Source organism: Borostomias antarcticus, assembly GCF_949987555.1.
Source record: "Borostomias antarcticus genome assembly, chromosome: 16".
In the NCBI taxonomy this organism is placed as follows: Eukaryota; Metazoa; Chordata; class Actinopteri; order Stomiiformes; family Stomiidae; genus Borostomias; species Borostomias antarcticus.
Window position 1 is genome coordinate 17,895,169 of NC_140249.1, and position 71,544 is coordinate 17,966,712.

Genomic DNA, 71,544 nt, shown 5'->3' on the forward strand with positions numbered 1-71,544 from the left:
AAGATCATACAAGCCATTTTTCAGATGGAAATAAAGTGCTTTTACACTGCCTCAGGTGCAGCAGTTCTTGGAAATTGGACTGTACCTGTACAGTGCCTAGGGCAGCTGTGCTTTGAAGTGGTACTCATTGCAATGGTATTCATTGCAAGTCATTGAGAGCAGGAGTCTGGCCATAAAATGGTAATCTCTTATATTATGCAGACATCTGGTGCCTTTAAGTGTGACTATGGGGAATGAGGGGAAAAGATTTAATGCTACGAAGAGTGAAAATGTGCAGCAGTTCCAGGTGACGGCACCACTTCAACCCCGTGCCCTGGTAGATGTGATGTTCCCTTTTTTTCTCCCTCATTGCTAACATGACATGACCAGGACTAGGAGATTTAATTTGTAACATCCGTTTTGACATCCACTAAATTGATGGCTTCTGCTTCGATTACAGTCGCTGAACTATGTCATGACACTGAATTAGTCAGAAAACCTCCAAGGTTCCAGAGGGAGTTGAGACTTCCTCTGTGATGGAGGAGTGTCTTATCCATCACTCATCCTAACCTCTAGGCTACTAGATATTAACAGAAATCTCATCAGCATTTTTAAATTATTCAGCTAAGCGGGGTCCACAGATGCTGACAGGTGTGCTTTCAATGGTTATGTGACTTTGTAGCCCAGCTCATCTTAGTTACCACTAACACACCCTCTTATTAGTTTAGCATCCATCTTTACAAACATAATTCAATCCAGCATCGCTCCATCAGTTTAATGGATGAACAGTCTAAGTATTCCCTATACATTCTGGTGAATATTATGTGTCTGGTTGACGAACGGGCAAACTAGTGATTTCAAACCACATTTGTCTGTTTGCAATACAGATTGGGGCCAGGCTCTCTGCCTATGCAATGTGCAATGTGCACTGTGATGCAGAATCTCCCCTTGGTATCACTCTGATCAGAAAAGGCACAGCCTAGGCAGTCTCTGCATAGAGCCAATTTACCGCAAGCCTTGGGCTGTTAGTCCACTTTGTGATGAGGGTGCAATCCAGCTGCCTGATGAGATGGTTTGAATTCCAGTTGGAAGGCCACGCTGAGCGACCTAAATCTGAAAGAAGTCATTTAGGTGGCATATCAAACTGGGCGGTGTAGCCTACTGTAGTTAATGAGATATCTTTATTTATGGTTGCATTTGACTTGATCATCATGCGAGACTCCACTGAACGCTTGTGGATGTCTTCTCAGAGTTATTATGATGATCTATTGACCAATCTCTGTTGTCAAACATGATTTACTGTACGTCAGGTCTTCATTCCCAAACCTCTCAAGGCCGTCTCTCAAAACAGTTCATGGGAGAGAAGTCTACTGTGCAAACTTGTCTCAGAGATAACTGTCTGCTGACACCGATCTGAGACTTCCTCCAAGTAAAAAACTGAAAGTGTTTTTGATCCTAAAGCATTTTCCTGTTTGTGTTTGTCCCAATGCCAGGTGCCTTCCTGTTCTGCTGGACTCCGTTTTTCGTGGTGCATATCATGAGGGCCAGATGCGAGTCATGTGACATCCCGGCCAGCCTGATGAGCATTGTCACGTGGCTGGGCTACGTCAACAGCGCCCTCAACCCCATCATCTACACCGTCTTCAACACCGAGTTCAGGAAGTTCTTCAAAAGGTTCTTACGCAGCTGCTGTAGTTTCCGAGACGACATAGAAGGCTAGAGGTCACTGCAGAACGAACGAACGAAGCAGAAATATGGTTATAAGGGCGCTATGATATCAAATCACAGTGCATTAACTACCTGTTTAGGCTGTAGGCCTACATCTTGCCGTCATATTTTTTTCTCTTGGGATTTTATTTTTGTACTTTTTTTCTGGTTCTGTCGATTTATGCTTGTGATTGACTTTCCATTGTGACAGCAATGTTTGTCAAACTGCCCATATTATGCAGTTTCCATGTTTTATGTGAAACATCTTTGTGGTGAGGAATTTCATTAAATTCCCCCCCACCGCACGAGATAGCCTACTCTTTACCAGCAAGGCATCGATTTCGGAGATTAGAAGGTGCATTTATTTTGTTGGCTACATTGTTGTGCTTAAAAAAAAATCTGAATAAACATTTTTTATAGCAAAGTGGACTGCTATGCTACTTTAAAATGTGTAATTTATGGTGCAGGACATTCGAACACACGTATCTCCACGACTCTTGAGATATTTGTGAGTCGACAAATATCTTCACAACTAAATTGCAAATGACCCTATAGTCCCTGAAGTCACAAGAAATGGAGGCTTCTGGAAATTTCTGTCCTCTGCCCTCTGTTGCTTAGTAGCCTAAATGCATCCAATACGCTACAACAACAAAGGGAGTCACGGTTCGAAGAAAGGGGAAGGAAGGGTGAGGATGACATATAATGGACCAATTTCAGACACCATCTGGTCATCTGTGTGGCTGGTATTGGGAGCCTAATTTACGTCCAAGATTGAAGGGCTGTTAGCCATCGGTGGCAGCGGCGGGTTATCCCCAGGTCAGTGTAACCTAATCAGTGGCCCTCATTTATCAATGGAGTTCAGATCTGAGCGGAACAAAACCTAACAATGTTTTTCCTCATCTCCAAGGTCTCCCATAATTGGTTCTTAGGTTAAAATATGTTACTGTAAACATTGTGAAATGTATACATATTGTTATACACCCCAAAACTAAAAATAAAACATAAAATAGAGCCCGGCCGTATGAGAGTTAAGACATATAAACTAATGTAGATCATTAACACAAGCTCTGAGAGCTTTGAAACTTGACATTGTTGTTGTCGGGAAGTTGCTTTACCTACTAGAAACACCTGAATGTGAATATTTTTATGTATGTAATATATAGAGACCTATAAACACATACCTAAAATAAGCGGACTTGCAAAAAATGAATATCTATACAGAATGTTGTACTTTGTAGTTGCTTGGCCAGGGATTGTCTTAGATAGACCAATCATGGCTTGTTGGAAAGGCGGGGTTGTGCTGAATCCAGCAGTACCAAATATGTACATATAGCATGCATTGTCAATGTATTACATCACTCAATGTATGAGATGTTCCAAATGAAAGAAAACGAAACAGTGACATAATCAAGTGTCCAGTCCAAAGCCCATTATCAGTGGAGAGAAGAATGTTGACCAATTCAATGCGACTGCAAAATAAGTCACTTGAGGTAAGTGCTGCCCTATATGTAATATTATTTAATACATGATACATTTCATTTGACACATTTTACTATACAGTTCCTATGAAAACTGATTGAAATTGAAAGATGACACCTTATGGATACATGTACTATCATAGAAACACATATGATGGCTTGTTGGAATGATGTGGTTGTGCTGAATTGCAGCAATAGAAAACATGTAAATACCTGGCTTTCCCGCATATATCATTGATGTCCCTTTCACAGTCTGATTCCTGCCTCATTGTCAAATGTGATGATACCGACGTACTGGTTTTGCTTGTGTACTATTCAAGCAAAGGGATGTTTGGATCCTCAGCAGTGTTCATGCACTCTGGACATGGCCTAAAGGAAAGAATAGTCCCAGTCTGATCACTCTGAAGCTTGGAGCAGCTCTTCCTGAGTGTTTACCTGCGAGCCACGCCCTTGCAATACCACAAGCAGCTTGTACAGAATTGGGGAGACCACTGCCTCCACTTGGGCCCCTGCTGTAAAATGTGATTATGGCAGAGGTGGGTGGAAAGACGAGGACAGACTTGAGGCCTTTAAACGGAGTCGGGTGTGTCATACCTTGTTAGAATCAAAAACCCACAAACCTCGTTCTGGATGCCATCAGATGTACCACTACTCCTCCTCTAACGTCCTCCCTATGGTCCAGACTAATAATACACTTTATTTGTATAGAACCAGAATAGAGTTGAGTGTTTACGTCAGCATGAGGAGACAACGGACAAGAGAAATGTCACATGACAGCCCAGAAAGACCTACAGGTACTGTAGCTTACATTATAGATGTACATAACAGGGTCATCCCTATGTTCCCTGGGTCCTACTGTATATTTCCTGGGTCCTATGTTCCCCCTGAAAAAGGGTCCTATGTTCTCCAGTCTGGAAATGGGTCCTATGTTCCTCTATATTATAGCCTATATTTTGGATTGGTTATTGACAGATATCTCTACTGGATTTCTTTGATTTGGATTGGACACTGGATTTCGCTTTAAACTCTTATGAAACCAGGCCAGGCCCAGCCTGGCTTATGTGCGTGGCTGGCTTGTTTCTGTTCAGGACTGGTAGGACGGAAGCTAGTCATGCCACTGAAATAGCTGTGAATTGAAATTACATGAAATAATGTCTGATAAATTAAGATAGGTCTTGTCGCCTGGACACATCAGTTCCAATGCTTCCAATGCTAATCCAGCACAATAAGAGCGGAATAGCTAGTTTGCTCATGAGCTCACAACAATTAGCAGCAGCTTCCATAACATTAATGGTAGCGGTCAGTGGCTAATAGCAGTTACACGGATGATTCCTTTAACGTTAGCTATTTTGCTGCAATTGGTTCAACTTCTGTTTCTGGACAAAAGTAATTACCTGCTGTATGCACTTCCCTTTAGGTGGTGAAGTAAGTAGACAGTAATCTCTGAGAATGTCCTGCATGGGAGTCCAATGCTCTGACCACTACTTTACTTGTGGAATAAAGTTAGGGGATAAAAAGGTTGGATTCGAAAAGATGAATGTGTGGAGGTTTGGGGTATAGTCCCATAAAGTCACCCACCGGTATAGTAGCTATAGACCCTTTTCTGTGCAACGTCATCATCCTGTTTCAAAATTGCGCACGCATCGCTGTAATGACACCTGCCAATAGAATCGATGCATTTGATTGATGCACCTGGTGGCAACGAGTGTTGCGCATCCGTAGTTCATTCTTTTGTTCCAAAAATGTGCGTGCGCACTTAATTGTTTACCAACAGTAAAAGGGTCTATAGTAGCCTAGTCTACTGAATTTCAAGAGAAGCGTATCTCAGCTAAACTGAACAAGACAACAGAAAATGGCTCATCTCACACAGACTGACTGAATCGAAAACTTGTTAGCTGAGACTGACGAAGATGACAGCGGTGTCACCCACAGCCCTTCCCCACATTGGTAGGCTATAATTGGCCCTTCTCTCCTGTGTTTCAGACTTGCCCTGGGGTGCCAATGCAGACCCAAATGGATCACAAACTGTCATTTGACAGCACTGGGCTTCTCAGTACCACAGGGACCTGATTGCTGGAGTATGAAATGTCATGTCTCAACAGGTTCCTTCAGGAGCCGCACTCTGACGGCGACCCGTCGTCTTGCCATACGCCGACTCGCCGAGGAAGCTACCCCCCTTTGCGACTGCACTCCACCATGCTCCCCTGCTGACACGAAAAGCTAAAAATGCGATGGCCGTGTGGCATGAAACATACCTGCACACGTCGGCAGAAAAATGTGTGAATAGGTGTTTATCTGAGGTAAACTAAAAGCATCGTTATTCGATGCAGGGAATTGGCTCGCTCCTTGACTCAGGCAACAACCAAGTAGGCCTACCTCGCTGCACATCCCTCTGCTCCTTCCCACAGTAAATTAAATGACTACAGATATACTACAGAAAGTATTTATGGACGGTCAGGCTGACCAGCAGGGGAAAGTGAGTCTCTGAAAACACCTGTGTGAAAATATAACATGGGGTGGGCAAATCTATCAAAAATGCTCTGAACAGAGAAGTGCCTCCTCGCCAACCTTCTGGGTTGTCCAGTTCAAAGGCAGGGTAAACCCTCTAATTGAGCGCCCGCCCCTAACGCCGGTACTGGCTCACACACCTCGCCTGGGGCGTTATTTGCTTTGCAGTTGTCGTTTCCGGTCTAAGCGCATAGTGATTCTCCTGTCCAAAAACAGGCCCCTGTCCATAAACCTACGAATGCTACGATGTGATGGGGCAAGAACCTCTTCTGGAATAGGCTTCTTTGTTTGGTATGTGCATGTTTTATTCTAATTCGTAGCGACTGGCGAGACTAGGCTGCTTGATTCGGCATGTGTGACCGGATACCAGCGGGCTCTAGACCGGAAACCAAGCGGATAGAAACCAGGCTCTCCTCGGGGGTGAAGGGGGGCTACACACACCATAGAGCCATAGACGGAGCGAGGCTACACACACCATAGAGCCATAGACGGATCATGACAAAATGGGCCCCTGGGCCTGGATGATTAGAGGGGCCCCCCTCCCTACCAACTCCCCCCACCCCCCTACAGCCTCCGCCTCCCTACCAACTCCCCCCACCTCCCTACAGCCTCCGCCTCCCTACCAGCTCCCCTCCACCCCCCTACAGCCTCCGCCTTCCTACCAACTCCCCCCACCCCCCTACAGCCTCCGCCTCCCTACCAACTCCCCTCCACCCCCCTACAGCCTCCGCCTCCCTACCAACTCCCCTCCACCCCCCTACAGCCTCCGCCTCCCTACCAACTCCCCCCACCCCCCTACAGCCTCCGCCTCCCTACCAACTCCCCCCACCTCCCTACAGCCTCCGCCTCCCTACCAACTCCCCTCCACCCCCCTACAGCCTCCGCCTCCCTACCAACTCCCCCCACCTCCCTACAGCCTCCGCCTCCCTACCAACTCCCCTCCACCCCCCTACAGCCTCCGCCTCCCTACCAGCTCCCCTCCACCCCCCTACAGCCTCCGCCTCCCTACCAACTCCCCTCCACCCCCCTACAGCCTCCGCCTCCCTACCAACTCCCCCCACCTCCCTACAGCCTCCGCCTCCCTACCAACTCCCCCCACCCCCTACAGCCTCCGCCTCCCTACCAACTCCCCCCACCCCCCTACAGCCTTCCCCTCCCTACCAACTCCCCCCACCCCCCTACAGCCTCCGCCTCCCTACCAACTCCCCCCACCCCCCTACAGCCTCCGCCTCCCTACCAACTCCCCCCACCCGCCTACAGCCTCCGCCTCCCTACCAACTCCCCCCACCCCCTACAGCCTCCGCCTCCCTACCAACTCCCCCCACCCCCCTACAGCCTTCCCCTCCCTACCAACTCCCCCCACCCCCCTACAGCCTCCGCCTCCCTACCAACTCCCCCCACCCGCCTACAGCCTCCGCCTCCCTACCAACTCCCCCCACCCCCCTACAGCCTCCGCCTCCCTACCAACTCCCCCCACCCGCCTACAGCCTCCGCCTCCCTACCAACTCCCCCCACCCCCCTACAGCCTCCGCCTCCCTACCAGCTCCCCTCCACCCCCCTACAGCCTCCGCCTCCCTACCAACTCCCTCCACCCCCCTACAGCCTCCGCCTCCCTACCAGCTCCCCTCCACCCCCCTACAGCCTCCGCCTCCCTACCAACTCCCCCCACCTCCCTACAGCCTCCGCCTCCCTACCAACTCCCCTCCACCCCCCTACAGCCTCCGCCTCCCTACCAACTCCCCCCACCCCCCTACAGCCTTCCCCTCCCTACCAACTCCCCCCACCCCCCTACAGCCTCCCCCTCCCTACCAACTCCCCCCCACCCCCCTACAACCTCCGCCTCCCTACCAACTCCCCCCACCCCCCTACAGCCTCCGCCTCCCTACCAACTCCCCCCACCCCCCTACAGCCTCCGCCTCCCTACCAACTCCCCCCACCCCCCTACAGCCTCCGCCTCCCTACCAACTCCCCCCACCCCCCTACAGCCTTCCCCTCCCTACCAACTCCCCCCACCCGCCTACAGCCTCCGCCGAAATACTGTTGTTCTCATCGTTTGTTTTCTTTAAATAAACTGGAAATGCGAGGAACCTGCTATAAAGCATCTGGCTGCCTTGACTTTTTCTTTTTGGATCTTCCATTTTGCTGCTCCGCTTAATGAACATGACGGTGCTCCATTTTACATGTACGGTTCTTTGTCAAGATCAAACAGATTGAACCAATTGACCTTGTGACCTGCACCTGTGTGATCTGTCTCAAGTTCACAAACTTTAATAGTGCCCTCCATAGACTAGTTTTATAGCCTACTCATTTATCTATGGAAAAGTAGCCTACATTCCCACCCATTAGATTAATGAGTAGGCTATAGAAAATATGTAGCCCACACAAGCTTCTCTCTTTTTTTAAAAGACGTGGGCCCCTATAAACTGTTCAAAATATGAATGTTTTTTAATGTTTGTGTACAGACTCTCACACTAAATTTCTATCGGTGTCCCTGCAACAACGAATGCAAAGAGCCCACTGAGGTCTTGGGCCCCTGGGCCAGCGCCCCTGGGCCTGGGCCCGTTCAGTAATGTCTTTGCATAGAGCAGTGTCTCTTACCCCGCCCCCTGCACCTGTGCCTCTGACATAAGGGCCAATCAGACGACATCTCTGAGCAGGTCTCCACAGGCCAGACATCATTAGAAGAAGAGAGGGGGCCTGGGGTGCCGCACTGTCTAATGAGCCTGGAGGACCGTCTGGGAAACGCATCAATACTCAAAAGACAAGGATGGGTGATGGGATGGCTGGGCTCACCACTTGTCATTTTCTCCTGGACTCCGGCGCTCTCTCTCTCTCTGTCTTTCGCCTCCTTCCCCCTCCTCCCTCTCCTCTCAGTGGAGTGGACCCTCTCCCCCCCGTCTCGTGTCCGATGAAGGCGTGCAGCTGAAGCCCGTGTCAAGGTGGAGGATGGGGAGGAGGGGCCACTCCGCAGAGAGGATCCGATTGGCTGAACTGCTCATTTCCTCTCGCTCGCTCCACCCCAGGACAGGCGGCGACGCGGGGCCTTGTTTCGTGCCTGATATGCGGGGCGACGCGCTCGACAGGTCCAGAGGGGATAATAACCTCGCAGTGATCTCCTGCATACTTAAAATGTCCTTAGCCTACCAGGAGCCATTTTATGTAACATTTAGTATAACCCCTAAATCTGGGAGGGGGTGATTTCATTGGCTTTTCAACAAGAGCAAAGTGAGGCTTGACAGCCTTGTGGGTTTTGACAGTTAATTTATCACTCCTGAGGTCACAAGCTGTCAAACGTCAGAGTGTTTTGTAATTCATTGAGCCCCCGACTCACTCAAAATCCTATAATTCGCCCACAAGCAATTCATATAAATGGTCAAATGACAGCACTTATATAGCCCGTATATCCAATGCCCTTTACAATGAAGGCCTCCTATTCACCCATTCACACACACATACACACCAATGGCAGCAGCTCTCATGCAAGGTGCTAGCCTGCTCATTGGGAGCAATTTGGGGTTCAGTGTCTTGCCCAAGGACACTTCGACACGTCAGGAGGAGCCATGATTCGAACCTCCAACCCTACGATCATTAGACGACCCGCTCTACCTCCTGAGCTACAGCCGCCTTATATGCTAATGACCAGCGCAGTAATACACAACACCAAGGCTGCGTTCCGAATCGCATACTACCCTACTATATAGTATGCCAAAACAGGATGTAGTATGTCCCAATACATAGTATGCCACATGCAGTATGGCAAAAATACCAGGATGTCCTACTACATCCGGCCGTATTTTTCAGTATGCAAGCCAGCAGGCTTTTCTGGCTATTCTGACCCACAATCCTGTGCGCAGCGGAAATGTGCGTCACATGTGCGAGTCGTGACAGCTGTAGACGAATGTCGCGTTATGGACAGCGACGGATGTGGGCAAATTTCAAGGCGCAACGTTATAACAAGGTAGTATGTCCCAATTGGATGCCTACTGCTTGCAAAGTACGTACTTTCTAAGGGCAGCTGTAGTAGGTACTGGTAGTAAGAAGTAGAAGTATGCGATTCGGAACGCAGCCCAAGTCCTCTGACGGACAGAACCAGTGGCCATTCCAAATGTCACACTGAGAGCTTTCTGACTCAATTTTCATCAGCCTAACAATGTGTCGATGAAGGTAAAACACACATTACCTGAAACACATTACCTGAAAAACAAGGAAAGTCAAAATGAATGGATTTCAGTGGCCTTTTTACTTCAAACTCATTTTGTTGTGGCTTATTGTGGAACCACGCCACGCTGCACCATTCAACAGGGTCAACATACTGTAACATGTAAATAAATGCATAAAAACATAGGTCTCAGTTCAATTAAATTAAATCACAGTAGAACAGGTGTTTTAGAATTCATTTTTTCACACATGGTTGAGCAGGTCGTCCGGTTTCAGATACAAATCAATAACCAGAATGCTGACACAAGCAAACACTACTTTTTCCAAATCTGCAAGATAATGAAATTAAATGTCCCAGTTGTCTCTAGAAAATGTAGTGTCTATGACAGATGTTCCAAATATCCTTCTTTTTCAGACAATATCACATTACACAGGAGAAGAAAAGACGATTTCCAGGTAAAAAACAAAAACAAAAAAACCCAGTTCTGTTATCCTTCACATGCTCTAGGGGAAGGACAAGTCCAACTCCAGCAGTCTGGCCAAGTACTCAAAGTTCCAGCACAAGCACTTGTCTATGATTTTTGAATTCAGAAGCCAGACTGAAATCCCTGCAGAATCTGCTACTGTAGGATTCAAAATTGTCCATCCGTGTCCGCTATACCTTGACCTTATCCATGTCTATGGTTGACATGGCCACCTCCTCCTGGACCAGCACACCTCCACCTGTCTGGCAGCAGTTGTGCTGGTGCTCCTTCCAATCCTGCAATCACAAGGTAAGTGCTCAATAAGTGATGCGTGTGTGTGTGTGTGTGTGTGTGTGTGTGTGGGGGGGGGGGTTATTAACATTTTATTTATACAGTTGGGTCCAATTAATTAAGAACAGTTTCTTCTTTCCAGTACAAAGACAACAACGGTGCATCATCAGTACAATCAGTACAGCCGACACATTCATGGGTCCTAAGAAACTCTACATGCCAGCCAATCACAGCCCAGCACCTCCCCTCCCGGTTACACTCAAACAGCAGATGACACGGTGGTGACGCACCGCTAAAGAGCCCAAGGACGACCTGAATCACTGCCTTGTGACATGGTGGTCTGTAGGGGCAAAGTCTAACCTTGACTTTTAATATACACCAAGCTTCGTAGCAGTAACGCCTTGGTGTCCGGATACACTGACACAAACTCTCTCTAGGGGCAACTTACTACCCGCACACAACATCTGAGATTTACCAGAAAAGGGCAAAGTGACAGAAGTATCTCCCTGGAGTTTGGTTGCTTCACTCTTCAAATGTTTATACCCTTTAAATATAGATGTTATTTCCTAGACTCTCAGAAGGGCAGGTCTTACCTTTCTCTGGCAGAAAGTAGAGCAGTAGTTGACCTTGTGGCAGCCAGTACATTCACTCATGGCCTCCCGACCACAGTTAACACACATTTGCTGTAGGGGGAAGACAAATAAATGAATGTATCCAGAAAGAAAGAAAGAAAGAAAGAAAGAAAGAAAGAAAGAAAGAAAGAAAGAAAATACACACACACACACTCTCTCTCTCACACACACACACACAGTCTCTCTCTCACACACACACACACACACACACACACACACACACACACACACACACACACACACACACACACACACACACACACACACACACACACACACACACACACACACACACACACTTCCCAGAGCCATTCCCTTTGAAGTATTATTCATACATGGAGAACTAATGAGAGCTTATCATTATCTCTGGTCCGTATCAAAACAAATGTGGTCCTACAGGACAATTGGCGGCGTAGCGTGTGTCAGCTGAGGCTTTCTGGATGTTGTGAGGGTTCGTTACCCCCTCCCCATCTCACAAGGCTCCGTATTGTTTGTGTCTTGAGTATAGGGTTGCAAAATTCTGTGAATATTCAAAGTTGGAACTTTCCATGGGACTCAACAGGAATTTATGAGAATTAACAGGAATCAACTGGGAATTTTGTTTTGTACTAGGAGACATGCAGGCAAAAATGTGTGTGTGTGTGTGTGTGTGTGTGTGTGTGTGTGTGTGTGTGTGTGTGTGTGTGTGTGTGAGTCCGTCTGCGGCCCACGTACGTTGATGATGATCTCGGTGATCTCGGAATCTCTCTTCCCCTCCGGGTCGTCCGGGTGCTGGAAGGAGATCTGGCCCTGGAAGGGCTGGCTGAGAGCACACTGTAAACACAAACAACAACAACAACAACAACAACAGATGATTAGGATACGTCTGAGAGCACACTGCTAGCACACAACCACAACAATGACGTGCTGGCTGAGGGAACGGTGCACAACGCCAAAAAGTGGCATCAACACTCAAAGTACTCCCAACTGGAAGTGTCTGAAAGAAACACAAGAATTTTCATAAAAATGAGAGAAAATTTCAGCTCAAAAGCAAAGTGTGTAGCCCATACTGGTAGACCAGTCTGATGGTGCTGGTAAAATAGACCAGTCAGATGGTGCTGGTAAAGTAGACCAGTCTGATGGTTCTGGTCGACCAGTCTGATCTCAGGGATGTGCGAAACAGCTGCTAGTCTGTACACTTCAACCAACACCTGACAACACTCAAACAATTGAACACTATGCACAACTGTACACTTGAACGTTATTTAATTGCACTGCCTACATCATGGGTGATGAGGATGATACTGATAGTATACTGTAGTAAATTGCCAGTTTGGGAACCTTTAAATGTCTAGCTGAGTACCTAGGAATGGAATGACTGATAAACTGTAAGGACAAGCGATTACAACAATTCCAATGCACCTGTACTTCTACCGTAATTCTATTGTATTCTAGTCTGACATGCTGGGATGCTGGTCTAGTCAGGACATCTGCTCCGTTTCACATCACAGTGATTTGTAGTTGTGATTGGTTTGAGGTTGCGGTCCAGTAGCCTGTGGCTACATCTGGAGAACGCCTATTGGGAATGCCTCTTCTCACAAACAGCCCCTCCTCATTAAAGAGCTTTAACCAAGGACACACTGCACTAAGAAGCCAATTGAAACTAAACTCGAGCGGGAGACAAGGCTAATATATACAGTAGCTACAGTACCTGTATATATAGCTTTTCCTCAGAAAACACAGAATAACCCCTCCATGAACTTCAATCAATACATCTACTGTACCACGACCCCGGATCGGCCCAATCCACTCACTTCCTTCCTCTGGGCGTGGCCTTTATCCTGGGCGGAGCAGACGTCCTGTCCTGATTGGCCGGCCTGCTGCTTGGCCTGTTCGATCAGGGCTTTGAGCTGCTGTACCGTGTTGAGCAGCGTGTTGGCCGTCTCCTCCAGATAGAACCAGGTCCTCTGGCTGTCGCCCAGCGCCCCCAGCGCCCCCACGCTCCCCACGTCCAGCCCGTTGACCAGTCCTGGGGACGGGGGCGCCACCGCCACCTTGGCCTGCACCGGCTGGGGGGCCATGGCCAGGGCGGGGAGGGCCGTCAACACTGTGGGAATGCGAGGGAGGGATGGAGAGATGGAAGAACTGTCAACAATATAATGGAGTCATCGACAAACAATCAAAATCCACCGTCTCCATGGCGCTATCGCCTGCATTAATGTGGATAAATAAGTGGTTTGGAAATGGGAGACGTATTGACATGGTAAATATATCAATAATACGTTTATTCAAATAATTAAATATGAATACTGTGGCTGTTGATCACCCTCAGAAAGAACCACAAAACCAAACCCACAGGGCAGAAACCACTAGTCTGAAACGATGTCAGCCGTATAAATAGTTGTCCTTCCTCACACCTTGCTTGACCCAGAACCTGCTGGCAGTGGTTCATGCCTGAGCTCCCAGATAAAGAAAAGGGGGAAATATGAGGGGAAATTAGGCCAGATACTGTCCCAGCCCGCACCGATGGTACACACCACATAGAGCTCTCTCATATGGACGGACACCGCACATACATGCACGCACGCACGCACACACGCACGTACACACGCACACACGCCTGTACACACGCGCGTACACATGCACGTACACACGCACGTACACACACACACACACGTCCACAGTAAGATAAGTTCAGATAATGCTGGAGAGAGCGACAGAGAGAAAAAGAGAGACAGAGGTATATTTCTGGATCAGTGGTTAGGCTCCACCACAGAGAGAGAGAGAGAGAACGCTAGGGGATCTGCAGGCTCCACTAGTGATTCATCTTCCTGTAACTGTACCTGTGAGACCCACAGAGCAACAACAGCTAAACAAAGAAGAAGGCCCAACTCCTCAGACCAGCCCTGGAGGGACAGCGTGCCCACTAAACACATCCATCACTTAAGCCCTCTGCTTCTCACTCCAACGAGACACACACCAGCTCTATCTCTCTCTCTCTCTCTCTCCCTCTCACACACGCACATACACACACACACACACACACACACACACACACACAACACACACACAGCCAGCCTGCCAGCCAGACACACAACTAAAATATAGTGCCCATTGGCTGTCATTTGAATTTGTAAGCTGCAATTTACAACATACTAGTTTCAATAGCCGTTGGAGGAACACACAATCAGTAATTGGACATTTAGTGCATTATATGAACGATGGCTTGGTTTGGCTAACATTACTAACATTAGCATGCCAGCTAGCTACTATTGTACAGGGTGGACAATAGAACACACCAATTTTGGGCAAGGCTGACCAACGGCTGAATAATTCTAGAGTAGCTTCTGGAACGCTGGCACGGGGTAATAGTAAACGCACAGGGAACGTTCAGACAGCTGCATTTGCATCAGTTCTATCAAATCAAACTTTATTTGTATAGCGCATTTCATACACAGAGGCAATCATGTTCTACTGGGAGCAGTATTTCTATTGGCTGGCTGACTAGGGTACAGTAGATTTGTATGCCGGAGAAGCACTGTGTGACAGGAACAACAGCTCTTTTACAATTAGACAAATCCTAAATTGATTAAAAATCCGTCGCCCATCTGCCCAGGTTCCCTGCAGATACCCAGCGCCAGATATGGATGCTGTCAGTCTGATGGAGTCTGAGGAAAATGCAGACACACGGACAGAGAGTTGCTCTTTTGTGTGTTAGAGAAAAGCCTGAAATGGTCTAAGATCTCCCCACTTCAGACAGTAAACAGACCTTTATCAAACACTGTGTGTGTGTGTGTGTGTGTGTGTGTGTGTGTGTGTGGTACATATATGGACTGGTAATGGGGGTTTCCCATCACTGAGGGCCCCCATGGACTGACATGGCCCACTTTGCCTGGTCACTACACAGTTGCAGTGTGTGTGTGTGTGTGTGTGTGTGTGTGTGTGTGTGTGTGTGTGTGAGTTAGAGAGAGAGTAAGTGTGTGTATGTGCGCATGTGTGAGAGTGCGTGTGTATATGTGTGAAAGAGAAAGAGAAAAAGAGAGAACGTGTGAGCGTGTATGCGTGTGTGTGTGCGCGTGCGTGTGAGAGAGATCAAGATCAACTGGGAGTACATCCCACTGCACTCCCTCCCAACATGGCATCAACTGTTATATTTGCTAACACACACTTGGTGCAGCCCTCCTGTGTGTGAATATGAGACTATGAGTCATAGTGGGAGACAGCAGTGCCTGCATCACTCATTCAGTTTGTGTCTATGCCGCTTCGCCAGATCATTTAGTTTCCCGTCTGAACATTTGGCTGAAAGTAGGCTCATAGTGTAAATACACAACTGGCGTGGTGGAAAATTGCTTATTGAATAATTCATCACACACTCCTCTCGAACGCATGTACAGAGAGACACACACACACACACGTATGATTGGGAGAAATGATATTAACGAGGGAACCGGAAACCGACTGCCCATGAAACACTCCCCAATCGCACAAGGGGGGCCAGGGTCAGGTGTCGCCGAGGGAGGACAGCCAGGAAGAGGAGAGGCTAGAGGGAGAGAGAGAGAAAGAGAGAGAGAGAAACAGATTGACGGAAGAGCTGGGAAGGAGGGAGAGAGAGATTCACAAGAGATTAAAAGGAGACGCAGAGAAGGAGGGTGGAAGAGAGGGAGTGTGAAAGAGAGGTTGGAGACTAAAGAAAGCAAGTGAGTCAGCGGGAGAAAAGGGGGATGGAAAAAGAACGAGAGAGAGAGAGAGAGAGAGAGAGAGAGCAACAGATGTGTCTTTGTTCTCTGAAACGCCTTCTAGCCTGGTTAATAGCCTTGCAGCCTGGAGGGTGGGTCCACATCACTGCCTGGGAGCAGAAAGAAACATCTTTTGTCCACTTGATAACACACAGACGTTAGGGAGGGTGAGTGACTGAGGACTCCAGATCAGTGATCGTATGGACAGTCCTCTTTAATAACCAGCAAGTGTACTAGCTGGACGGCCAGACAGAGCGAGGGCATCTGAAGAGGACAGAGAACTAGACATCGGCAAGTAGGATCACTGGCCTCCGATTTAAAATCCAGATACATGACCTCCTGTCTTTTGGAAAAGCACTGAAGGACGCTCAAAGAGCTGCCAGTTCCACTACATAATTTAAACTTCGTCCAACTCCATCAATGTCACCAGGGAAGCCTCTGTATGCATATACAGTAGATTAAAGTATCTAGCCAGCTAGCTAGGATGTCTTTCCATCATGTGATCCACAAAAAAAAGAAGAACGCCCCCCCCACCAAGAGTGAGTTGATCATCAGTCTGGGGTTCCACTCGGCTGTGCGTGTAATGGCGCGGTGTGCGGTGGGGGGGGGCTGTTCTTCACTACGCTGCTCCCAGAATAACTAGACATCCATCTCTGCCGCTGGTTTAATTATGAAAAGGTTTCTAGGCGGGTCATAGAGAGTGAGCGATCAGGACAGTATGTGTGTAGGCGTGTGTGTGTGTGTGTGTGTGTGTGCGTGCACATGTACCATGTCTTGTGTCTAGATCTGTAAAATTGTGCATCTTAGTGTGTGTGTGTGGAGGGACTGTACGTCTATAATGAGGACAGGGTTGTCTGAGGCAGCTCCCGCTCACGAGCGTCGTCCCCAGCGACCGAGAGCCGAGGGCTCCTAGAGGCGTGTGGAGGTACAGTACCAGAGAGAGAGGGCCCCGGGACTCCTACTGTAAAAGGGTGTGCCACTTTCATATATTTATCCTCCCCTCGTTCTCCCTCCCTCCCTCCCTCCCTCCTCGCCTCCCTCCCTCCCCATCTCTCTTATAGCCATGCTATGAAAGCACTCCACAGAGGACAAGGAGCGGACACCTATACGGGGGCAGTGGGGCAAAGTCACAGAAAGTGAGAGATAGATCTAGGACACGCACCCCGTAGAGTCAGACTTTGCAGCAGTAGAAATCGATAGGGGAAATCCATTGAGCCAGAGCACAAAGAGAAGACATCTTGTGCGTTTCACCCGGGTAGTAGAAGACGTATATCCCAGGAAAGTAAAATCGAAGGACTGTGAACTTGCTTTATGTGTATCCCGTTGAACATGTTTCTCCTTCAATAAAAATATATTCCAAAAAAAAAGAAAAGCCGCCCGAAACAGGTCCTGGGAAAAAAAAGCCAGAGTTGAGCAGACCTGAGCTTCCACCCACCAGAGAACGGCTAATGAAGCCCAGAGTGATTCATTAACCTCAATTCTGCGACTAGAGAAGGACACTTCTGCCATTATAGATCAGTGTTGGTGCTGCTGGATAGGCCTCAACCCGACAGCAGCAGGATCACTCAATGTGCATGGTGATGGTGGTGGTGGTGTGTGTGTGTGTGTGTGTGTGTGTGTGTTAACACACAGTTAATGGCAGGACCGCACCAATTACACAGTCACAGACGGGAATCCAATAGACCCAACAGGGCTTTTTCTTGTTCTTTGGACAAGTGAACTTATCTTTTACTTGTTACTTCAATTACAAATAGTTTTTATACCGTATACAAGTTACATATACATTTCCAAGTTTTTGAAAAAGCAATATATGTTATAACACATTTTACTACTACTGATTTAATATAAAGATTTAGATTATATTATAAAGGTATTTAAATAAAAGTTAAAAAATATGTATCCTTTATTTGAAAATTATTAATTAAACAATGTAATTGTAAAAAAAAAAAGCTTGATAAAAGGATGTGAGGGATGCTTTCTCCATCGAACCCATTAAGTCAAAAAGATAATACAGAGGTAAAATCCATGTATAAGACATAAAGCGGTTGATGTGAAAACGTGTCTTTGTACACCCTGTAACCTATAGAAATTGAGGGGTCTTTTGTTCAAATTACATTCGTTTTTCAAACGAGCAGGCCTATGTTGACAGCGCTCTGAATCGCTCTGTAATTGGCCACTTCCATCTATGCATTAAAGTAATCATGCTGAAGTATGTTGCCTGCCCAATATTGTAACTAGGGTTGGGCCAATGAATGATGTCATCGTCCATCGCCGATGATTAATAGCCAAATACGATGGTTGAGAAATCATGACAGTGGTAAAATAATTGCAGGGCACTTAGGCTGTCAAGATGAGCAATTAGGTATTATATTTGTACAATTAATTAGTCCCTGAAATTCATTTCCCATACCGTGTCCCTGATGAAGAATTAGAACAGTAAACTGGAGCAAGAGGCAAGTGGCATGCAGCTTAAACCCGAGTTGCTTAATAAAGCGTTATTTCTGCTTAATGAAACATTTGTGTAAATTATAAGATAAACACATTTTTGAGTCGCAATCTATTCAACAACCCGTGTGTAATGTTCCATTAACCTGTTAAGATTAGGCATTCGGATTGCTGACTGTCTTTAGCTAAACGATTCCATCAAACTTAGCCTACCATGATTAGCCTAATGCTAAATAAATGCTGCTCTGTTACAATATAGCATTAGCATAAATATCGGGTGTGATTTCTTACCTTTTTTCCATGACAAATACGACCCTCCAACTCTCCTCCGCGCAAATTGCCACCATAGGGCTTTTCATTAATAAGTCCGGTTAGCTACTTCACACACTCCTAGGCAAACTGTCAATAAATGATACACTGCCGTAGAATACAGGTTGTTCATCTATTGAACAGAAAATCACTTGTTTCATTGCGATAAAAAGCTATATGACAGACATAACCTCGACCTTAGGCTACACAAAAATAGATGGCTGTTCCGAGGGGCAAGCCTATGAAATTAGTTTTATTCTTTCCCAATTTCCGTTTTATTTCCCAAATTCCGTTTTATTCTTTCCCAAATTCCGTTTTTTCCATTTTAATTTGTCTGAATGTGGTGTTTTACACTTTAGTCATTTTTATCATCAGAAAGAGGTGAAAATAATGTGCATTTGGAATGATGCAACACAATATCTGAATGGTTGTGTCATATCATATCTGTGTTGCTTATGTGGTTCTGCATGCTGCTAACCAGGAGCGTTGCTAGGATTCCAAAATAATAGGGGCTAAGGGAAAAGCATCAGGGGCTGAAGTTTAAAGGCAGTGACACCTGTGCACTAGCCCGGTGGCCTTTTTTTGGGGGGAGGGGGGGGGGGGGGGGGGCATATATTTTGGGTGCAACCATGTGCCAAAGACAAACACGCACTCATACAGATTGCACAGTAAATCACAAACTGCTCAAAATACTGGTAAGTTGCTTCAAAATGTAATCTTTGGTGTCAACTAAATCAACATCATCAGCACAGTTCCAACATCCAGGACATAACTACTAACTCTAGTATGCTTTGACTAATCTCTGGTCAGGGTTACATGGTAACGTTTCGAGAACGAGAATGACAACGGAATGAGAATGACCTCCAAGTTATACGGAACGTTTCATCAACATTGCCAGAAGTTATCAGGGTCACACGGAAACACTATCGCAACACCATATCGTGATGTCATATGATTACACATCACCCAACCCTAATTGTAACCATCGCATTTGCTACATCCCAGCTACAATGCAAGAATGCTGCGGTGTTTCAGCAATTTCATAGTTTCCTGACAGATCTCACTCGTCTTAAACAGCCTACATTTTGTCCAATGATTCAAATAAGCGAGGGGCTTGGCTGGAACTGATCAGTAGTAAAGCAACCAGCTGGAGACAGCTGGCCTGTTGTGACAACCTGGCAACATCATTAAGATTTTGCAGAAGTGAATAACACATTTGGTGATCTCAAGGATTTCATTTCAAAACCAAACACAGCCCTTTTCCACCAAAGTAACTCTGGTTCGTGAACCGGTTCGGTTCAGAATTCTTGGAACCTTGGTTCCATCTAGGGAACGGGCCCATGTTTCGACCAGTTTTGAGCGGAACCGTTGTACATCAGCATCTTGGAGATATAGCCATGTGTAAAGTTGTTAAAGTGGTGCGTCACAAAAGTGGCTTGCGTAGTCTACTACATTATAATTATAGTAGGTCGTCATCACACATTTAAGAGAATGTCAATTATAATTAGTATAAAGTTAGTTCGATGGCTGGCGATTTAGATAGTTGGCACTTAGCTTAGAGAGAATGAGATCATTCACACTTGGGAGCCTTAGGCGCGCATTCACACATAGCTGAATGGAGTCATGGAGTAAAGCACAGTTGTTTATAACCACGCCCGCGATATCGTCACGGTTCTCACTGAAAAACCTACTGTTTTTTTGGTGCTGGTTTGGAACCAACTTTTGGGTTTCCGAACTCATTTATTTTTGGTCGAAATGCTCAGAACCGTTCAAAATTAAGTTCACGAACCGGCACCGAACTCGTTCCCTCTTGGTAGAAAAGGGCTAACAGTGTTGAGTGAGTTAATTTCGAAACCAAACACAAGCCACCAATCACGTCAACCTGTGCGCCGCTAATGAATGCTGCGTGAATGTTGCCACAGACACCCAATTCACAAGACTTGGCCATGCAACAAATGGAAAGGCTTTCATGAATGGGGAACAGGCTGAATCATTACTATCTAACCTCAATCCGCAATAGATAGTGGTGAAATTGACATTTATATGAAAACGTTTGAGAATGCCACAACGTTGGGTATGGTCGCACAATAAGATGACAAAGCACAAAACATTTTGTCACTAGAGGAGCCTTGAGAAGAAAAAAATCAGCCAGCCATGAGCTTTTTTCAAGAGGTGAGACAGAGTGCAATCATCTAAGAGTGCATGGGGAGGGGTGGAGAGAACAAAAATACTGGGACAATCGCGAACCTGCTTGTGTGATTTCACAGTTTGAATTTTTTAAGTTTATTAATACTTATTTTTTTTACTTGGATAACTGCCACTTCTCCAAACATTACATGGATCTTTGCTAAGGTGCTGGAAATAAAATACTTGTACAAACATAAAATGTCCTTGTACCAGGCAAGCAGACAAGCCTGTTGAGCCCGAGGAGAGACCGCAAAACCAGCTATTCTTATGACAGGCACAATAACAATGGCAGACAGAAAAACCACAATGTGTCAGTCAAAAGGGAAATATCAATATGTGGAGGAGGGGAGAAAAGAGGAAGTAGTAATAACGTTTCATTCTTTTTAAACAGCGGGAGAAGCATGTCTGGAACCCCTCTGACAGGCCGCTGTTGGGGGGGCTGTCCCACAGGGCCTCGTTAGAGCCTCAGAAGAGATGAGCGCTGCGACTGTGAGTCACAGGTGTAAGCCAACCAGCACATAGACGTCAGGCCTAGGCATCCCTGGCCAGTGATAGGATGATGAATAGGCATGGGGCTTGGCGGGTGGGGACTCGTCTTCCGAATGCTAACTAACACACAGCTTGGGGTGATATGCTGACTGACTGTTAATCTTAGCACCAAAAAATGTGTGATAGGACAGCACGTTGTTGACTTTTCAAAATACCGAATGAATATCAGGCATGATCAATTTCCTCGGTGAGCTTCTTGTCTTTGAAATCGAGAGTTTAACATGTTTTTGAATGATTTTTCAAGGTGCCCACCCACATCCATTTTATGACCTAAACGGTGGTAGAGCAATTATCAACTTTCTCAAAAGTGCTAGTTTTGTCAACTTTTTGATCTGAACCATTGTATATGATCATAAGTAACCTTAAAACAGGGCTAAACATGATTTTTCCCTTTACTACTCCTTTAATAAACCGTCTCTCTTTTGGAGATGGGATTGGGCACCCCTTGTGACAATGCATAAGGCTCAGTGATGTAACGCTTCAGTATCATGGTGAGAGTGACCTACTGTAGGTACCTGCAGTGCTGGCGAAGACCTCGGCCTGGGTGGTGCCCTCGGAAATGATGGCGGCGGCGGCGGCGGCTGCATCGCCCGCGGACGCCCTGTCGAAGGTCAAGGTCCCAGACGTGGTTATCTGGCCTGATGGGGACACGGTGACTGTGGTGGAACAAACAGAACCATGGTAACATGATTGATGACTGAAAAAATGCAAAGAAGACCTCATCATACCTCATGCTTGTCAACTGCCAACATCAGACAAGTGGTCATGTTCAATAGTAATTACAGAGAATAACAACCTACAGTACCATCATGAATTTGATCAAGAGAATGAAGTCCATATGCAGTGAATGTCAAATTATTGTAGTTTTCCTGCACACTGACTGACTTTGTACTGTCATTGGAGCAGTGTTATGCAGTTATGCAGTAGATCCAGGTGAATACAGGTTATGCAGTGAATCCCTAAGGACTGGTCTACGGCCACCTCTATCACTTGGGATTTAATTTCTCACTGTAGTCATGAAAATAAATCAATTTGGAAGACAGCGTGATAACAATCGCAAAGATGCAACAACTGAAGATAAGACAACAAGAGAATGCTCTATTATAGCTGTTATGGGTTACTGTAGATAAAGATTCTTGAGTGAGGCACAGACAATGGCCCTTTTCCAATACCAAGTTCGCACAAGTTCGGACTTGCGTCCTTGCTAGTCCGGACTTTGGAAGTTCGCATCAGAGTATGAACTCCCGAGGACGAGAGGACGCAAGTTCAGTCATTCAGCAATTGGAAAAGCAGCGTCCTTGTTGACGTCACCATCTCAGCAGTTTTGTGTGGACACCAGCAGCCGCCATTGCTAGGATTTTGAAAAGCGTTTTAAACTGTTTTAAAGTAAATACGTTGTTACGTTTTCTTAGCTTTTCAGGCGGATAATTACCACCATTGAAGCCAATTATGTGAACATTTTATCCAAATAACGTCTGTTTCTACTAGTTTAGATAGATTATTTAGATAGGCATTTTCAATAGTGTTGCCCTAACCTTAGCACAGCCGCTTGATGCGAAATGATTTCTGGGATATCTGGCTGTCTCAAGTCCACACAAGTCTGCTTCGATGCGTCCTCGATAAAATGGGCGGAGCAAGAACACATCCTGGCATTCGATGCGGACTTGGGACTTGCGTCCTTTTGAATTGGAACAGTACTTGGGCTCCGACTGATGACGTTTCACAAGTTCACAAGGACACAAGTACAGACAAGTACGCGTATTGGAAAAGGGCCAATGTTTTCTAGGACAATGTCACGCTTTTACAGCCCCTTCACTTTTAAACTCTGTTCTACAACCGTGAGTTTGAGGGATCGCTCACTGACATCACGCCAGGGTGCAGAAGGCTAACTGTTGGGAAATGCTACCTGTGGTGCCATTTTGACAAGTCAATTATACAGTAGGTGAGAAACTGCTTTGACTTTGTCCTCTGATCTGGCTCTAAAGTCGCTCTGCAATAACAACATTTATCTGAAATCTTGGGTCTGCTGAAAAATGGTCCCAATGTTATGCTATTAAAGAGGTTAAAGAGTGGGTTGCCCTGCTCCAGACTCACACGGGGTGCCACTGTGAGGGATGACTCATTAAGAGAGCGAGGGGGTGGGGCAGGGAGAGACGGGGGACTCACATGTGGCCCCCGGCGCCAGAGTGATGTTCTTGGGGGGCGGGATGTCCTTTTTCTCCGGGGTGGTGGGCGACTCGTTGTCCTTCTTGCGCCTCTTGTAAGGGACAAACAGCCTCACAGGACCAGTCTGGACACGGCAGAGGGACAGCGGTTCAGCAGTACACAGGGACAGAGGAACAGAGGTGTCATGATCGGTGAGGAGAAAGTTTTTTTTTTTATAGGTTAGCGGCTATATTATAGCAGCTTTATTATTTATAATATTACAGTATTATGTTGCTATGACTTCCCAGTGGTGGCTATTTTAAGTCATTTCCATAACTGAAGATTAGTGTTATAAATTTGAGACCTGGCAATTACGGAATTTCTCTCAATAACTCTAAAATTTGTATTGGCTGCCACAAAGTAGAGTGAAACAAAACACTTGACAAAATCAAGTTTTCCACTTCATTCTGAAAGCAGTAAACCAACTTTTCAATTCATTCTGAAAGCAGTAAACCAACTTTTCCAATGAATTCTGAAAGCAGTAAACCAACTTTTCCAATGAATTCTGAAAGCAGTAAACCAACTTTTCCAATGAATTCTGAAAGCAGTAAACCAACTTTTCCAATGAATTCTGAAAGCAGTAAACCAATAGAGAAAACAGTAAATCAATCTGGCAAACAGTAAAGCAATCTCGGGCTGCGCTGCGACTTTCGTGTCAGTAAATCAGGTCAGGAAAAAGTGGAACGATCAAATACGTGAAGTGACACAACTGGCTGGTTTGTTGTCTTCGTTTTATAGGGAGGAGGATAAATCTTATTACCATATTCATGTTCTCTGCTCCGAAAGACTCCCCATCCTTCATGCACTGGAAAAAAGAGAGAGAGTGAGAGAGTGAGAGAGAGAGAGAGAGAGAGAGAGAGAGACTAGTCTTTTTTCTCTCTACATATTCTCTATTTTCATATGTACCTAACAATAACAATCAGTTATCACTGAGTAATAGCAAGTGCTTAGTTTTAGTTTAAACTAGTTAAACTTTGGGTTTCATTCAACTTTCATTTGAAATTAACTCATTCCTCAAGATACAAGCCCCGTCTAAGCCACTTTTGAGACAGGCACTGTAGAGAAAGATACTGTATAAATATACAGAGACCATCCTGATATCACAAGCTCACATTCTCTTTATCTGCGTAGATCAGCCTGGCCACGCTCAATAGAAATCAGAAACTAATCTAGCCAGTCAGCACCCTTTGAAGCGTGGTGTGGGTGTGATGACAGCGAGAAGTGGTATACGGTTTGTCGATCTGATTGGTTGAAGTTAGCCCGTGATAAATTATGATAGCCAGATGGTAAATGGTAAATGGACTGCACTTAAAAAGCACTTTTCCACCTTAGCGGCACTCAAAGCGCTTTACAATGGCCTCTCATTCACCCATACACACACATATTCACACACCAATGGCGGTAGCTGCCATGCAAGGTGCTAGCCTGCTCATTGGGAGCAGGTGTCTTGCTCAACGACACTTCGACATGTGGACAGTCGGAGCTGGGATTCGAACCACTGACCCTTTGATCATTGAACGACCCGCTCTACCAACTGAGCTACCGCCGCCTAATCACCATCCAATCACCTGCCAAGTAGTGCTTATCCTTTTCCAAACAGTTTCCAACAAAGAGTTCCCAGGTGGTTGTGTGGAACGAACCATTTGACGTGTCAGGTTAGTATAAATAGAAAAGATATATGAATGTGCAGCACATCACCACAGATGTGGCCATCATCTCACCAGGGTCAGGTCATCACAGCAGGCAGCGCATGTGCAGGAGGCAGCGTGAGGGTTCAGGATCCTCTCCTGTAAAAAATGTGTAATGATTCTGGGCCATATATGGGCCGGAACTAACCCACAAGGGCCAGATCTGGCCTGTATATGGCCCAGATCCGCTTGCTATCTGGGTGTCACAGCAAACAGATGGCGTGTCCGGTCACCTGGATGAGGCACTGTAGGGGCCGGCCTGCGTAGCGGATGCTCCTCTTCCAGTCCTTGCTGCTGGCCCTGCCCGCCATGGCCTCAAACTCTGTGGGCGTGTACCACTTATTGTTGTGCTTGATGCAGCGGCCCTTGCCACCTGTGCAAAGGGCAACAGTCAATAAAAAACGCTGTGAAGGTGAAGCAGAGGATTTTCACGCCATTTTGTCTCGGCTCACCCTCAGTCGTGTGAAAGCTTAAAGGGGACTGAATCAGATTATGATCTAAAAAACAAACGACTACTTACAGATACAGTACGTATCCTGCCAGGCCTGTCTTATTAGGGCATATATAATTTAAGCCCCCCATCCACAAAAGATGAGTAAGAAAATAATCTAAATATGTGTTTTCTCAAAGGGCTCTACTTTGTTAAAGGATAAGTTCACTATTTGGGATTTTTTGGGCCTATTCTCTACTCTGTATTACATGAACCTGACATCTAGAGACTAGGGATAAAACCAATTGAAAATCGAGTAACTGTTTGTTCAGGATTTGCTCGAACGGGTGAAATTTATTTGATTTTCTATCAAAAACCTCAAATCATGTTAAAATGAAGCACCAGAGAGCGCAATATAACTATTCTATATAACGAGGCGGCCATCTCGGGAGAAATGCAGAGGAGAAATCAACAGCGGCAAATTTTGAAAAATGAAGTGGGCCAAGTAAAACGTTGTGTGGGACCGCTTAGAAGCCACTGGCAAATATTGTGATGCCGTGTTCGTAAAACACGAGGACAACAGCATTGCTCCATCACTTGAAGAAAGTTCCCTCAGATAAATTGTCTCTCCTCTTCGTCTCACCTGCAGCAAACCCACCATCGGCTCAGTGCTTGCGAGGAGGAGCTGTGACACGCAGCGGGAAGAAAAAATAACCCAGTCCGTCTGCACGGTAATAGAAAAGGATATGATGCCTATCAGCATCTGCTCGAGCCAGCATACAAAATCCCATCCCTACCCACAATCACCTCGCACATGGAGAAGAGGCACAACAATGCTAAATCAGAGTTGCTAAAGCAGCTAGCTACAGTATTATTGTTTGGAAATTTTTGGTATTTTAATTTAAATTAATCGATTGATTGATCATTAACATCCCCAATGATCGATTCAGGAAATGCCTACAATTTGCAACCGTAGTAGAGACTGACTATACTGTAATTTCAATGATCACCTCAGTGTTGAGCTAGCTACAGTTGTTCTGCAGGTGCACAATCAGCTACAATGGAAGCCAATGGGGCCAATGAGATGTTGGAAAAAGTATGATAAAAAGAGACGGGAAGCACAGGGTTTAATCTTACCTGTCTCAGTATGCTCTCCGGGGAAATGTAGCCACCACAAACCGAACCAAATGTTGAAACAAAAGTTCCCTTTGAAAAATAACTATTTCACCAACTTCACTTTCACTTCTGCACTAGTTGGAGAAGCTGACTGAAAAGTAGCTGAGCAAAATGTGTAATTTGTAAATTGACTTTTGGAGTTTCTGTATTGAGCATAATCTTGGAACCAGCAGCAACATTTCACAAACTGTACATTATGTGTGACAAATAAAGACATCTTGATTACTATTTGTAACACTATATTTGTAAGCTTTTATAACAGTGGTTATAAAATGGTTCATACTTTTTCCAGCATCTCATTGGCCCCACTAACTTCCATTGTAGCTTCCATTCTGCGCCTGCAGAACTGTAGCTGGGTCAATACTGAAGCCATCAAGGAAATTAGTCTCTACATGTCCGGTTCATGTAAGACAGACTGAGAATAGGACCTAAAGTCCAAAATAGTAAACTAATCCTTTAAACTGCACCTAATTTGGTTTCCACTGCTCTATTGGTTGTCTTGGCAGAACCATATCTAAAGTTTGAGATGAACAGCGGACCAGCTTTTATATTATTAAGGAATGCGATCTGAGTGGTCTGACAGCCTGTGCATATTAAGTCAATGTAACTTATTGTTTATTAAAAGTAATTGTTGCACTCTTATCTGCTCAAACAGTTGATCTACCTTGATTTCAAAGAAAATCTATACAAATATCTGATCACATCTCTGTTCAATCATTTGGCTCTCCAAGTTGCCTATTGTCTGGTGCAGCTCTGCCGCAAAAATGTTGGTGCCATCAGATCATGTGCTGGTGCCACTAGCTGAAAAAGGTTGGTGCCACCTGTGTGCCAGTGGGAAAAGATAGTCTGGAGCTCCCTCTGGTGGACAGTCTGGACACCCACCAACACCAACCTGAGCCCAGTCTGTTCTTGCACAGGATGCCACTGGTGTTCCTGCAGCGCACCGGCAGGTCATTGTTGTACACAGATGGGTCCCAGTTATATTTGGAGCAGCCGTCTTTGTCCTGGCAAGGGGTCATTGGGGTGGAGGGAGTCTGGGGGCCTGACAGGAAGACACAATCATTCTAAAAGGCCACTCGATTTAGAATGTGCAATTATTTTGCTGTGGAATGAGCAATGTTTTTAGTCAAGGACCTTACCAGATGTCATGGCAGCACTCTTAAGTCCTGTTGCCTCCACTATGCTCCCATCTGTATGGACCACTATCAGGGTGGCCTTCTGGGGATTGAGACTGTCACTGATCTGCAGGGTGGTCCTACCAGTCTGACACAAATATGAGCAGGAGACTGTCAAATTCAAATGAGCTTTATTAGCATTAAATACAATGGTATCTGTTGACTGTCACTGTTCTGAAAGACACAATGTGGAAGTAGCTCTCCGTGGTTTGTTTTGATTTAACATAGACTGTGTTCATTGTGTAACGGAGTTAAACAGTCCTCATAAGTCCCGAGGTGGTGAGTTGTTGGTTAAACTCACTCCCCCAGTATAAATACCATCCACCCACACCGATGAAGAACTAGATTTTCATCAGCGGAGCAGCTTAAAGTGTTGTTTGTCCTGTGGGAGACCTAGGTTTGAATCACACCCAGGGCATGCCCAAACGCTTGGGTTACACATGTATACAGTCAATGATTTTAGAACTAGATATATGTAAAGGAATTAAAAGAAGAGTACAATAGATGCTGGATTCAGTGGCAGACTTTGTTGGTGTTAAGCCCAAAATCCACATTGAAATGGGTAAACACTTACAAGAACATGCTCTGGGATGGAGGCTGAGGTGGCAACAGTTGTGGTGAAGACATTGTCCTCTGCAGCCTGGACATCGGTCACAGTGACTGTGGTGACTTCTACAGGAAAGATCAGAAATGGGAAGAGAAAAATTTGTTTTCATGACTATCATGTCACCATGAATGATTAGTAGTATGCCAGTCTGATTTACCCCAACGTTGCGTGAAATTAATTATCTTTCAGTACACATTGCTAGATTGTACATTTTGCAGAATTAAATTGCAAGATTAGCGAGCACATTAGTTCTGAAATTAAGTAGGTGTGCTAGCTAGCTAGCTAGCTAGCAAGCAACAACCTGCAAGCCAGTAAACTAGTGATATAACGTTAGCTAGTTGCTAGACATTAGCTAGGCTAAGTAAGTGAGCTGACAAACATAATTTAGCAAGCAAGCAAGCTAGCTGGATAATATAGATACACGTTAATTTGCTGTGTTAACTTGTTAGCTGGCTACATATCTAAACTGACCAAGCTGTAAATGTTTGCTAGCCAGCACGAGCCAATAGCCACTGTAGAACACTTAAAAACTTGCCTGCAAATGTTGCTTCAGCATCGTCAGGGTTCGGTAAGGACTCGGCTCCAGTGTCGATGTTCCCCGGTTCTCCCATTACAGTCATCGTGGTGACTTCGGCCTCCGATTCTGTATCCGAATCCACCCCCTTCTCCACCGGCACACACTGTGCGTTTATGGACGCTTCCTCCAGCACCAGTCCCTTCGTTGCCGAGTCTGTCTCGTCCATTTTCCCCCCAGCTAACGATTTGAGCCGAATCTAACCGAGGAATAATCGGACAGAAGTGCACCCTCCCAATCCTAGGTTACAGTGCAAATACAAATCTGGTAAACAATTAAATGTGATGACGATGTCGAGAATTTAGGCTAAATTATTACTTCAAACAAAACAACATAAAACAACAAGAAATGGCGTCCAACGTTTGCTTTATGCCTACATCCACAGATTTGAAGGAAGGAGATGGGGCGGAAATTACCGAAAGAACACGACCTAACACGAAACTAGAAAGGTATCAAGACGATCAAGACCGAGGACCAAGCTAGCACTTGAACTTTGTTACTATTTCAAAGGTAGCTAGTTCTCAATCTATGATAATTGGGAAAGGAAAACACAGTAAACAGTTTTCATAATTTCCAAAAAATATATTTTATTCCTCATTAATAAACAAAATTAAATGTTGTTAAACCATTGATGCTTGAGTGGCTATGTGCCATATTTTGGGAATGTGGTGAATGTGTAAACTAAACTGGAACTAAGCAATGTAAATAAGCAGGAGTAAAGTGCAGTCTGTACACCTATCAGACGTGTCTTACTGCTACAAGATTGTTGCGAACAATTATTTTTAATAAAAAGGAACATGCTGATATACCAAGAAAACTACAAGTTTCACACTGTAAGTCCTAACTGTGTCACAGTTAATATAAAAATAGAATTTGTGGGACAAAGCTGGAAAATAGCAGATGTCTGATATCCTATGAAGCTGCCAGCTTTTTTCTTGCCTTAAAATAATAATAATAATCACAACAACAATAATAATAATAATAATAATAACCACCTACTGTCCAAATACTGGATCCCAGTTATCATTTAATACAACTGCAGATTTTGGTCATAGTCATGAAGAAGTACAAATGCCAACTTGTCCAGGACCAACAACAAATTACTCATAACACTTCATGATGCATCACTTCACCACAAATTAGCATAAGATCTATTAGCATTAATGGCAGTCATCATAAAGTCTAAGTGTCAAACAGCATCCCATTGTTAATTAAGTATTTAGGATGTTTTAAATAAGGTATATACAAGGGCTATGGTTCTCATATAACTGAGAGTGAAAAAATGCATATACATCATTTGTAATTCTCACTGGGCATAGGATATCATAGAAGAATGGATAGGGGGAAATCTGAGATAATTTCAGTTGTCACATTCTTGAAAATAGAAGTCTTCTTTGTCTCGGTCTTAATGGCACTAAGGGGAAAACAGCCTAATGTAAACCTACAAGTGTCCAGATGTGAATTAAGAGCCATTCCTCAAGAGCTCCTCAGTTCTGGATCCTGGAGACAATATAGTAAAGCAGAAAGAAGACCAGCACCAGTCCCACTGACATGTAACATAAAATCTTGCGGTTGTCTCTGCCAGATCGCACCATAGTGGAGAACCTCTTAACACTGCCAGTCAACAATCCTGTAGCACTTAGAAAATTTGAATCCTTGAGAGGGGGAGAGAAAATATATTTAAAAGGTGCATACAAACTTGATGAAGACCTACCCCACCCAAGCACACCAAAAAATGCATGATCAACCTTATCTTAATCAACAAGAGATCTTTTTAAAGGATGTATGTTTATAGTCTCACAAACTGCAGTCAGAATATCCCAACCCATTCACAATAGTTACCATGCCATCCAAATATGAATTCTGTTCCTCGGCCTCTTTGTCGATGTCAAAGGCAAGCTTTCGGAGGGGATAAGAAACAGATTTTGTTCACAATTGTAATTCTATACCACACTCTTTGTATTAGAGTTCACCCCTGACAAACGTGAGCTGGCTTTCGAGGCAGCAGCATAGCTAAGAATATAACTTATCTAACTTATTGTCATTATGACCACCACATACCGATTTCAATCTTGAGACTTTGTTGGATAAGTTGTCAGCCAGAAGCTTGTTCTCAGCATCCAGCATATCGTCCACTGCGCCATGTCCTGTAAAAAAAAATATACATGGATAACATATTGTAGGCAATATAGTCAGTGTGACGGGACAGCCACTACTCTTTTTTGATTTCAGGGTCAATACATTCAATCAGCTTGAACATGTCAAAATATTTTAAACCTTCAGAGTCGGTGGACGATAGTGGTCATTTTTTGGTTTCACCTGCGTCCTCTTGGACCGTTAAAGGTGCAGTATGCGGTTACGATTCTCATTACATCCTGACAGAGATCAATAAATTATTATAGTAGCTCATTTATTACAATAAATCTGTAATCTGTGGAAATCGCAGGACTGCAATAAGTGTGTCCAATCATTTTGAGCTGCCAACTTGAAATGATTGGACGGTTTACCTGCCTGTCAACCGGCCTACCTGCCTAGCGAGTGTCATTTGTAAGTTACGGTATAAAGTCAATCCACTATTTTCTCGAAAAAACAACACAACTGACTCAAGATACTTGTCCACATGATAAAGTAGATGCTTAAAGTCCCAAAAATGACAACTTATTTTCAACCAAAAAGGAAGTTACGGTCTTTTGGCTTTGTAGGGCAGTATATCAGTACTTCTAAATCTGAGGCCTTGGTTCTCAGCAGGAAACCGGTGGTCTGTCCACTCCGAGTAGGAAATGAGTCCTTACCCCAAGTGAAGGAGTTCAAGTATCTGGGGGACTTGTTCACGAGTGAGGGAACCATGGAGAGGAAGTTTGGCCGGAGAATCGGAGCAGCTGGTGCGGTTCTGCAGTCGCTTTACCGCACTGTTGTGACGAAAAGAGAGCTGAGCCAAAAGGCAAAGCTCTCGATCTACCGGTCTATCTTCATCCCCACCCTCAGCTATGGTCATGAAGGATGGGTCAAGACCGAAAGAACGAGATCACGGATAAAAGCGGCCGAAATGAAGGTGGCTGGGGTCTCCCTGAGAGATCGGGTGAGAAGTTCAGTCATCCGGGAGAGACTCGGAGTAGAGCCGCTGCTCCTTTGCATCGAAAGGAGCCAGTTGAGGTGGTTCGGGCATCTAGTGAGGATGCCTCCTGGGCGCCTCCCTAGGGAGGTGTTCCAGGCGTGTCCGGCTGGGAGGAGGCGGGACTCCATCTCCGATGTCTGGGGCCCCCTGCTGGAACTGCTGCCTCCGCGACCCGACCCCGGATAAGCGGATGAAGATGGATGGATGGAGGGCAGTATAGATAAATAAATAATCCAGGGGTGAGATATAGGCCTCCTGTCATCTGCATTTACATTTGCATTTACATGTGTGGTAGATGTCTACACTAGATATGATAACAGATACAGTACATTAGTTAGTCATTCAAGTGCCAGATGGCTTGAGGGAAGAAGCTCTTCCTGAATCTCTCTGTGTTCGCCATGTGTGTGCGGTACCTTTTCCCTGACTGAAGCAGAGAGAACAGTCAATTGCCTGGGTGGCTGGGGTCTTTCAGGATTCTGTTGGCCTTGAGGTGGGGGAGTGGCTCCCTTAAGCTATGGTACGTTCAGCTAACCTAACCGTACCACTCCTTGTAGAGCCTTGCGATCCAGTGTATTGCTGTTCCCGTAGTGTCTGGCGTGTTTTCCTCACCAGTGTATAAGTGTATCTGTGTCTGTTACGCTCGAGATTTTAAAGACGCAACGCTACTAGTCCTGTACGACTTAATGAGGAGTCGCAGCTTCAGGAGGGTCACAGATCACCATTCATTGATTGATAATTTATTGCTCCTTTGGGAAATTCATCATTTTGCCATACAGCCAATGTCAGACAGACAGACAACGAAAACTGCAATCAATACTAGTAACGTTAGCTAGCTAATTTAGCTACTACTAGACTAATTGCGAGCTCACGCACGCACGCGCGCACTATGGACTGGCCATCATCAGACTAGACAACTTAATATGATCCGTCGAACTCGGGTAGACGACTCTTGTAGCTGGCTAACAAGCTCTTGCTTACTACCACAGTCGACTTCCCGAGTTCGACAGGTCATATATTTCGAGAAACTGTCCAGTATAAATTGTTTATTCTGACATATGTGTAAAAATGTGGTTGCTAGTTGATAATAAGCATTTACATAAACTTAATTGAATACGTGTCACTTTCTTACCTCGATTCCAGTCGGCCATCTTGGTTGTTGATACTGATGACGTATGTACTGATACGGAAAGTCGGCGAGACCAACCTACATCCTTATTTCGCTTTTTGCTTATGTGTATTGTGCTGAGGATAGCGCGAGCGACAAAAACGTTGTTTTTGTAGGGCATCTAGTGATTTCTTATTACGCAGGAAAAAATCGCACTTTATTTTATTAAGGCAAGTAATATAGAGTACGTCTATGATATTGTACAAAATGTTATATTATGAATATTAGAACGCAGATAACCTTGTCCATCCTCTGCCAGTGCACTCGAGCGCATTTTGGTCTGTGCACCTGTTAGATAGAACGAGACTCTGGCTAGAATGTCAATATCCAATATTCGTCTTAATTTCTTTTTCGGCACAATTGCCCAAATTAAGATAACCATGACTTTTTATTGGATAACTACGGCTGGCATTACTGCTTGTGCGGTGCATAAAGGCCTACAGTTGTTTACTTATTGATTAGGTTACTTGATTGCCTTGTATCTACAAATATAACATGACAATGCTTTTCTGATTGTAGATATTTAACCACTGACAGCTTGTAAGCCTCGAGCAAGCTTGCAGTTCTGTATTATAATATGTGTAATCCGATGCATCCGATGCAATCTGATCCCTATCCATGCAGCCTCCAGCTGTTGGAACCCTGCCAGTTAAAGTTGTTGGCCTTGTATTTATTTTTCAGAGAATTGCCTCAGTGAATTCTACATCACCAGCAACATGCTGGCCAGGAAAGGTCTGGTGCCAGACGGGTTCTTGCTGACCCGCCTGGCAGAGAATGCCAACCAGCCCAACAGGTTCAGAGCCAAGTCCCAGCGTGCACGTTTTATCACCAAGAGTGGATCTTGCAATGTGGCCCACAAGAACATCCGGGAGCAGGTATCTATTGTATCATCTTGTCAGGCACAGGTATACTAGTATGCCTGTTGTGTGACTGGATTGAGATACAGGTTGGTGGTTTGTCTGAGGGGGTGGGGGTGTGGTGGGGGTAGCCAAGCCAAACCAAACATCTCTCTAGGCCTTGGTGGGTCATCAGCTGGGGACCACCAGTCATGACTGATATAGGCTGCATAAGTGAACTATACTAGCACATACTTACTTACATACTTATCTGAGTATGACTCTGTCGTCTCTTTCAGGGCAGATTTCTTCAGGATGTTTTCACCACCATGGTGGACTTGAAATGGCAGCATTCGCTCCTGATCTTCACCTCAGCGTTCCTCTGCTCGTGGATGCTCTTCGCCATGGTGTGGTGGCTCATGGCCTTCGCCCACGGTGACCTGGAGTCCCGCGACCCCAACGGGCCACCTGGGCCTGTCCCCTGCGTCACCGCCATCCACTCCTTCACCTCCGCCTTCCTCTTCTCCATCGAAGTGCAGGTGAGGTGTACGTTTAAAAATAATGTTAAATAAACATGTCAGACAAAATAAGATACTTATTGCGACTGTTTAATAGGCTAGATTTTCTTCGCCCCTCTGTACTACTTTAACTGAGATGATGGAATCTTTCTCTAAGGTGACAATAGGTTTTGGGGGGCGAATGGTGACAGAGGAGTGTCCGCTGGCCATCACCGTGCTGATCATCCAGAACATTCTGGGGCTGATCATCAACGCTGTGATGCTAGGCTGTGTCTTCATGAAGACGGCCCAGGCCAACCGGCGTGCCGAGACCCTCATCTTCTCCAGGAACGCCGTGATCGCTCCGCGCAATGGCCGGCCCACCTTCATGTTCCGTCTGGGAGACCTGAGGAAGAGCATGATCATCACTGCCACTGTACAACTCCAGGTAACCATCTTATAGATGCAATACAAACTAGATGTTGTCTTTAAGGGAAATTCTGTCATTTCAACAGCTTTGCAGATTCAGATGCAAATCTTTATTTGTGTACAATCACAGTGAAATGTTGCTCCGTGATGTGCTCAATTACAGATTACAGAGGTTACACATACAGTATACAATTTACAAATTGCACAATAAAATTACACATCTCATATCAGTCCTATTTACTCAGCTCTCCGTAAAGTTTAGTGATTGATTTGTGACTAGATCATAATTTACTGAAAAAGAAGGACTACTGTAGGACAGCATTCCAAATTGCCGTATGGATGTTTCAGGCAACATGCCCTTCTTCAATGTGTGAATTGACTGTGTCATAACGAGGTTAATTATAGATATCCACAACTGGCACTGGTCTATCCCAGCAGGGGGAGCAACAATAACTGTAGGTTGCTCAAACATGAAACAATGTATACAAAATAAAATAAAATAAATGGTTTCGCTTCCTAAACAAATAAACAAATGGAATCTCATTCAACCCATTGTCGAGGGAGTGTATCCAATATACCTCCCTCTGAAGAATGAGTCTGTTTCCACCTGTCTGTGGCCCATCCATGTAATGTTGTTCACTCAAGCTGTTGTTATAGACTAAACATCTAGCCACTTATAATAATAATAATTATAAGAATACATATATATAATAAACTTTATTTGTATAGCACCTTTCATACAAATAAATGCAGCTCAAAGTGCTTTACAACAGAGAGAATGCATGCACGGAGTGCTTCACATAAAAATAGACATAAAATAAACCAAAACAGGAAAATAAGATGTAAGATAGAACACATGTAGCATACAATAAAAGATAAGGTGATGGTCAAGAGATGTCTTGTTGTTTGAAAACATCAGGTCCCGTCCTCTGTTCCAGCCCAACCCGAGGGCTAATCACCACGACAGTGAAGTCAGAGTGAAATATAAGCAGAAAACTCATAAAATAAGCAAATAAAACACGGAGAGTTGTAAGCAAATAAAATGTTCACAATAAAAAGGGGGTTTCTAAGTGCGAAGCAGCGCTAAGCAGCAGCAGACAACACACCCTTCCCCCTTCAGCATGATTCATCACCTTGATTATGGATAGAGCACTTAAATCAAATCAAATCAAACTGTATTTGTATAGCGCATTTCATACACAGAGGCAACACAATTCGCTTTACAGAAAGCAATGCGAGGGTGGGCATAGGTCCCACCCCTAAATATTCCAGAGGGAAGCAAAAAAAACAGTTTCACCCGGGGGCCGGAAAGTGAGCTATAAAAATTGTTCCCTGACCTCTCTCAAAGAGACGATCAAGCAAGCTCCTGGAAAATGTTAGTCTATTGGCTAAGAACATATACAGAGCAGTAAACATGGGCTAGTTACTTCATAAGAGAGACATGACTAACAGGAGAGTGCACAAATAGTTACAGAGAAGTTGCCTACATGGTAGGTAGTCTCTAATATGATACTTACTGTACTGTATGTTCACGGATCCTTCTTCTGTTTTCCCAACATAATATAAATGACACAGGCATTTTAAGAGGTAAACCACATATCTAGTGTTCTTATTGTTTATACTGTAGATCATTTATGTCAGAAGTCATCATGCAGAACCACCTGAGAGACATGAAGCCGTAGCAAGCCCCTGTCTGCCTCTGTCGGCAGGTGATCCGCAGGACAGTCACTGCCGAGGGAGAGGTCATCCCCGTGTGCCAGCTGGACATCCAGGTGGAGAACCCCCTGCGGAGCAACGGCATCTTCCTGCTGTCCCCACTCATCATCAGCCACACCATAGAGAGAGGCAGCCCTCTCTACGATCTCTCCTCCAGCACCCTGGCCACCGAGGACCTGGAGATCATCGTTATCCTGGAAGGTGGGTTGAGATACACTTACACATGCACACGTGTGTCTCTCTCGGACACACACACACACACACACACAAACACACACACACACATTATTCAGCCATACAAGCTGATCTTGAATTTGTCTTACATCATGTCCCCCCTAGGTCAAGGTCAACATGTGAAGGAATGTACAGAATTTTACGGGAGATAGCGAACGCGCGTTTGTTTTGTTGATGGCAGGTGTCGTGGAAACCACAGGCATCACCATGCAGGCGCGTACATCCTACATACCTGAGGAGATCCTCTGGGGTCAGCGTTTCGTCTCCATCATGACAGAGGAGGACGGACGGTATTCGGTGGACTATTCCAAGTTCGGCAACACCGTCCCCGTGCGCATGCCGTCCCTCAGTGCGAAGGAGCTGGACCAGACCAGGGGAATCCAGGAGGGGGGTCCGTCAGAGGGCCAGCTACAGGGCTGGGGATTGGTCAGAGCTGGCAGGGGAGGGTTCCGGAGAGGGGGCAGGGCATGTGATAGCTCCACCTCCCAACCGTGGTATGCACAGCAGGCAGAGAAAGAGCAGGACGAGAACCTGCGGGAGAGGAACGGGCAGAAGAAAACGGTGCAGCTGGAAGTGATAGGCCGAGATACTGAAGAGAAAGATTTAAACTGTTACATGTGACCTGTTACAGTGCACAGTAATTCCCGTTTTATGTGGTTTACTTGTCGTTCTTTGCTGTGTGAAAGTGTGACTTTTGTTGTCATTGTTATTTTTGACACTAACAGTTTAGTTATGAGCAAGCACAGTGTGTATTCACTTTCATACTGTAGAACCTACTGTACTTTACAGAGAATTAAAGTATGCTTTATGAACTCCAAAGTGATAGTGACATGTGACATGATGCTTTGTGCTGCATTTTGAAAGTTCTTTGTTGTTTGGGTAGGTTGGTATGTCCTCTCCTCCCAGGAGTATAAGCTCAGGGCAGATGGAATCAGGCCCCGGGCCTTTCCCTGGCTTTACATGCTGGAGGGCAGCAGTGAACTCCTCCGGTGTGAATTCACCAAAGATGTTACAGCTGCTAGGCGTTGTGGCCTTCCAGAGGTCAGGCACTTGTTTTGCCATGAGACGTGACGATTCACGGTCTTTGCCCTCGTATGTCCCACTTTTCACAAATTGTGATGCGATTTTTTTTGCAGAGATGGGACAGTGAAGGGGGAGTGTCTGGACCTACCAGTGAGGTTGTTAAGGATGCTCCATGCCTTGCGGCTGGAGTGTGAGAAGTCGATGGATTTAATGGTCTCCTCCCAGCGCTCTTGCCTCCTTCAGCTGAGTCCAGACAGCAGGGCTGAAGCAAGTCTGTCTGACTCAGCTCCTGGGGGGGCCCGGAGGAAGGCACAGTAGAGACTCTCGCACTCGGCATCCCAGCACGGTTTGTAGCTGATGCAACGTCCAATTTTGAAAGTTGTCTTTCTTTTCAAACTTTTCCACAGGTATGAGCAGTGTCTGTGTCTGCCACATGGAAAAACAAACTTGTTTATACATTTATTGGATCATCACTCATCAGATCATCGATGAATCCTGACTTTCTACTTTGTCTTTCTCATACCCAAAGATGGGAAATTATTAAGAAATGGGTTTCAACAGCAAATTGTACTTATTTTCATTGTCGAGATCCTTAAAATTGTCTGCACCACACATTTGTGATCATATCACACACATTAGGAATTGGAGTTCGGCTCAGAGTGCTGACATTTAATGCCTCCACACTGATTGTTTGTGGGGAAAAACACTTCACATTCCTCAGAAGTCAGAGCACATTTTTTGGCTTTAATGAAACATACACCAATAATATCAACAAGGCCATACAAGTATGAGTGTACGTATGAGTCTAGTCTATGTTAATAAAATACTAACCAATCGTGACTAATAAAACAAGAAATTACAATACAGCATACTGAACAAAAACACACTGGTGGCACATTTAGGTTATGATCAACATAAATTACGTGAAAATAGCAAACGAAAATTGTCATTGTTAATAACAAAGCTATATCACACCTCAACCATCCACATTTCCTGTTGTATAGGCTGGTCAGTTACCATGCATGTCCAGTCCTGTGACGCCTAGAGCGAGCACCACCAGAGCGCTAGGAGTGACCCCATCAACGTCAAAACAGACCCTTGTGAGGTAACAGCGGCGCCACCGTTGCACATGTTGCTGCTGCAGCACCTGTACGTGAATCCCGAGATGGCGGGGAACATCTGCGTCAGCCGAGAATTGTCACAGTCTGTGTATCTGATGCACTGGCGAATTGTTTTCCCTCCTGTGTAGACCAGAATACAACCATTAGTACTGAAGCTGTGTGAGTAAAATTTACCTTGAATCTTTCACATGGCATACATGAAAAGTGTCCAGTCATGAAATATCTAGTCATGTAATTTTTGGCCCAGATCAGTTGAGATGACACACCTCTTTCACTCAGAGACAAACACGAGTCTTCATAAGTGCACTCTTGAACGTTTTCACAGCGGCCAGTATAATCAGAACACTTGTAGCACCGAAGGCCAGAGCCTGTAAAAGAAACATTAATGATTGATTGATTGATTGATTGATTGATTGATTGATTTAATTTATTTGAAAGAATGTTAAAATACATGGTGCTTTATCCCATTTGGCCAACAATACATCCATTAAAACCATTCTGACTAATCATTTCAATCAGTACTCCAACCTTCTGGTAATTTAATAATAACAAACAATGAAATAATTCATATTAAATATCCCTGTTTTTTTTCATGCAACACAAATGCTGGAAACAATCATAAATAGCTGATAACTGTCATCTTTAGTGACTCATTTTGCATCATTACAAAAACCCGCTAACAGTAGCCTCTTTGTTATCCCACAGTCACGTTACATTCCAGTAGCTGTCCAGTACCATGCAATGTTCTCCAGCAAGTGTAGGTCTACTCACCCAAACTGAGAGCCCCAAAAAAGACCACCAAGTATAGTCCAAACGAACTCTTCATTTTTGCTGCCTTGCAAGTTCCCCTGTAAAAGAACACAGAACATGTCCTTTGAGTTGCAAAGACAGTAGGAAAAAACAACCAAAGTTGACCCCAAGGTTTGTATACAATATAATCAAAACCAAAAAAGCAGCAATCCTCACCCCTATTCAATAGATTCCTGTTGAGCTTTCTCCAAGTTCACCCTGCAGTGACAGACATAAGCCAGACTGAACTGTCAGATGTGAAAACGTCTTTGTCTGGTTGCCCTACAATGACTCCCTGTCAGACTCAACTCCACCTCCCTCTGCCCCCTGTGAGTTTACAACAATACTTGGCCTGCCTCGCTAGGGCCATCTTTCTGCACATGACGAACTTATTCCAGAAACAGGTCCACATACAGTGTAACACACAAAGTGCAATAACTCATAGGTGACCTACAGGTATAGTGTGCATTGCATTATTTTGAAGCTTACCATGTCACACTACTGTTGCTCTTGGATGTTGTTGGCCAATCGTCAGGTATCTTGCCTGTGTTAACTCTTATCACATCCTGTATGCAACTATTACATCATTGTGTATGCAACTCTATCACATCCTTGTGCATGTAACTATCACATCCTTGTGCATGTAACTCTATCACATCCTTGTGCATGTAACTCTATCACATCCTTGTGCATGCAACTCTATCACATCCTTGTGCATGTAACTATCACATCCTTGTGCATGTAACTCTATCACATCCTTGTGCATGTAACTCTATCACATCCTTGTGCATGTAACTCTATCACATTTGTCTCTAGACTAGCACAACTCCCCACGCCTGTCACCTGGCAATTCTTATTCTGTTGGCCTCAGAAAATCCAAAAAGTGACCACACCTAATCCGAGTGGCCCCCACATCCACACTGCTCACTACTGTTCTACTGAGCATTAAAGTAACTGACAGGATTTTTCACATTATAAAAATGTGAAGCGACAGCCCACATTCGTAGGCTCTGCAAAAAATCTGATCTTCATATTACAGATCTTACAAACAAGATCAATACTTTCAATAATTGTGACAGCTCAGTATTAGACTTCGAAGACTTTCATGTCCTAAAGGAGGGAATTTGTTGTACAGCACACATTAAAAACATACATAGACACATAAAAACACAAACAAAAACAAACAAAAATCATCCATAGCAGCCATCAGAAATATGATCACAGTTCAGGCAAAGTGCATGTCAATAGTATCCTGTAGTTAACACCCCTAATCCAAGCAATCCTCATCCTCATCCTCATCTAGTCTAAGTATCCCCAGAATTCCTCATAGCTACCACATCTTGTTTAATTGAACTATTGCCATGGGAATAAATTTGTTTTTTGCTTGGTTGGCTCTGAGCAGAATACTCGGTTGGTATTGCCTGGGTAAAATTGGATGGGGATCTACCAGTCACCAACGATGACACACTGATTAGGCTATTCAGATATCTTTTCAGCAGGGCCAGCTGGTGGTGACAAAAGGCATACTGTGTGCCAGAGTCCATCTGTGTTGGTTGGCTGATATCTATCTAAGAGTCCAGTTTGACCTCTGTATGGGGCTCTTGTGCAAACATTTGTAATGGTATTCATAGATATCATATATTTTAGCTGGTGACAGTTTTGCATTAGAAATAGTTTCCAATCCCGGGGGACTTAAATAGACTAACAATACAGCGACTTCATGCAACTAACAATAGAATAGTTAATAGAGTTTAATAGAACAAGTTTAATAGAACAAGTGTCTGCGCCACCTGCAAACTGTCAAGACAGATGTATATGATCTGGAGAATACAGACCCTGGTTCATACATTCTAGTAACTATGTACCCGTCATAGTTGTTCTGCGTGCTCTATGCATGCCCGTCACTAATTCCTTATAAAGGCTATTGCTATACATTATTACATTTTTTTTAAATGCAGTAAATAAAATGAATTTACTCATATAATAGGCTATTTGAAACAACTCCTCTTCCTTAATAGTCTAACAGCGTCTCTCCTGGTTGAAAGTTGAGGAGAAGCTGACAGCACTCCTAGTTTTTCTTAGAATCAGACTCAGAATACATTTATTGCCATTGTAAGCAAGTTTTAAGGGGAGACACTGTAAAATGGTGTTTTTTCTTCCAAACTTCAATTTTCAGATTTTTCGATATTCTTCTACTATAACATGTAGGCCTATACTATCACTACATTAACAGAGAAATTGCGAGACTTGATTGAAAACTGCTATTTGAAGACATTTAGCTAACAGGCTACATCAGGTGTGGGATTGGAAACAAGGTAAGTATTTAGGTATTTTTAGGGTGATATGACATGCCCACAGTTGCATTTTTAGTGCCTTGTCCCCTTCATGTGGCCATGCTTACAAACTTGTATATCAGCTTGTGATAAAACTGATATGTCAGCGTTAGTTTGCAAGCTAACGTTAGCTTTCAACTCATTCAGACATTTAAGACAGATTAGCCTGACTAGCTAACTGTTCTTTGTGTCTCTACGGGATTTTGTTTAGGCTTGTTATGTAGGTAGGCCTATATGACGATATCTATAGGTTAATGAGGCAAATCATCTGCCCGGCAGATGGGCCGCCAGAGGGCGTTGTCGGCAGGGCACGTCTTGAACGGTCACAGGCAAGTGCAGACAGAGATTTCCCCATCTAGATGTCTTTCCCCTTCATTTTACACACGTTGTTTTGACCAAATCATTCAATTCAAATGCAGAAATATTAAATGGATTTGGGAAAAGATAGATAGATAGATAGATGGATAGATAGATAGATAGATAGATAGATAACTATACATATACGATACATAGATTTAAATAACTATGTGCCAAAGACATACATCATGGGTGGGGGACAACATGTTCACTGTGCACTTGTTTAACAATGAGTGAACAGATAAGCCTCAACAAAGACCATTTGATTTCTCTCCCGGCAGGCCCAGTACAAGGCCCCGGATCCGCCCTCTAGTTAACGTGTTAGTTCTTCAGCCTAGCGGGTTTGTCCAGCTCCAGTTTCTTGAAGGATTTTAGGCTGTTGTCAAGAAGATTCAGAGCAGGATACAAATTAAACACCTAACCCTTTTACACTCCAATAAGTTATCCCACTCCTCCTAATAGGAATGGAACATAATCTAATTTTGTTTTTAATTGCAGGTAATGTGCTTTATTGAAATTCAGCAAAAGGGCATCAAGCTAAGCGAATGTGTAAAAATATGAAAAATGAAAATGAAATTGTTACCTCAGCTGCTTGTCTTTTTCGTTGTCAAATGCATCAGATAACATTCCCTTCATCCAACCCTGCCAACATTTCTCCACAATCCTGAAAGGTTATGCAGCTACCATCTTGTTTTTTCATTTTATTCGAAATATTGGCCAATTCTTCCTCCAAATCTTCAGTTTTCTTGTGCCATTTCTTTGTTAACTCATTTGGTTTCATCAGGTCAACTCCCTTCCTCATCAGGTCAACGTCTTCCTCATCAAGTCAACTTCTTCCTCATCAGGTCGACTCCCTTCCTTATCAGGTCAACTTGTGATATAATATTATGTTCAATCAATCTTGAGTTCACGTAGTTAAAGACTTCTTACAACTCTGTTGTACCTGTATGATGTAATATGTAACAAAATAAAACTGACTTTGGACTTCTGCAATTTCAGCTGCCAGTCGACCAGTTGTCTGTGGCGTTCTCTCGTTGAGGGTGACTGAGGTGAGGATGTCAGGTCAGGGGTCAGGGTCTCTGGGAGCTTGTGGGCGATCTGGTGGCCTCCGCCCTCCTGTCCTGGAACCTCCTCGGTCTCTCCCACAATGTCCTTTTCTCCCAGGTGAATGTGGATACCAACTATCAGCTATATACTCATAACTCCCTACAGGCTTAGAGGGGCTGGTGCTAATAGCAACATGTGTACGTTGCCTTTGTCTGCTGAGATTGCTGCCATGGTTGCCACGATGCTTGTTTGAGGCCTTTCTTGGTGAATTGAAACTGTCGCTAATTTCTGATAACACTGTTTGTGGCTTTCCCATATGGAATGGAGAGAACACCCTCTTGGTTGTTTCTCAGGGGTCCTCATTCTTTTGACGGCTTGCACTCTGACTTGCATGGATATTCTACATGGTGGGTTAGTGTAGGGCTAGGGCCAGTATTAGTCTGCAACAATAAATTGATACAGGAAAATATACCATTTAAAATACTTTATTAAACAGTTATGTGCTATGTATGTATTTTTACAATGTAAAATACAGTGGGTAATACAGCTCGTATGAATATATATGAATATGTACACATTTCATCTCATGTTCATTTACAGGTATATTTCCAGTGTTAAATGCCTCAAAACAAGTAGCACTGAAAGGCTGTACATTGTAATACTTGTATTGTACATTCATCATCTTTGAATGCAGACTAAAGTTGGTGTCCAGGTTTTACAGCCATTCAAAGGCATCACTTAAATGTTAAAAACAAGAATGATGCCTCTAAACTAAACATATCTGACAACACGTCAGTTTGTCAGAATTCAATAAGTATACCATTTATGGCATGCATGAAACAATGTAAATTATGAATGAAACATCAATGTATAATAAAAGATGGATATGAAATAAAACATGCTGATTTGGAAATAAAATTTTGGTGCAATATTCATACATTTTGTAACATAACATTACAAAGCTAAATGGTTAACGAGGAGGAATCACAGAGGATTCCTCTTTGTTTTTGGCTCATATACATAATAAATGGAATTAACAAGACAATACAGTATGCGGTGCTCACAATTAAAAAAACAACTAAGCTCACAAAAAACAGAAACATTACAGACAACGCAAAGACAAAGTCATTTATAGGACACGTACAGAACAAAACCAAATTCCACTATACACCTAAGACCAAAACTTGGCAAACAAGGCATTCCACAGAATATTGGCATTCAGATGTCATACAAAAGTGACTGAAAAGTATTGTCCCTCTAAATCCCCTGCCCCAATAGCACTACAAGAACTACACAGCTACCCAACCTTATGAGTATGTACATGAAGTAAACAGATTGGCTTTTCACAAGCTTATTCATGAATATACCTCACTGAGGTAATAAGTACATCACACCACCCAAAACACATACCATACATAAACTATGGTTAGCGTCACATTTTGGGCAAATTCATTGAAGATCACATGCATACATACATACAACTGCATGCTGACAAAATCAATGTGAATCTTGAAGTTATGACACAATTTTGCTAGAACATTGTACAAGAAAGCTGTGTGGCATGATTGATGTGATTATGAAGAAACCACAATTTTGTAACCACCGTAAATGTCAATATAACAATTGCACAACGTTAAGCTAATATAACATTTTTAATACATATATTAATACATGACACTGAGATAAAATATAGTGGAACTGTTTCATCCATTAGCCAAGGTAAGATAAAGATAAAATCCCAGTCATCTCAGCAAACTGAGCAGTTATTCATTCAAACAAAGCTTGAGTGGTTTCTTGTCTATTCACATTACTAAACTGACCTCATGTTTTTATGATGGGATTTAAATAACTCAAATGTCTTTATTATCAAGGCAATGTATAAACCAAAGAGGTCAACTGATCATTGTGCATCTTTATTGATACACTTATACCTACAAACCCAAACATACAAGCCATTTTGTTTTTGTATTGATTCAACCTCAAAAAAAAAAAATGAATGAAAGGTATTATTAGCCTACTTATTTTCTACAGTTCTAAAAAGTTATCAATTTAAGAGAATGATACTGGAAATGTTTATATTAGTTATATTGAACAAAGTCTAGTGTGCTGAATATGTCATTTGAATGTTTATTTTAGGGATAAAAAACATACATTCCTTCCCATGTAATATTTTAAGACCTATGGAAGCCACAATAAAAAATAACAATCATTATAACATCTGTGCAAAACAATTAATAATCTCTTTGTGTGATTTAGCATGGTAGCACCTTTGGAGGCGTTTTCTCTTTCGCAATATGAACCATGGCACAATCACTTATGAAAGTATATAGTATAGAGTATATACTGTAGACAATAATGATGCTCAAGCCAAAAAAAACATTATTTAAAAAAACTAAAAGACTAATTTCAGTGAGAAATATTAAGTGATTCTCTGTGACATGTGCTTCTACACTATAACCTGTATGGCATTTCCCAATTCATGCCAACTGCTTTCTAAAGTAACCATGAAGGATGACATATCAATAACCACACACAATGTCTGTCCGCATCTCATGCCTCAATTAGTTCTATACACACAATTTAAAACACTCATATAAACAGACCTAATGTTAACTTGCTGTCACACTTGTCTCATCCTTGAAGAGACTACCTTGGAGCCTGAGGTTGACTAGATCATAATTAACAAATTAATTTAAATCAACTCACCCAGCTCTATGATTTTAAGATAATGCTGACTAGATCATCCTAGCAGCAGGGCCATTGCACATTTCCACAGCTAATCACATGATAGCTTTGATCACTGCTCCCCCCGCATGGGATGGCTTTTTGAAATGACAGAATGGTTCACCTTGGTCACATCGGTCAAATGTCAGAGTAGAAGTCTGTATTCACATCCACACTGTGCAGTGCAGATTTGTGTTCAGAAGCTGACATTCGGTTAAGCATTTCAGCCGAGAGAGAATAACTGTTCCCAGACTTCTCCTCAAACCAACTGTCCAGTGGTCGCTTCCCATCAAAGTTAGCGATGGGTGGCCCATTGACAGCCAGGGTCAGCATGTCATTCATCTGGTCCATTGTGAGTCGTGAGCGGTTGTTCTTGCGCACTTTCTGCAGAGACCCTCTGCCTCTGTCGCAGCAGGCAGTGGAGGTGGGCAGGACCCTGACAACTTGGAGAATGCGGTTGAGAACAGGGAAGCGCTGCTTGTACCTACAGATGTGACTGACCACCTCCTTGAAGCCATTCACGCTGTAATAGTCGGCTTTGAGATCTCTCCACTCTACCATCAGGCTGCTCCGAGCCCTAGTGCTGTCCTGTGATGCCTCATGGCAACCTGCAGGGATCGTTCCGAGGTGGTCAAATATGAGGAGAATCTCCTCCTCCCCGTAGGCCCGAAGGTCGTCCCTGTTATGTGGCCAGGTAGTGAGGTCGAGAACCCTGCAAGCTTTGGCTACTTTGTGACTGTGCGTGACCAGTCTTTGAGACAGGATGCTTTGGCTCCTCTGGCAGATCTTTTCTCGGATGGATTGAAACTTGGATTCTGCAACACGCAAGTTCTTCAGGTCAACACCATTGAAGCTTTCACGGAAATTCTCCTCGAACTCTTGCAGGTACTCCCCAGGGCAGTTCGCCAGTTGACCAATCTCAAGGATGGCCTCCTCAATCTTGGAATCCACCTGAGACACCAGCAGGTAGTCGCCCTGGAATATGTAGGCCAGACGTGAGAGAACCGCAATGATATCCAGAAGAAAGTAAATGAGCTTGACTGACTGGTAGTCCATGAGGAACTGCAGAAGGGTCAAGGCGATGGCTGCTGCATCTGCCCTCTGTGTTTGGCTGCTGATGTCCTTGAGGTGGGTCACCACCTCCAGGTAATCTTTGATAAGAGCGTTCAGGACGTTTGGCTCACCTATGATCCAACGGACGGCTCGGATGTCTCCCAGGAACTCGGTTTCCTCGGAGAGAGTGGGCGCTGTGGACCTTAACTCGGCCATCATGCGAGGGGAATACCGGTAAAAGCTGAGGAGCTGTTTCAGGTTGTTCTCCAGGTCTTCCAGACAGGACAGCTCCTTTCCACTGATGGCATCCAGAACTTCTAGATGAGGACGGTGGATCATGACAGGCAAGCAGAGGATCCAGGGGAGGATCTTCTGTACTGCGATGTACAGGTTTGCTCTCAAGCCCGAGGAGATGTTGGCGCCATCAACCCCAAGACCAACCACCAGCATGTCTTGGAACCTCAGACCGAGGACGCCGAAGGCCCGATCGACGGCCTGGAGATAGCCATCCACACTGCCAACGCTCAGTCTTTGAAGGGAGAGGAACTCTGTGGCAGGGGGGCCTTCACTGGTGATGAACTGTACATAGACGGCAACACTGTCAGACAGAAGGTCATCATTCTGACCGTCCATGATCACACTAAGGAAGGGAGACAAACGGATCTTCTCAGTCAGGTCTTCCTTAAGTGCTCTGGCAATATGATGGATGAGCATTTGGCAGTCACCTTCATTCATATATTGGTCAACCACCTTTAGATCACACTTTTTGAGCAACTCAGCCAGCGATCTCAGTTCTGAGAAGGGTCTGCCCTCAAGGGCCAGGTGGTACGCTGCATTAAACAAAAGTATCATGTTACGACACATTTCCTCGGTCTTCTCAGGGTGCATACGTAACTTGTAGAGCTGCAGGCACTTCTTGTGCAGGTTGCTTTGGCTGTGCAGCTTGATGGTGTGGATCTTGAACTGCTTGGAGCCAATGATGAAGGCTGAGGTGCGCGAGGACTGGACGGTGTACTGGCGGCAGACATGACACCACATCTCGTTAAGGGTTGGCGAGTAACGGAGGAACCAGAACTTCTTGAGCCACTCCTGCTTGAAACGGCGTATCCGCCGACCAGGACCGGCGGATAGCTTGGGGTCATCAGCAGAGACCATGAGGTCAGCAGCAATGGACTCATCGGCAGAGTCCACATCCTGATCATCTTCATCCAGCACCACAGGAATTGGGGTCATGACCTCCATCTCTGCATGAACAAAGCATAAGACAGAATTTGAGTATTGTATTGACAAAATCTGCAATACTAAACTGTTTAAAAACAGGCCAAGACTTGAAGGTTTAGGACTTTATCATTGAATGAAATAAAAATCTATAGAACCAGGCACCAACTGAAATGCCGTTCATCATATGAACATAACTGAAAAAGGTTAAACTTACATACACTACAACAATCTAATGTTTAGAAATGATAAAAAAGGCTTAACTTAAATTATTAACAATCTAATGTTTAGAAATGATAAAATACCCATAAATCGTGTCATTTGTAGATCATAATAAACCACTAAAAATGACATTTCAGTTTTAAATTGTTTTAATGTAATCATTTCAAATTAGGGCACAAAGTACAAAAACAAATAACATGCAAATATTCTCTTTATTATCTCAGTAAAAAAAAGACATACAAAAAATAAATATACAGAACATATTCAAGCAGTCGTTAGGTTAGGAAAGATTTATTATAATTTATTAATAGCAACTTTTTTTTTTTTTTACAAAATAAATATGTTGTTGAACAAATTAAGACAAACATAAGACTGGAAAGACCTTCTCTCAAGGGCCTACCTTGAAAGTCTTCAATTGGTGCCTGCTCAGGGAGGGGTGGGGCCAGAATCTCTGCCTGCACTCCTCTCCTTAGACGCAACACCTCCGCCTCCAACTCCCGAATTCTTCTTTTTAGCTTCACACAGTTGGGGCAGAAGGAGGTGGAGGGCCCCTCGCCAACCTGGGTGTGGTCCTCCTCCACTTTTAAAAACTGCAGTTTAAAGCCACCTTCGATTTGCCCCGAAGGGTCCAGACCAGGACCTAGGCAAGGCACTTTACATTCCTCCTGAATGAGGTATGACTTCCTGCTGTGGACGGTGAGGGAGCTTGGGTTACTGTAGTAGTGGGGGGGATGCTGGCCTCTGGACTGCTTCAGGGATAATGTGCTTTTCAGGGTGTTGCTTGGACTTTTGGAGGCTTCCAGAGATGCTTCTACTACATCTTTAAAGATGAGGTCAATCTTCTTCTTTTTGGCTTGGGGTTGGCCCTCACCCTCCTCGTTGTTGAGCTTGCTGAGGCTCCTCCTACCATGCAGTGCTGACCTGAGCACTGGGCCTTTGGTGTCCTCATGAGAACTGGACAATGCCTCCGTTTTTCCCACAGTCAGAAAGCCTGCAAAACAAGAGTGCACTGTGTTAGCTGTGTAAAGCGGCCTTTATAGCTATTCACTGTGATAATGTGGTAACATACAAAATGCCTAGCAGGGACTGGTGTAATCATAAATCCCATAACTGAAATGCAAAGCAAAGAAACTGAAAGCTAAAGAGAGATAAATTAGAACCTGTTTGCTTACCTGCTGAACCAATGCAGGTAAATGTTCCGGAATGTTTTGTTTCTTCTCGCACTGTTAATTATTGCTGATCAAAAATGTCAACGGTCTAAACAACTGAACCAAGATTCAGGCCTACAGTCATAGTTTTGTTCCAAGATAGCAACTCTCTATCAAATAATACAATTATTATGTACTTATAGGAATGTCCATGATGATGGCCACTGGCGAACCCCAAAGACCCTATGTGGTCAAAACCTTGCTCGAATAAAGTGTTCGGAGCTATAATCCAGTGTGAGAATATCCTTTTCCTCTTATAGTTAGATTTTTTATCCTGCACCTGATCTTAAGTACAAGTTAGGTGTGCACACAGCTACTTAACTTTACAAATCCCACAAATATTTGTTAAGCCAAAATAAAATAATTTTTGCAAGTTTAAATGTTTGGAGAGGAATACTCTAGATATAATGTATGGATGACTAAAATTATAATCTACAAAGATACACAGTATGTTAAACTACTCAGTGCATTAAAGAACTCCTGAGACAAGAAGAAATACTAAAGCAACAGCACCATCACATGGAGAACTTCAGTGATTACCCATGCTTTGGAAGCATTATATTAATTAATTTATTTAAATGAGTTTCTGGGACATTTATATCCAACAACTAAACCAAAAACATTTGTAAAAGTTTAGCATCCAATGAAACAAAAAAATATATGTAAAAACAAATAACACATACTACAAAATAAAGAGATTGAGAAGTAATTGATCATTTCTCTTACAAGGCCAAGTGAAATGAACAGGGGCATCTCACCTGTGTCCAGGCTGCTGTCAATGCTGTCTTGTGAGACGCTGTGCAGGCGACTTATGTAGTCAACGCTGTACCACACTCTAAGCTTCTCTCCCACCAACAACTGCCGGCACGCACGGAAGTATATCTGCTCGTCATGCTGGAAAGCAGTCAGGTTTCTCTCATCCTCGTCAGCGGAGGTCCTTACGTACCTGGTGGCAACCAAGTTCAAAACCTTGGTATTTGCAGTATGTCAAAGGCAATGTACATAAATCAATACAGTTGATAACTGGTTTTCATAAACCTAGTTCATGAGAAGGCTAGTCACTGGAGACGTCAACACTTTGCATCACAGCAAGTCTGTTTACCAGTTTCATTCTCAAAACTGAGAGGCATACTTATGATAAAGATACAAATTATACCTCATCCAGTTGGCTTTAGTCTCATCACTGCCATCAATGGATTTGTATGTGTTGTTCTCATCAACGATCTAAGAAAATCAGAGTAAGGATGAAAACACCAGCAATGGCAGAATGGATAACAGTTTAGGGATGAAATTTGCACCATACACAGAGATCCCAGGATGCTTAATTTGCACTAAGAACTACACATTTCTCTTTGTTGTCTGTTTTTTTAAATATTTTTTTTAATCCTGGCTGCCAACCAAATTTACCTTGCAGGACTGTAATGATTTGAAATTATTTTAATTGAATTGTGATCCTTTACAGCTTTTCTCAAATGGATGCAGCACAAAACAAAACAAAAACATAAGAAGTCCCTATACACAAAGAGTAGGCTCATAATTCTACAATGTAGCTGCCAGGTAGGCAAATAAATCAATCAATAAAGGCCTGACTCACTATCCAAGAGAAAAAGCCTGAGGACTTGTCTTTGGACACCAGCTCCCCCTGATATGGACCAAAGAGTGTCCCCTTGGGGATGTTTATGTCCACGCAGCGCACATCCATCTCCTCGCCCTCCAGGACCACCTCCAGCCCCGAGGGCACCGTGAGGGCCGCCCGGTTGGACACATCCAGAACCACTGAAGTGTCCGGCATAAAGACCGGAGGACCATGACTGGGGCATTCCTGCGAAAAGTACTCCTTGCACTCCTCACAGACTGTATAAGAGATAAAATGAAAGAAGAAATACAATAACAAAAAATGTGTGATTATTAAACTATAACACCTATAAATGTATATGTAAAACAGGTAACATTGAAAATATGACACTGACAGTTGTTGCACTGGTTACTACACATATAATAATAATGAGCGGCAGAGTGCACACCAAAAGTTGAGGTGCTGTCTAGCGTCGCATAACGAAGGCTAAGGCCAAAACGTTGGTCCATTAAATATACTTTTGCATTGGAGCTGAGTGTGCGGCTACTCATTATTTTTCGTGTACTACACATATAATGCCACTGTGTAAATTGAGGTAGTACTTACACCAGAGGTGTGTTTTCTGGGTGCTGTCTGAGGCTCCATGTTCCAGGTTGAGCTTGCGCTTCTTACTTTGCTCCTCCAACTCGCATCCATCTTTGAGCCTGTGAGAAGCAAACATCACACATAAAACCAGATTATTTCTATAAAACCAAGGCAGATTATTTATATAAAACCATTGCAGAATATTTATATAAAACCATTGCTGATTATTTCTATAATAACAGTCTGGTTGTTTAGAACTGCCTACTATATCTAATTCACAAAATTCTGTTGAAGAGTACTACCTAGTGCTGCTGTTGGGCTCAGCTTCCGAGGACGGCTTAGTTTGATAGGTAGTCAATTCTGCCATGGTGGAGCAAGGGGCAGGATGTGCTTACTGGCACTTAGTTCCACATCTTAAATCTGCAAATTACACAAGAAAACACACATCATACAGTATATATACTATTTTTTTTTTTTTACAGCAACAGATTGATTTGCACCCAGAACATTGTCAACACTAATTTGCTGTACTGCACTGAACTGTAAAAGTTTAAATATTACGTTTTTGAGGCTTTTCTGCTTGCAAAAGACATTTTTATTTACAATGCAGTGCGATTTTCTAATTTATGTGACTGTTCACACGTTGGGCACACTTAGTGGATTTGGGAATTATGGTCAACGTTAACAACGTAGGCTATCCAGCCGATTAACTGGACAGTCTGATCACGTAGGACGCTCCTTATGCATATCAGCTGATGACGCTTTTGAAAAATCCCCTCTTCCAAAATATTTTGGGAGGAATGCTGAAGCGCGGATTGGTCCGCGAGACTGTCGCTCAAATGGGGGTCGAGTAGCTTTGAGAAAAGACAGAAAGCAAATAGGGCTCACGGTTGGCTACAATGATACTCGGAAACACAAACTTGCATTCTTTGCCAAAGTTTGCCGTTTCCCAGTCAATAAGAAAAGCACAAAGCCACCGTAACTGCATCAGAGTGACAGTGTCTATATCGTCGCGTGCAGTATAGACAGATATTTCCTCGATTCCCCTCTGCAGGCAACTGGCAATTTGCCTAACGCTTTCGGAAGCCATTTTCATTGGCCACATTGGCTAGTAAGAGAGACTCACCTACAGAGTACGCAGAAGGGTCTGCAGCGAGCTCGTTATCTCCTGACCCGACTCTTGAGCCTTTTTGATTTCCACCGATCACGCGCCGCCACTCTGCGATTTCACTAGTCAGGGGCGATGCAAAGTTTTTCTGGTGGTAGTAATTGCTACCAGTCACCCGCTTCTCCAGCCTTTGACCACCATCTTTTTATTACAGGAAATGACATGGAAAACGGAAGAAAGCAAATTGACTGCAGAGATGAAAGACGTAGTATAAAAATATTTATCTCAGGCGCAAAAACTGCACCTCCGAGTGCATCAAAATGCGCGCGACCCGTATTCCGTGGACGCGCAAGAAACACCATGCAGAAAACCAACACAAACAGAAATGCAAACTTCCGTGCAAAAAAGGTGATCAACTCACCATATAGGGCTTTGGAAAATGTAGTCCCAGACACGACCATCTTGTTTCTACACAGGTACGTGTATCTAATTGTCTGATTGGCTCTACTGCATAGAATCCTATGCAATCAGACGAATATATACACCTGTGTAGAAACAAGATGGTCGTGTCTGGGACTACATTTTCCCAAGCCCTATAGTAACGGCTGACTTTAGGTTTCTAGCATCGTTTAGGACATGCTCGAGCCTGTCATGAAGATGTTCAAATGTACAAATAAAGTATGCTACTTCTGATGAAGGGCGTGCTATAGCACAACAAGCCAAATAAGCTATTGAATAAACAATAATTAAGCACGTATGAACATGGAGTAAATGTAGGCCTACGGTTTAGCCTACATCACTGCGCCTGGGGCATACATGTAGTCTACATATTAACCTTGATGCATGTGGTATTATGCAAGTCATATCAGCAAAATAACCTTATGAAAATATTGAAGATTTCTGAAATGAGACAATGCCGGTTTGGTTTTCACAATTTATTAACAAAATGATAAAATAAATAAATACAAATTGATCAAAATGCTCCTAATATCAACTTCTTCCCATGTTCCCTACAGTATTTTCTAAACACTGCATACAAATAAGTAATTACAGAAGAGGCTCAATACAGGAGAGAGGTAAGAAACCCACCAGACCACTCACAATGTCAGGCCAACAAACAAAAGACAGATCTGTAACAGAAGAGAAGTCCAAAAAATAAACACACTCCTTTGAAAATTATTATGAAAAATACAAACAATTGTACAAATATTCAGATCGTGTAATTAACAATTTACACATTATTCAGCACACCAGGTGAACTTTTTCTTTATTCATATCGCTACAATGCATCTTTCATCAAATGGAAGATTATTTTAAAAATGACTTTTTGCACTCAGTACTCCTCCACTTGAATTTACTCTGGATGAGGTAAGAAGCTCTAGGTATACAACAGGGAAGTTACAACGTATTAATGCTGAGTATTATGGATGATGAAATGTATCAACAATACTAGAAGGCCACAATCATGACTTGGTATATCATTAGAACTAAAAACCCAGACTATATAGAAAAGCCAATGACAAAAATGCACTGGTGAAAATGTAAGTGAGCTACTTTACAGGATGAAAATACACTCTGGAATGAGCTGGAAAAGCCATTTCTATGCATAAAAAAAATTATATTTCCACTTTTTAACCTTAATCTCAACCAATAACATACAATCTGTCCCAGCTGCCAACACATTTTCCATAACATCTGTGAACATACACTATGCTGAAGCAGAAATTAACAGCCACAAAGAAATACTCAACTGATATGTATCAAATGCATAAAGGCTTCCAGATAGGGTGAAAATGCACATTTGCAATATTCTTTGGGTATATTGGTTTTAGAGCTTGAGTATATAAACTGAAAGTGTTATTCTTTCTTTTCTTTTTTTAAACAGGACAATGCACTCAACAATTTTAGATACAAGACCACTTTCCACAACCCTTCCCATGGGCCTATAACATTAACATTCAGCATGGTGCATTAGCAAAGGCAAAATTGAATAAAGAATGGTCCTTGAGTAGAATGAGCCAAAAGACTCCACTCCACTTTCATTATACCTTGTATCATTTTTTTCTGTTACACAGAGACTTCACAGTTCATGGCATTACAGCAGTCTGCCATAAGATAATTCCAAATATAACACACTATTGCAGAGATGCCACATAAAAATGGAGTTGGTAAGAAAATCTTCAATTTTTCCTCCTACTGAGATGTCTATTGTATATAGTGTAACTGTAGTTTAGGCATCATGTTGCCAGAATGTAAAAAGAAAGGTGACTTAATTTCACATACAAACCTTTAGAAAATAAACCTTAAGATAATGCATATTAAAAAGGTTTGACAAACATTGTATAAAACTTGCATAAGAAGGCATGCTTTCTGTTGTACCCATTGGACAGATGGTGCTAAGGGGTTTAAGAAGTCCATCCAATCAGGGAGCAGTTTTTGTTGTTCATTCCAAATGCACACAGGTTCAGGCTAAATTCATATGACCTGATTTTTCATAACTTATTCCTACACCAAGACGGACAAGAATGGCGGGAAAAAGGTGCACAATGAGAAAACAAAAGATGACAAATTCAAAGGAAAATAAATTACTACTGGCAATGTACTGACTTTTAATGTATGTAGACAAGATTACCACATAATGCCTCTGTAGAATCTTACCAATAGAAGACAGAATCTCACCAATAGAAGACGTAATCCAAAATCCTATTCAGGTCATACATCACATCTTATTTGGGCAGTATAAAAATAATACTGGATGAATCCAACCAAAAGTGCATCACAAAAAACATCAGCCACACCTGTTCAATTTTCTTTTCAGTGTTGTGAATAATCCTTCACAAATTCCGTACCGAGTGACGCTTAAACAACTACTGCCTGGCGTATTACCATAAACAAGTCACTAAGACTTTTGACCATCTTTACAGATGCTTCCTAGTACAGACGATAAAAAATACTTGAACTAATCTATTGAAGACAAAGAAATATATTTAAGGCAGCTAAAATGAAACAACACAGTCAAATTACACCATGTAAAGTAAAATGCATTAACTTATAGACTACTTGCAGCCCAAAGTATTAGAATGGACAGTTTTCCAGTTGTGCTCTACAGACCAGATATGGATGATTGCTGAGGGACTCTAGCTCTGTGGGTGGACAGAACATGAGGGACGATGACAGAGGGCCTATGAAGATAGACTGGCATGTTTGAGTAGGGTTAGTAAGGTAATACAGATCACAGTGCAAGTCAAGAGACAAAATATGTTGTTGGAAGAAAGGCACTCGAGGTACCTAAAGAAAGGAAAAGTCCAGTTGCTCTGTACCCAAAGTTCAGGCTTTGCAAGTCAAACATTTTGAGGGGACATAGATGCATGTATATGTTGTTCTATGCAATTTGTTTGAGTATAAAAAAAACAAGAATAGATGCTGGGTTTCTTTGATATGTCCAAATCTGTGAAACTAGGAAGGCGGGGAAAAAAACATTCCATGAAGTCCTCAAACATAAAACACAACATTTGCAATTTCTGTTGATTGCATCTCTTGGTCAAACAATCAATTTTCCATAAACATATAGTTGGCTTTACAAATGACCAGTTATGAACACAACTCAGCACTTGCCTACATATTGATATGATGTTTTCACAACCCAACATATTGATATTTCTTTCTTTGACATTAATAAATAAAATAGAAATGTTATGAAAATGTCAGTTAGGAATACAGTGCCTAATCTATATCCACTTTCAGTGATCTTCACGCTTTGCAGCCTGGATTAAATACACATTGGAGCAGGAGGAGACTGATCACAGAGGGCATGGAGAGGTCAATAACAACTCTGAAGTGTTGAGTTACAAGCCATTATGGGCAAAGTGTGCATGTGACAATATATCAAGCACTCCGCAATGCTGGCCTGTATGGTAAGGTGGCAATAGGGAAGAAATTCGATTGAGGTTTGCAAAAAAAAAGAATTCCAGAGATTCCGAAGCCACGTGATAAAAAGTTCCGTTCAGATCTGAAAAATCCAGATGGAACTTTTTGGCCGAAATGCAAAATGTTACATTTGACAACCCAACACAGAACATCACCAACACATAAATCACCTACACAGAACATCCCCCACACATATAACTTGGTGTAGCACAGTGGTAGCAGCATCATGCTATGGGGATGTTTGTCATCAAAAGGGACTGGGGCACTTGTCAAGATAGAAGGGAAAGTGGATGGATATAAGAGGATGTATTAACTCAGCAGGGTGGACATTTACTATATCCAACCAAGATATTCTAGTTCCTACATTTCAAATACATTTTCACAAATGCATTCATTTTTATTTTTTTTCTCACTTGTAGGTTTCAGTTGTTGGTTCCAATGTGTAAATAAAGGTGGAAAACTTTTGATCTAATCGATTTTAAATTGAGGCTGTCAAGCAACAATAAGAAGAAGATTTGAAAGGGAGTGTAGGCACTGTATATTTTCTGGAATTTAAACCTGTTGTCTGCTAAGGTAATAATCACTGAATTCATAGCTCTGTGTTTCGAGTGTCACCAAACAGCCAATATTACCCAAAGATGTCAGTTGGTCATGAACTGAGTAAACATGTTTGCTGTCAGCTATGCTCACTGTATAATGCAACATAGCAGGGAAAAAGACTGTAAATTAAGACCTGAGGCCCCCCAAAATATTTTTCACAAGTCCAAAGAATGTATGAATCACCTTATGAATTCATGATCAACTTTGTCAAAAACAAATTGCAAAATACTGTCTGATAGTCTCAAATGTAGCAATAACCCAAAGATAATTCAATACACTATTGAAGCCAGAGAAGTTGATGTTAAGCAATAAAATAATAAATACAAGAGGAAGCATAAATTGATTGTGTTGGAATAGGTACTTTGAACAGGTCGAAGCATGTTCAAAGGGTGGGAGGGACAACAATGAGTATTTCTCCTCAAGTACACATTTCACAAGACTGCAGCCTCAATGCAAGAGATAAATTGAGTCATACAAAAATATTGGCAAGTTGGGAATAAATTACATGACAACAAAGAGATGCATACTCTGTTTTGTTCAATATGTAACATACAAAAAAGCTCTTCAGCACTTATGTTATGCAGCAAGTTTGTGCTTTAATCTCAGGATTTGTGGTATTTTTTTTCTCAAAATCCTCCAGAATAGGCTGATATGAAAAACCCTCCAGCTTCTAGAAAATAAAATATGTTGATGTTATTGTTTAATAAGCACACATGCTTACTGTCTGGGGATTTCCAATTTCTGAAATGGTATATATATTCTATTTACTTGATCTTTCAATCCAGTATGTGGACATGTCCCTGCTATATTTGGATACAATAGCATTTTGGCAGTTCAGAATTCAACACAAATGTACATTTCCTATGCAAAGATCACCTCTTAAAGAAGAGGATCACTTGCATAAACTATGCCAGTTCGACACACTTAATAACAAACGACTGTTTTATGAAACAGAAAAGCACTTATTTTTGAAGACTAGGAAGACCTGAATATCTTTTCCTATAAAAAAGAAACACACCCCATATATAGATATTTTTGTGTGTTTTGACGTTGCAATATTGCAATTTCACATTTAGTGCTCACAGTTGACACACTGACTGACAAATTAAACTCAATCACTACACTGGACCGACACCACTTAAACATGTTTAGGCTACCGTGCGTGGTCTGATTCCACTTTCTCCAGAGGACTGTCTCCACTGTCTGAGTCTTCCTCAGCAATGCCCTGGCCAGCCAGTTCCTGTCAGTTTGCCTAACACTTTCAAAGCAATGTTGCTTCACTTTTTCTTTTTTTTTTGCCTGAGGTGTTGTGTAAATGGGTCCATAGTTATTGGTCATTATTTACTGTATGAGAAGGTGAGGAGGAGGAAGGTAAATGAGGGATAATTGAAGGCTCTCTTGTCATCCCGTTGGATGACGCTCAAACACCTTGATGTTTCCCCTGGACAAATACTGATGCTTTTCTAGGTCTACGCGCCCTGTCATCTGCTGCTCCTCTCGGTCTACGCGCCCTGTCCTCTGCTGCTCCCCTCGGTCTACGCGCCCTGTCCTCTGCTGCTCCTCTCGGTGAATGCTGGAGAAACACATTCTGGGTTCAGCGCGTGGTCTTTGGAAATCTCTAACCTGCCTCCCCAGGAATAGAAGACAACCTAAGAAACAGGCCCCTTGAGAGTTTTGAGGGCAACTGTTGCAGGCACACACTGGTGTGATGTTATATATTATCAATATCTCCCTTTTACCATTACAACTACATTTTTCTGACCATAATTGGCATGACATTGGTACATAAGCCCCCCTTTCACCCAAAGTTAGGGTATAATAGCTCACAACGTCCAAGAGCAATCTGACTTGGGCTGTCGATCTACCATTGACAGAGTCTGACAATACATTGCAAACAAATAACATTTATATAGATTGGCAACTTCGGGGGCACCTTTCCAGGGTGCAAGCAAAAGTCATTTTATAGGTTGGGGGTTTTCCTCAATGCATGAGACATAGCATTACTCTTTATTGTCCAAACTGTTGAGAATAGCAGGCAACGAATGCTGGGAAGGTTCTGAGGTTTTGCTGTTGTTGGTGCTGCAGTCATTGTTTGTGTTTTCGTCTTGTACCTCTTCTGCTTCCACCTCCTCTGTGCTGTTAGTGGTGGCAATGGTGACGGGGACGCTGTTCTCAGAGTTGGCGTTAGTGGTGTTAGTACAGCTTTCTTCTTTGCTGCTGGCATCGGAGCACGTGAGGTCAGAGGTGTGGCCGTTGGTGGTAGCCACAGCAGAGTCCTCAGGAATGGCCACTGCGGCGTCTTCAGGCTCCACCTCCCTGACCTCTTCAGCGCGGCCGACTTCAGCCTCTGGCTGAGCAATACTGACGCCCACCGCTGCTGTTTCTGCTTCTGAGGTGATGACCACTGCCGCGCACTCGGCACCGACATCAACCGCAGCCTCGGTGCTGACTCCTGTCGCTTCCATCTCAGTGTCCACTTCAACTTCGGCCTCATCCTTTTCCCTGGCCTCGAAGCTGCTGTTGTTCTGTGGTGTGACGCCAGCTTCGGACTTGGTCTCATTCACAGACTCGCTGATGGCCTCTGCTGCAGCCTCAGAGGCTACCCCATCCACAGTCTGTTGTCCAGAGGGGACGATTTTCTCCTTGACCCTGTCGGTGTCTTCGGCGATGGCGTCTGTATTCTCTTTCTCCAGGGCTTGGGTGAAGTTAAATGCCTGAATGAGGCGAACAAGGTGTTTGACCTTCTCCAGCGAACCGTGCATTTCTTTCTGGCGAGCCAGGATGGTGTTTTTGGTCTCCATGCATTTCTATTTGGAGGGGTAAAACAGAGTTAAGCAGAAAGTTTGGACACAATTTAGAAAAGTTATAATTCACTGATTACCTTGTGGGGTATCCACTGTGACATTCACTTTTTACAGGTGCATGAATGCATTTCACTTGTATTTTTTGTTCAATTTCTTTCTGATGATACCGATTGGTGCAGGGGCTCTGCCGTTACTATGAAACTTACCGTTATAGAGTTGCTCAGCTGTTTGACCCTTTGTTCCAGATGCTCTCGTTCCAGCTTCAGCTCCGCACTCCACTTCATGAGCTTCTGTTTCTCCTCCTCTTTAGCTGCGGGGAAGTAGAAAGAATGGGTGACTTGGAGATTATTCTGGCTGACTCAAGACACCAATAGAACTTTCCTAGCAGTCAAGGTCAAGGTTTGTAACATGGCCTGAGGGAATAGTCTTTTCTGATTGAACAGCAGGTGTGCGTTAAAACCGTATAATGCACACATTGTTCGGCTGAAGTTTAATCACCGATCTAAATGAATGCGTTATCAGGCTGTAACTATAACAACATTAAAGAGCAGCAGCTTTGACAGAAACCCAAACTAGCTAATCCCATAGCCTGCTGTACCTGATATCGCTAGCTAGCCATGAACAAAGCGTAGGATACTAGTGTTGGGCGATGTGTACTCAAATATGACATCACGATGTGCACATCCAAACATCGCGATGGACGATGACCTCGTCCTATTGTGGTTTTAAAAATAAAAGCCTTATCCTATAAAATAGCCTACTGATCTTCATTATTTTATAGGCATACACTGTATTACTCAAGCAGTTACACGGTATTCATCGTCTTTTGATTAAGGTAGGCACACCTACCTTTTAATTACTAAACAATAACCGGGAATTTCATAATAATATTCTCCATCTTTAGGTAGGCCTATAGGCCTCTAGGTTTCAGGTCCCGTTGGCAAGTTTAGGTTCTGATTGGTTCTTTCTAGGTTGTCAGTCAATCTAAACCTGCCAATCAGAAATAGGCCTAAAGCTTGAAGTAGGGCCCTATGATTTCAGCGGACGGAATTGCGGAATTAGTTAGCCTAATAAAAATGGAATCAACCTTGCGTAATTTTCCACAATTTGCCTATAATTGATCAATTACATGGTAGCCATGGTAGCGTAGCTAACTAGTCAAAGCCCTATGGTCTCAATGTGGCGGTTTGCGCGGAGGAGAGTTGGAAGGTCATATTTGTCATGGAAAATAGGTAAAAAACCACACCTAATAATTAGGCTAATGCTATATTATTGTAACAGCACAGTATTTATTTTGCATTAGGCTAATAATGGTAGGCTAAATCATTTAGATAAAGACGGTCGAATCCGAAGGCGTAGGCCTAGTCTTATAATAGGCTAATGGAACATTACGCACGGGCTGTTGAACGGCATTGACAGAGATCGTGTTAATTTAGCTATAGGTAAATTCTTATCTGTTAATTTTTGCGACATAAAAATATGTTAATCTAATCATTTACATGAATGTTTAATTAAGCAGAAATAATGCTATATACTTAGAAACTCAGGTATAAGGCGCATGCCGCCTGCCTCTAGCTCCAGTTTACTGTTCTTCAAGAGGGACACAATATGGAAAATAACCCACAGGGACTAATTATTTGCACAAATATAATACTCAACTGTTCATTTTGACAGCCTAAGTGTTTAAAAAGTGCCCAGCAATTATTTTAACACGATGTAACAATGTTTTCTCAACCATCGTATTTGGCTATTAAACATCGGCGATGCCCAACCCTATAGGATACTGCATATTTGCTGTGCGACATATCAATTGTCCAGCTGTGCGACAAATCAATTGTCAAATCTTGCCAACAGACTGTTTATAACAGCCAGACACCTCATTGTCCCCTAATCAATAACTTTTATTTTCACATTGTGGTATATCACCGTCAGTCGTATCGTCATATTGCAGGGACAGGATGAGGGATAGCTAGGCTACAGTACCACGCATACTTGACATGAAAAAAGTGGCTGATTTGGGGATAATGAGATGTCTGGCAGCAGGCCGACCTTTCCACCATGCATTATGCAGTTTAAAGACCTTTCCACCATGCATTATGCGTTTTAAAGACCTTTCCACCATGCGTTATGCGGTTTAAAGACCTTTCCACCATGCGTTATGCGTTTTAAAGACCTTTCCACCATGCGTTATGCAGTTTAAAGACCTTTCCACCATGCGTTCTACGGTTTAAAGACCTTTCCACCATGCGTTATGCGGTTTAAAGACCTTTCCACCATGCGTTATGCGGTTTAAAGACCTTTCCACCATGCGTTATGCGGTTTAAAGACCTTTCCACCATGCGTTATGCGGTTTAAAGACCTTTCCACCATGCGTTATGCGGTTTAAAGACCTTTCCACCATGCGTTCTACGGTTTAAAGACCTTTCCACCATGCGCTATGCGGTTTAAAGACCTTTCCACCATGCGTTATGCGGTTTAAAGACCTTTCCACCATGCGTTATGCGGTTTAAAGACCTTTCCACCATGCGTTCTACGGTTTAAAGACCTTTCCACCATGCGTTATGCGGTTTAAAGACCTTTCCACCATGCGTTCTACGGTTTAAAGACCTTTCCACCATGCGTTATGCGGTTTAAAGGCACTTTGTGGAGGCAACCATTCTCCACTACACGTCAGGTGGTTCTTCACCTCCACGTGTGCCTTAAAACCGTATATATCACACCTACGAGTTGATTATCCCTTACTTATTTGGTCAGAAAGCGTGCCAGTCTTACCTTCTTTGTAAGCGATGTAGGAATGAACGATGGCCAGGGTTCCCGGCCAGGGAATTGCTTCTTCTTTTTTCAATATCTGAAGAGGGTAAAATTACCATTTACAAGGTGACTGTGACGTCAGGGTTTGAACTTGGCGTCGAAGAGAATGACCGTGCGGTCACCGTTTGGTGGTGTCAGGATGGACAAACAATGGAATCAGATGGGAGTGTGACGTGTCATCCTTCACTAACAAAATGGATGGGACATAAGCACATACAGTAAAACAATACCCAATCATGTTGAAGCTTACAAAGGATGGAACAGTTGTATCTTGATGTTGACATTAAGGCATAAGGGATAACTGATGGAGGTTTAAGGAAGGGGTATCCGTAGGACTGCGTGTCTCAGTTCTTAGGTTTCTGGGCCGCTGAATCGCTGGACTGCTAGGCCGTGTCCTTAACCATGACACAGGATTGGTAGGGCGGGTGCTGCGTTTACCTGGTCTTGACATTTTGGACAGATCCACATGCCTTTAGGAATGGTTTTCAGGGGTGGCTCCAGGCAGTCCAGGTGATATACACGCGAACACGTGTCACACATGAGCAACTGGCCACTGCGTCTGCACACAGTGCAGAAATCCTCATGGATGTCTCCCTGTCGGGAAGAATTGGACCAATCAGTTTCTTTGCCCCCCGTTTAGGCCCGTCCAATCAGCTGTGGAGAGGCAGGGCTTGGGGAGCTGCAATGTTTGTTAATTTCAGGACTCTTTTATCGAATTATGGCCTCTTCTTTGAGTTTTTGTTATGGTAAATTCTACTACATGAGGTTATAAGGGGTAAAGGCCACTTCAAAGGTCATTGTTGCTGGACTGCAAGTTTAAGTTCAAAAGACCCTGGTCAATTAACCTTGGAGGTTTAATGGGTTCAAAACTATCTTGCACTATTTATGAATAAAGCCAGGGACAACTTAGCAAGATGTCATGTTTTCCTGTTAAGGCACAGGTACACTGTTCACTTTGTAAGACTGCATCAGGAATGAAAATAATAAGATGGCATTATGGATCATAGAGTGGGAGAAAAACAAGCACATGTTTGTCAATGCCTTGAGAGGGGGGGGGGGTGAGACATGAATGACTGAGGTAACTGGGCCAACTGGACTCCGCTGATATACGATGGGGTTATAGCCTATGGGCAGCGCCATTGGCCTAACGAGGTAGGGGGGGGGGGCGGGGGTCAGGTAAGTCGAGATAGAGCCCCGGAGAGATCCAGGCTGCGTCTGCGTTCCCTCCAGCTACTTACATCCCCAGAGCTGGGGCTGGGCAGGGGGAGGAGAGTGTGGGGGTGGACGGGGAAGGGGAAGCCCCCCGTGTCGGGCCTCTCGGGGGCCGGGGAGCCAGTTTGACGGCTGGAGGGGGAGGTCGGGGTGTGGCTGCCCAGCTCTGGAACGCTGCTGTATTTGGGTGGGCGACCTGGGTGAAATGAGACAGACGAAAAAAGAAAAAAAGAAAGATGGAGTAGGGGGGAAAAACAAACAGACAAGTCGTCTGACCGACATACCTTGGAGAGGGAGTCCTCGTTGGCTAGCGTGTGAGGGGATGGGTGGGCGGTTTAGGGTGGAAAAGGAGGAGTAGGAGAAGCACAGAGAGCAGAGTTAGTGCAGTGAGAGACGAGCTACGTGCGAGCGGCCGGGGGGTTCGGAAGACGCAGAAGCTAAGAGAGAAAGTTCAGAAGCAGGTGGAGGTGAGCTGGCAGCCATTAGTGAAGGACTGGCCCGTCCTTCTTCAGCGGTGTGTGGTTAAGCTGCCCGACTCAATGGGTGACGCTCAGTGGAAATCAAAGCTTGTCAGATGTTATCATACCTGAAAATCGTTCCTGTGTGGTCTGACGATGAAATGCATAGGAACCTATACTTGAAAATACTCTCTAATACACTATATTCTCATTCATATAGGATAAAAACCTCTAGGTTTCTCCAAATGTCTAAGCAGTAGCTACAGACAACCAAGAACTTGGCATCATCCCAGACCTATTTTGTTGTATGAGCAAATCTGACATGCTATATACACACAGTGATGGAACAGAAAAGAGGAAAGCATTTCAAGGCTGAAGCGATCACTTTGTGGTTAGAGCAGTAGTCTCTGACCAAGTATTCGTACACGGCATGATTTGGTAAGTGAGCAAAGAGCGTTCGCCAGAAAGGTTTACAGGGAAGCGAGTTCTCCTTTCGTAGCATTTCCTAACATTCTCAAGTCAAAAGTGCATAAACAAGAACACAAACACGGATCGTCTAGACCGTCACGTTCGGTACGGAGCGACGTCCTTGGGCGCTAGAACAGGTGTGCGTGCAGGTGTGTCCAGTCTCCAGTGTAGACGTATATACTGACCTCTCTTCCTAGTGCCCTGGTGAAGAGGAGTGTTCAGGTAGGTCACTGCACTCTTTTTCCTCTGCAAGAACAACGGGAACAGTGTGCGCGAGAGAGAGAGAGAGAGAGAGAGAGAGAGAGGGGGAGAGAGAGGGAGAGACGCGCGCACAGGTGAGTGATTCCAGCTGTGATGTGATTGCGAGTCCACAGTTGAAGATGTGCAGTGGGAGTGTGGGTCGTTTATTCGGTACCTCGGGCTCAAACATGGCTCCGCTGTACACCGGGTTGGCTGTCGTCCTGCGCTTGCGCTCCTGTCTCCTGCTCTGGATTTCTGGAACCACACAACAGCGCAGGCAAAGGTCACCTCCATATAACCTTCTACGTTGCTCAACAAGGTTCACATGGGTAAATGCTAGGGATGCACCGATGCATCGGCCGAACATCGGCATCGGCCGATGTTAGCCTTGTTGACTGCCATCGGCCCATCGGCAAATAAAATGACATTCACCGATGGTAGTCGGCATCGGCCGGATTGTTATTTTAAACATCGGCATCGGCCCAGAATTTTGCAATCGGTGCATCCCTAGTAAATGCTGAGGGCTTTTACCTTCCAAGTGGTCATGAGTGACAAGTCCGAGCGACACCATGAAGGCAAGTTTCTAGGTACAAAAATGACAATGCATTAAGATGATTGGTTCTCATCATTTGACACGAAAGTGATACGAAATATGTATTTCTTAGATCCTCAAATGTAGGGTATTTTTATGAATACAAATAGCCAATACAGGATTACACATACAGTACGGAGAGTTGAAATTAGAGCTTCTTTTGTTCTTTCTGAACTCTTTACTCCGTACCGGTGGCATGCAAGGCACTACTGACTGTGAACAGTGAAGCGGACGCTCGAGCTCCAGTGTACCTGTGGGTTCTCCTCCCTCTTAGGCCTGGGAGCAGGAGACAGAGGAGGAGTGGAGGAGGAGGTGCTCACCAACAGCTTCTGTTCCGATCCCCCCTGAGCTTTAACAGTCTGGGAAACAGGGAATAAGCGCCGTTCACGACACAGAACCAAACAGGGGATGGCAGGAAGCCGCAGATCAAACAGAAGTGAACAAAAAATATTTTTTTTCTTTAGAAATGTCACTCTGGAGGAAGGAGCTTTCGCCCGTTGAAAACCCGAGCGCAACAACCCACCATGGTCCTGACCTTCGCGTCAGAGACAAGGCCGCTGATCTGGAGCGTCTGCGTGGGGGTAGCGAGGCGGGCGGCGGCGGCCGGCGTGGTAATGACGATGCCCGCCACGGGCCCGGAGGGCTGGCTCTTGGCGGCGGGGGCGCAGGGCTGGCCGTTGACGATGCGGACCTGGTGGACGGGGCCGGCGGGGGCGGACAGGGGGGAGGAGCTCAGCTTAGTGGTCAGCATCACCGGCCGCTGGATCAGCTGGGGCGCCGCCATCATGGGGGGCGGCGGCGCGGGGGCGATGGCCACGTTGTTAGGGGCGGAGGGCTTCGGCCGAACCTGGGCGGGAACGGACCAGAGGTCAATGAGTCGATTCCACTGGTCGCAGACAAGGGTCTACTGACTGGGCTCTTCACAAACGCAGGTTAAGGGGTCTGTCCAACGATAAGTACAGTAATGCCAATGTGAAGCCCTGAGATCCTCTCAAAGAAGGATGGATACCACTGCACGGCTGTCACTTACCAACAAACTCTACGTGAGTGAAAGTCAACGTTGCCAGTACAACTATTTTTGGAAATATCAACATGCTTAGTGTTACAAGTAATTTATTGTGAGCTAATACGTTTCTTGGATAAACGTACCAGCACAAGCACACAAAACCTTCCTAGCCAACAATACACCACAGCAAGGGTACTTCAGCCCATCCACAGAGAAAATATGCTTTGGGTCGTCTCCCTGGCAACCTGGAGTTACTGGCTGTTGAGCTGTGTGAGACCATTTGATTATAATTACTGTACATCTCTTAGGGATGTGCGCGGATAGTCGTTTATACGACTGCACAGCACAGCTTCTGCTAGTCGGTTGGGAAATACTAGTCAGTTGAACTAAATATAATATCTGACTCTGAACTGCTTATCCCGCTGAGCGAAGACCCACTTCTGTGGTGGCGCGGGACGGCCCAACGCTTCCCCAGACTATAGCAGCTTGCAGATCGCTACCTCTGTGTGCCTGGGACCTCAGTGCCAGACAGTCTTTCCAGCTGCAGGCCTGATTTTGAATCGTCGCAGGTCCCGTCGGTCACCAGACCACGTTCACATGCTGATTTTTCTGAACAAGAATGTGTGGTTTGAGTGAGCCTAGCCCTGGTCCCTGCTGTAGGCTATTGGGCCTGTAATCATGTGTGCTCTGCGCTGTCCCAGGCCTACACCGTTTATTCAAACGGATCTTTAACATTCGCAACCACCTGATATTATTGAAATTAAATGAAATTAGTTGGTGGTCAGCTCAAATTAGACTATTCTGCAGTATCAAATTTTTTTTTTGCCTAGGCCAGCCTACACCAGGCCTAACGAACACTTCCCCAAATGTACAATTCATTAGTCTTTTTTTTTTTGCACAGTAGACCTGGTCTATTATTTCGATTATGCACTGTTTTTACATTATTCTTTGCGTATTTGTTGTGGACCATTGAATACATTTGTCTTCAAAACATTTCCTCTGACATCCGCGGTATTTAACTTATGCTATTCAATGATAATGGGTGCACATTGCCACTAATGTGTGCTCACATTAACATTTGTGTAAATGCAGTCTAATAATTTGGTTTGTGAAAGTCAAGACTCGTTGGAAATCTGTGCAACTATGACTAGCCAGCCTATTCACGCTCGCTTTCCCAGCCTAATTTCCGAGTTGAATTCTGGAGAAGGCAGACCATTAAATTAGCAAAATAGTTTATACATTCCAAAAAAGGGGCAATTGTCACAAAGTACCCCCCCATTTTAAATTGGCAAACAAGACGAAGAGCGAGTTATTGAGAAGCCCATCCTGTGCAACGAGCGCAAATTGGCTGTGGCTGAGTGGTTGGTTAGATAGATAAACTTTATTGCAGACACAGATCCATATAAAAAATACACGTTACGAGTTCGACTAGTCGTATAGTCAGTTACAAAACCACCGTCTGGTCAGCGGTGAAAATAGTCGCTGTGCACATCCCTAACATCTTTGACAGGAATGGGAATGTTACAATGAGGAGGCACTTTGTTGAAGGGCAGGGTGGACAATACAAAGACTACAAGGAGAACCCAAGAAGGACTACAAGACCCAGAAAGGACTACAGGGCCCAGTGCCCAGTGGCATTACTCAGCTTAACGGAGTAGACACCACACAGGTTACACACTGAGGGTTAAAAACACAAACAGCCAAAAACACAAAACAATGAAGCTGCAGAAAAAAAAACATGTTTTCACAACCAAGAGAAAGACATACACAAAAACGTCAGCCAGGAAAAGTCATCAACAACACAGACTAGAAATTATCTTCACGTGTCAATCAGAAAGCAAAACAGGACAGGAGGAGAGGACATGAAAGAAAGCAGCACAAGGCAAACGGCAGGCTATCTTTAGCGCCATGTAGCCAGCCAGCCTGTTCCAGGAACACATCTGTGCGCACACTGTCGCCCTCTAGTGGTGCCTGGCTGAAATGCCTGAAGTGGCCACTCACACACTGATTGGTGGGGATTAGGGTTGGGGGGCAGGTCTTACTGGGACGCACCTGTGGTTGAAAGGTGGGTCGAGGCGTCAGTCTAGGAGGAGGGACAAACTGAGGAACTTTGATAGGCTGGGTGGAGGAGGTGGTGGTGGCCTGCACCGGAGACAAAACCACATCAGACACCGCATCTCTACGGCAGGGCATCTGAGGACATCCCATTCTCAAACTCTCCAAGCCTACACGTCGTTTCCCCCCGAGGGATACTCAGGAATATCACTGACTTCAAAGGGCCACCACACCACAGCCTCCAAACAGTTCCAAATGAGAAGAGAGGGTTGTTTTTCTTATTCTTTTTTTAACAAGCATGGTCTACTTGAACCATGCAGAATCCCATTACAATAAATATGATACAGCATACAATGTATTTTCAATCAGCATTGTATTTAAAAGACAGAAATACATGATGAAAGAAGGACCCAGAATTCATTGATCTGGGCCTGACAACTCTAGCTATTAATACTACCCAAGAGGACACGTTGAAAAGGTTGAACAGGAGAATGAGGACAGAGATGAGAGGATTTTAAAAGGAAACAAAGAAAAGACACTTACTACAACTGCGTTCTTGGATACCAGCCGCACTGGCTCAGAGCCCTGATTGGTCAACTTGCTGGCCACTTGAAGGTTGATTGGTGCGTTCTGGGAGTCGGTGGGCTTGGGGGCGGCGCTGATGGCAGTGACCATGGCGACGGTGGGGCGCTGCGGTACGAGGGAGGCGGGCATGGCGGGCAGGGCGGCAGCTTTCAGCACTAGAGGTAGAGTCTTAGTGGTGATGACCGGCGTGACGGTCAGCGTCTTCTGTCACAGGGAGGGAGAGGGGGAGGGAGGGAGGGAGAGGGGGAGGGAGGGAGGGAGAGGTGGAGGGAGGGAGGGAGGGAGGGAGGGAGGGAGGGAGGGAGGGAGGGAGGGAGGGAGGGAGGGAGGGAGAGATGACCAAAACACAACATGAACACATAACCACACCGGTACAAAAGACCGTGGCCGTCTCAAGTACTTCCACTACTGTTAAGGCTGTAAAGTACATGTGTCCCTATTGTAGTAATTCCAATGCTTGTTAAACTAAGACGTTATTATTATACAGTAATATCGCTAAAATGTTGAGTGCTCCCAAGCGCACACGGGGACTCTGCACTGACCCCCACCCCTCCAACAAGTTGGCCGGGGGAACCGTCAGCCAATCCTATCGGCCGAGTCGTTTCCTTTAGCCGCCAAGGCCACCCGGGTCAACAAGACTGCAGCATGGCGCCGACTGACCTAAGCGGCTCTGATTATATCAAAGCACCACAGGAAACCAGCCAGCCGAGCACTCCCCATCTCGCTGAGAGCAGGAGATAAATCCCAGGGGCATGATGGGAGAATTTACACCAGAACTTGGCGTACTAGCGACAATATAGAATACAACATTTAGGACAGAACTGAAAATACAGGATGTGAGTTTCCGTTCGCCGTACCTGCTGCAGGCCCAGGGGCGGTGTGGGCGGGGCCTGTAGGGTCAGGGTCGGTGTGGGCGGGGCCTGCAAGGCCTGGGCGGTGGGGATCTGGAGGACGTGCTGCTTGTCTGCGGCCGGCTGCACCTGCAGGACCTTGGCCTCCGGCTCCTGTTTGACCAGCAGGTCCTTCCTCAGCTGCTCCACCACCTTTTTCTGGAGGAGGGAGGGGGAGAGAGACCGCGGGAGAGACGTGTGAGGAGAGACGGATGAAGGGAGAGGTGAGTAGGAGGAGAGGATGGCAGAGAAGAGGGCCAGGG

The 71,544-nt window shown here is 44.2% G+C and overlaps 6 protein-coding genes across 7 annotated transcripts in view; 2 read left to right on the top strand and 4 right to left on the bottom strand.

The window, feature by feature from the left end:
* Positions 1-1,699, top strand: part of LOC311319734 (D(4) dopamine receptor-like) — a gene marked incomplete at both ends in the record, with an annotated part of 7,470 nt that extends 5,771 nt beyond the window's left edge. The window contains one exon of the mRNA XM_084451338.1: positions 1,473-1,699. Within this exon, the coding sequence (XP_084307464.1) occupies positions 1,473-1,699 (227 nt within the window). The remainder of the gene's footprint in view (positions 1-1,472) is intronic.
* Positions 1,700-9,913: 8,214 nt separating this feature from the next.
* Positions 9,914-29,446, bottom strand: deaf1 (DEAF1 transcription factor; the record flags this gene model as incomplete). 2 transcript variants are annotated; one of them, XM_084450972.1, is made up of 13 exons in its annotated part: positions 9,914-10,590; positions 11,179-11,268; positions 11,932-12,030; positions 13,011-13,303; positions 21,938-22,078; positions 23,589-23,712; positions 24,388-24,432; positions 25,349-25,414; positions 25,549-25,688; positions 27,814-27,963; positions 28,061-28,184; positions 28,671-28,768; positions 29,239-29,446. In XM_084450972.1, 13 exons carry the CDS (start codon positions 29,444-29,446, stop codon positions 10,486-10,488), a joined length of 1,683 nt encoding a protein of 560 aa, XP_084307098.1. In that variant the 3' UTR covers positions 9,914-10,485. The 2 variants fall into 2 exon arrangements, with proteins under 2 accessions (XP_084307098.1, XP_084307097.1); XM_084450971.1 differs by having other exon boundaries at positions 21,929-22,078.
* Positions 29,447-29,952: 506 nt separating this feature from the next.
* On the bottom strand, positions 29,953-33,551 carry bet1l (Bet1 golgi vesicular membrane trafficking protein-like). Its single transcript, XM_084451179.1, has 4 exons — positions 33,522-33,551; positions 31,339-31,424; positions 31,120-31,176; positions 29,953-30,932 (listed from the first exon to the last, which is right to left on the bottom strand). Exons 1-4 carry the CDS (start codon positions 33,538-33,540, stop codon positions 30,765-30,767), a joined length of 330 nt encoding a protein of 109 aa, XP_084307305.1. The 5' UTR covers positions 33,541-33,551; the 3' UTR covers positions 29,953-30,764.
* Positions 33,552-34,273: 722 nt separating this feature from the next.
* Positions 34,274-37,890, top strand: kcnj11l (potassium inwardly rectifying channel subfamily J member 11, like; the record flags this gene model as incomplete). The annotated part of the gene is made up of 5 exons (XM_084451339.1): positions 34,274-34,432; positions 34,693-34,932; positions 35,069-35,338; positions 37,029-37,236; positions 37,451-37,890. The coding sequence occupies 5 exons, from the start codon at positions 34,274-34,276 to the stop codon at positions 37,888-37,890; spliced, it is 1,317 nt and encodes a 438-aa protein (XP_084307465.1).
* Positions 37,891-44,481: 6,591 nt separating this feature from the next.
* prdm11 (PR domain containing 11) lies at positions 44,482-53,798 on the bottom strand. The gene is made up of 8 exons (XM_084451340.1): positions 53,656-53,798; positions 52,828-52,945; positions 52,547-52,644; positions 51,959-52,218; positions 51,521-51,588; positions 51,123-51,310; positions 49,557-50,147; positions 44,482-48,960 (listed from the first exon to the last, which is right to left on the bottom strand). Exons 2-8 carry the CDS (start codon positions 52,890-52,892, stop codon positions 46,802-46,804), a joined length of 3,429 nt encoding a protein of 1,142 aa, XP_084307466.1. The 5' UTR covers positions 52,893-52,945; positions 53,656-53,798; the 3' UTR covers positions 44,482-46,801.
* A 5,998-nt stretch (positions 53,799-59,796) lies between these two features.
* The window catches only part of phf21ab (PHD finger protein 21Ab), a 19,512-nt gene continuing 7,764 nt past the window's right edge, over positions 59,797-71,544 (bottom strand). The window contains exons 5-17 of the mRNA XM_084450615.1: positions 71,249-71,440; positions 70,344-70,595; positions 69,804-69,893; positions 67,281-67,592; positions 66,997-67,104; positions 66,685-66,736; positions 66,329-66,408; positions 66,099-66,159; positions 65,014-65,183; positions 64,214-64,369; positions 63,737-63,812; positions 61,171-61,274; positions 59,797-60,967 (exon numbers count right to left, since the gene is read on the bottom strand). Coding sequence (XP_084306741.1) covers positions 60,161-60,967; positions 61,171-61,274; positions 63,737-63,812; positions 64,214-64,369; positions 65,014-65,183; positions 66,099-66,159; positions 66,329-66,408; positions 66,685-66,736; positions 66,997-67,104; positions 67,281-67,592; positions 69,804-69,893; positions 70,344-70,595; positions 71,249-71,440 — 2,460 coding nt within the window. The 3' untranslated portion in view covers positions 59,797-60,160. The remainder of the gene's footprint in view (positions 60,968-61,170; positions 61,275-63,736; positions 63,813-64,213; positions 64,370-65,013; positions 65,184-66,098; positions 66,160-66,328; positions 66,409-66,684; positions 66,737-66,996; positions 67,105-67,280; positions 67,593-69,803; positions 69,894-70,343; positions 70,596-71,248; positions 71,441-71,544) is intronic.

Coding starts and splice junctions, on each gene's coding strand:
- bet1l (XM_084451179.1), bottom strand. Junction 31,177..31,338: donor AAGTCTCAAGATTGAAATCG/GTATGTGGTGGT, acceptor CCCCTCCGAAAG/CTTGCCTTTGACATCGACAA. Junction 30,933..31,119: donor ATTCATATTTGGATGGCATG/GTAACTATTGTG, acceptor CCCCCTCTCAAG/GATTCAAATTTTCTAAGTGC.
- prdm11 (XM_084451340.1), bottom strand. CDS start 52,892: ATGGCAGAATTGACTACCTATCAAACTAAGCCGTCCTCGGAAGCTGAG. Junction 52,219..52,546: donor CCAGAAAACACACCTCTGGT/GTAAGTACTACC, acceptor TCTCTTATACAG/TCTGTGAGGAGTGCAAGGAG. Junction 51,311..51,520: donor ACTAAAGCCAACTGGATGAG/GTATAATTTGTA, acceptor GGTTGCCACCAG/GTACGTAAGGACCTCCGCTG.